The 71,284-nt window shown below is 51.4% G+C and overlaps 1 protein-coding gene across 1 annotated transcript; it reads right to left on the bottom strand.

The window, feature by feature from the left end:
- Nucleotides 1–24,583: 24,583 nt before the first annotated feature.
- Hs6st1 (heparan sulfate 6-O-sulfotransferase 1) lies at nt 24,584–70,376 on the bottom strand. The gene is made up of 2 exons (XM_020185135.2): nt 69,790–70,376; nt 24,584–27,518 (listed from the first exon to the last, which is right to left on the bottom strand). Exons 1-2 carry the CDS (start codon nt 70,314–70,316, stop codon nt 26,810–26,812), a joined length of 1,236 nt encoding a protein of 411 aa, XP_020040724.1. The 5' UTR covers nt 70,317–70,376; the 3' UTR covers nt 24,584–26,809.
- Between the last annotated feature and the right edge of the window lie 908 nt (nt 70,377–71,284).

Here is a 71,284-nt window from a genome sequence, read left to right as displayed (position 1 = left end):
TCTTTTCAGATATGTGGTTTGTAAATGTTTTCTCCTGTGCATTGCCCTTTCACTCTCAATAGTATCTTTTGAAGTGAGAATTCAATAATTTTGATGAAGTCAACCTTATTGTTTTCTTTTATTGCCCACACATTTTATCATATTTAAGACTCCCTTGCCAAATTCAAGGATATGTTTTCTTCTAGGAGTTTTACAGTTTTAGCTCTTATGCTTAGATATTTTATACATCTTGAGTTTTGTATACAGCATGAGGTAAGAATTCAATTTCATTCTTTTGTACCCATGTTTTGGAAAGACTAGTCCTTAACACCTTTGTTGAACATAACATGGTTTTATTTTTGAAGTTTCAGTTCTATTCCTCTGATTTCTATCCTTTTATAATTACCACACTTTTATTATTGCTATTGCTTTATAGGAAGTTTTGAAGTTGGGAGGCATGAGTCTTCTGGTTTGCAACATTGTTCTGGCTATTCCAGGTCCCCTGATATTCCATGTGAATTTGTTTTGGAAGTACTGGAGTTTGAACTCAGGGCCTCACGCTGGCTAGGCAGGTGCTCTATTACTTGAGCCACTTCCGCCAGTCCTTTTTTTGTGCTTTTTTTTTTTTTTTGAATAGTTCTCTGGAACTATTTGCCTGGGGTTGATTTTGAACTGCGATCCTCCTGATCTCTGCCTCCTGAGTAGCAAGGATTACAGGCGTGAGGCATGGCGCCCAGCTCTGTCTGTTGTTTTTGCACATGCTCTTTATTGAGTTGAGGAAATTCCCTCATATTCCTAGTTCAAAATTTTTTTTATCATAAAAACTGTTGGATGTTGTAAAAAATGCTTTTTATGTCTAGTAAGAGAGAGAATGATTGTTTTTTTTGCTTTCTTAATCCTATTGATGGGATGCATTACATCAATTGTTAGTTGGATGTTGAATCAACCTTGCATTTCTGTGATAAATTCCACCTGGATGTGGAGTACAGTTCTTCTTATGTGTTGTTGGGTTGATTTTGCTAGCATTTCATTGAGAATTTTCCCATCTATATGCATAAGAGATATTGGTCTATAGTTCTGTCCAATGATGGCTTTTAAATTTGGTCTCATACTGAATGGAAGTTAGAAGTAAATAATCCCCTTATAAATAATATAAAATACATTTTAATAAAACTTAGAGAAAAGATTGTTAATCAGCAAAGCAGGGGAAGAAAGTGATAAAATGATCAGATCACATATTATATTTGTCATGTAGAAAACCCAGTAAATACAGAAAGGTAAAAGTAAAAAATTCTAGCCAGGCACGGTGGTTCATGCCTGTCATGCCATGCCAGCTCTGTGGGAGATGGAGATCGGCAGGATCATGTTTCCAATGCCAGCCCGAGCAAAAAGTTGGTGAGACCCCATCTCAACAAATAAGCTGCGGGTGGTGGTTGTCACCTGTCATCTCAGCTATGTGGGAGGCATAGGTAGAAAGATCGAATCTGAGGCCGGCCAGGCAAAAAGTGAGACTCCATCTGAAAAATAACATAAAGCAGATAGGTCTGGAGGTGTGAGTTCAAGCCCAGCACGCGCGCGCACGCGCGCGCGCGCGCACACACTTCCACTACCAGAGACTGCTATCCACATTTTCATCCACGTATTTGCCCATGTTCACGTGCACACACGTATATCAAAAGTAGTGCCATGTTGCATGCGTTCTTCTAGAATACAGTTTACCTTTAGTGATTTTGTGCGTGAATGAACCTATCTGGATATCTGTCAGGATATTTTAAGATTCAGATGAAGGGAAATCTCCGACTGTCATACCTAATCAGAAAACATTCAGAGGCTTAACCGCCAGAAGCCAGATCTAGGATATTGTTCTGGATTTCCCGGGTGTTCGGCGATGTCACTAAGGTCCCACGTTCTTCCAGTCTGTCTGCTCTGGCATCCGTGGTATCAGCTGTTTACTAAGATGGCACTGGGTGATGCTTCCTGGCCCAGGGCTCTCCCAGCGTCCTCCATCACATGCCTTTGCCTGTGCCTCTCTCCTGCTGGGGCCCTGTGCTCGGCACTCATCTCCCTCCTCTCTCCCACTTCCCCCTTGGGTTGCTGAGGACGCCCTTCCTAAGCAAGAGTGCACGGGAGGTATTTTTCAGTCCTGACGCACCCAAAGATGATGATATTTGGCTGAAAGTGGAATTTGAGGCTGAGCATAATTTTCTTGCATTATTCTTGCACATTTTTTACTGGTTTCACTTTTTCATGTAATAAATACTGCATTGGGGGCCAATTTCTTAAAAAGACAGCTAAACCATTTCTTGAGGATCAATTCCTAAAATAGGGCAAAATATTTCACACATTTCTGCTGGGTGTGGGTGGTGCACACTGGTAATCCCAATACTGAGGGTGCTGAAGGAGGAGGATCATGAGTTCCAGGCCAGCCTGGGCTGCATGGTGAAACCCTGTCTCCAAACACCACCAACACCACCACCACACTCACTCACACTCACTCACACACACTCACACTCACTCACTCACACTCACTCACACTCACACTCACCCACACTCACACTCTCACACTCACTCACACTCACTCACACACACACACCACACACTCACTCACACTCACACACGTACACCCTTGTGCACACACTCTCTCTCACACACACACACTTTTAAGGTTGAAGAATCATACATATTGCAGAATGCCTCCCCAGACCAGCAGTGCATGAATGCCTAATTTTGTAATTTCATAAGCCCTGGATATCAGCATTTTTAAAAATGGTTTGCTAGCTGGGCACCGGTGGCTCACACCTGTAAGCCCAGCCCCTCAGGAGGCAGAGAACAGGAGGATCGTAGTTTGAATCCAGCCCAGGGAAATAGTTTATGAGACCCTATCTCAAAAATACACAACACAAAACAGGGCTGGTGGAGTGGCTAAAGTGATGAGTGCCTGCCTAGGAAGCCTGAGGCCCTGAGTTCAAACCCCAATACCACCAAAACAAGAAATTGTTTGCTGGTTTGCTGGGGAAAGTGATATTTTAGCTCTCTGCTGGCTGTGTGTGTGTGTGTGTGTGTGTGTGTGTGTACGAAGACTCTGGCCTCCTTCCACCTTCCTCAGTTAAACACTGAGATTGCTGCCTTTGGTGGCCAGAGTTGCTGGGCAGAGCTGTGCCAGCCTCATCCAGACCAACAAGCAGATGCCTCTGCTGCCTTTGCAGGGTTGTGGGCGGGGCACTGCAAGCATCCAGAGACAGCCTCTCCAGCTCTGTCCCCAGCCCCACATTGCTTCCTGCCCACCTCCTTTTGTGCATTTATAAATACCCACATGAATATGAGGATGAAACTCTACACGACTTAAAATGGAATTCGTGTCGAAATGTACCCTGTAGCTGGGCGTGGTGGCACACACCTGTTAGCCCAGTTACTAGGGAGGCATACATCAAAGGAATGCAGTCTGAAGCTGGACCTGGGCAAAGTCAAAACACCCTATCCAAAAACTAATCTAAAACAAGAAGGGCTGGGGGAGGGCTCAAGTGGGAGAGCACCTGCCTAGCAATCGTGAGTACTGAGTTCAAATCCCAGTACTGCCAAATATTAATTAATTAATTAACAAACCTCCACCCCCCTTGGCCGTGGGACCCTGGATAAGTCTTGGTAGCAGGCTACTGTAGAGAAGGCTGCTGTGAACACTGATATACAAGCCTGTGCACGGACGTATATTTTCATGTTTTTCTAGGGTGTATACTTAGGAATGGAAAATTGAGATTACATTTGTCAAGATAATGAACAAAATGTAGATGCATTGTTTGGGGGCACTTAAAGTGGAGTCAGGAGAACACTGGGTTTTTTGTTTTTGTTTTGAGATAGGATCTTACAATGTAGCCCAGGCTGGCCTTGAACTTGAGATCTTCCCGGGGAGGCCACTATTAATCAGACATGTGCACAGCTGAACCTTGGAACTGAGCTACAGAACCCGTGAAACTGAAGTTTTAGGCCCTGGGATTCCTCATGTCAGGTCTGGCCGCTCACCCTCTGCACCAAATAAAGAGATTGTTATGGTGAAGGGCAGAGACCCGCCTCGGGAAGAGGCAAGGTGAGCACTGCGGCCCGTTTTCAGGGACAGACATGAGCTGTGAGTTTAAACCAAGGAAGAACCGGGGCAGAGGTAGAGAGGTGGTCAAAGTGTGGTCTGATTGAGTGTTATCTCAGTTGTGGCTCATTAGGGTTCCAGAGAAGTTGTTTTCACTGTCATCACTTGAGGGGAGAAACCTGGCTCCCATGAGATGATTACTCCGGCTGCAGGGTGCAGCCTCATCATTACAGGCAATTGTCCTCATTTGGAGGGGTGGTCTGCCCTGCAAGTCTCTGCTGTTGCTTGTGGGAAGTTTCAGTCCCTTGTCATAAAGATGTTATCAGTTCTGTCTTTTCTGGAATCCAAGGTGATTGCAAAGTGTCTGTAAAGAGAGTGGCTTAGAGCAAAGACAGACACCAAATGGAGGCAGGGATGCCAAGCTTCTCTTGTTTTTAGTTAATTCATGTGCAAGTAACACGTCAGTGCTTTTCAGCAAAGGCAGTGCAATGTACATGGTACCCCCACCATGTCCCCTCCACCCCCCACCACCTCCCCTCTACCCCCACCACCTCCCTTCTACCCCACCACCTCCCCTCTACCCCACCACCTCCCTTCTACCCCCCCACCACCTCCCCTCTACCCCACCACCTCCCTTCTACCCCCCCCACCTCCCTTCTACCCCACCACCTCCCCTCTACCCCACCACCTGAGGACTGGGTCAAGCTGGACTTGGGACCCACTGCTCACCTCTGCTGAACTGTACAGTGGACTCCTTCCCACACACTACCCGGACCGAGACTGTGCCCAGTGCCAGCCTAACTCCTGCGGGCACAAGGCCAGCTCCTGACTGACAAGTGGCGTCATTTCCAACCTCCCCAGCAGCCCGCCGCTAGGAGCACAGCCATCATTCTGTAAAATCTTGGGGTCCCAGATTGCAACCCTAATTAGGCTCAAGTGAATGGACTTTTCTTTGTTCTAGACTAGGTTCATTTTATTCTCAGTCAATACATGTAAGGTGTATGTTTCTCTTTTTAAGAAACTGCCAAACTGGTTTCCAAAATAAATTTTTAAATTATTTTCTCATTTCCACCAGCAGGGTATGAAACTTCCAGTTTCTCTACATCTTTGCCAATACCTGGTACTGAGAGGGAGCAAATGCGTGGTGACCAGAGGCTGATGTAGTACAGCAGGATATCACGTGACTGCTCAAACAGCTGGGAGCAACATGGCCGACAGAGAAGATCACCACCTGTCCTCCGCGTTGTCACAATGGCATCTCTATACCGTTAGCCTCACAGAATGGCCTGCTTCCATCACGCACCTGATGAAACCACACATGGGAACACCCCACTCTTCCAAGAAAATCTCAACTCATTACTGGACTTCCCCACTGGCCCTTTTTGCATTGTGTGTGTGTGTGTGTGTGTGTGTGTGTGTGTGTGTGTGTGTGTGTGTGTGTGTGGTGTGCCGTACTGGGGTTTGAACTCAGGGCCTACATGCCCTTTTTTGTGATTTTTTAAAAAATTATTCATTTATTCACATGTGCATACATTGTTTGAGTCATTTCTCCCCCCCTGCCCTCCTCCCCCACCCTCTCCCCATCTCCCCCCTCCCCCACCCTCTCCCCACCTCCCCCCTCCTCCACCCTCTCCCCACCTCCCCCCTCACTTCCAGGCAGGACCTATTCTGCCCTTATCACTAATTTTGTTGAAGAAAAGACACAAGCCTAATAAGGAAGACAAAGCGTTTTTGCCCCTTGAGTTGAGGATAGCTATATAGAAATATTCCTAGCATTATGACCCATGTTGATTCATCTCTAACTGACCTTTACACTGGTTACTGATCCCCTTCTCATGATAACCTCTCTAGCTTTAAGGTTTCTGTATTAGTTCCTTTGGAGTGGAGACATCAAACGCTTTCAGTATTCCACTGTATTAGGTATACCAGAAATTTTTAAGCCATATGCTCAATGAAGGAAATTTTGGTTATTTTCAGCTTTTTAATATTATGAATAAAGTTGAATGAGCATTTGGGCACAGGTTACCATATGAACATAAGTACCCCTTTCTTTCTTCTTCTTCTTTTTTTTTTTTTTTTGGTGGGGTTTGAACTCAGGGCCTCACACTTGCTAAGCAGATATTCTTACCACTTGAACCACTTCACCAGCCCTGTTTTGTGTTGGGTATTTTCAAGATAGGGTCTCATGAACTATTTGCCCAGGCTGGCTTCAAACAGCAACCCTCCTGATCTCTGCCTCCCAAATAGCTAGGATTACAGGTGTGAACCACCAGCACACAGCAATTATGTTTAAGTTTATAGGAAACCATTGAACTATTTTCCAGACTGGCTGTGATATTTTTCATCCCTATCTAATCATAAAAGATAGGTCCTCCTCTTAATGGGACCAGAGTGAGGACCAAAGTCCCACCCATGGGCCCTTGAAGAAACTCAAGCCACAGCCGGGCGCACGCAGCAGTCTCACCTGGTCTTTACCCCATCGCCTGTGACCTTGACCATGGTTGCACGTCTGAGTCCCTGTCTGCACCCCCTGCAGGGAAACGCCTGCTGATGCATGGCTTGTCTGTGCATTTACACCTTGTTCCTCTTTTACTGGTGGGTCTTGAGAGTGACATGCATTCTACATCTAAGCCCTTGGAGGATCTGTAGCTTGTCTCCGCCTCTTACGTTTCTTCCCTGGGGTTCAGTGTGTTTGACTTTTCCTTATGCTTTTAGGGGTGTGTCTGAGAACTCTCACCTAGCCTTACATCCTAGAGATTTCTTCCTTCATTTTTTCTTAAAACCTATTTTTAACATCTATTTATCTATTTACTCATTTATTTTTGATGCTGGGGATTAAACAGAGGGCATCACACATGGAAAGCCTGCATGACCTCCACCCAGCACCCCCAAAACCCTTTATAACTTTCTATCATATCTAAATTCGTGATTCATTTCGAATTTTTTTTTGGTGGTACTGGGGATTTGAACTCAGGGCTTTGCACTTGCTAGGCAGGTGCTAGACCACTTGAGCCATGCTGTCAGCCCTTTTCTCTTTAGTTACTTTTTGGATAGGGTGTTGTTTTTATGCCCAGGTCGGCCTGGCCGTGGTCCTCTTCATGGTTCCTTTGGTAGCTGGGATAGCAGGCGCACACCACCACTTCCTCCCTTTATAAGATGATGGATTCTATTAATTGACTTTCAGATTTTGAACCAGCCTTCGTGTCCCTGGAATAAATACTGCTTGGTCATGGTTCTTACCTCTTTTTAAATATTGCAAAATTTGACTTTCTAACATTTTGTTAAGGATTTATTTTTATTTTGAGACATGGTCTCACTATACAGCCTGGGCTGGCCTTGAATTTGTGTACAGCCCTAGTTGGCCTCAAGTTTGTGATCATCCTGTGAGTGCTGAGACTATAGGCATGTACCATACCTACCTCTTAAATTTTGTTTATTTATTTTTTGGCAGTACTAGGGTTTGAACTCAGGGCCTTACGCTTGTGAGGCAAGCACTCTACCACTTGAGCCACTCCACCAGCCCTAATATTCCCCTTTTAATCCTTTTAGTGGCTGTAGAATCTGTACCACTAACCCCTCTTTCATTCCTGATATCAATAACTGTGGCTTTTCTCTTTTTCTCTTTGTCAGTTTTAGTCAAGACATATCAATTTTGTTGATCATTTCAAGAGTCAGCTTTCCATTTTATTGCTTTTTCTCTATTTTTTCCATTTTAAATTTCACTGGATTCTGTTTTATTTTCTTCTTGCTTTGAGTTTGTTTTGCTCTTCTTTTCTTAGTTGCTAGAAGTATGAGCTTAGCTTATTGATACAAAATCTTTCCTCCTTTCCAATTAAGCATTTGATGTTATGAAATTCCTTCTCTGCACTGCTTTAGGTTTAGCTCATCAACATGTCCTCTCCTCACAGCATGGCAGCTGGCTTCCCCCAAAATGGATGATGAGACGCACTGGGCAAGAGAACAGAGAAAGACTCAGGGAACGAGGATTGAAGCTGCTGTCTTTCTTGTGGGGTTGTGGTACTGAGGTTTGAACTCAGGGCCTCATACTTGCTAGGCAGTCTACCACTTGAGCCACTCTGCCAGCCCTTTTTTATGAAGAGGTTTTTTTGAGATAATGTCTCATGAACTATTTACCCTGGCTGGCTTTGAACCTTGATCCTCCTGATCTCTGCCTCCTGAGGCACCCGGCAGTAGCTGCAGTGTTTGTAGACTGATCTCTGATGTGACATCCCTTCCTCTTGCTATACTCTCTTTGACACAAGTGGGTCACCAAGTCTGCCCAACTCTCAGGCAGGGGATTTAAGTTCCACCCACTGAAGGCAGAAGCATGAAAGGATTTGTGGAACATCCTCTGTGACACCTTACTTACTAACTTGTTCTCCTAAGTTTTCTTCTAGAAGTTTTGCATTTGCAGCTCTTACACATAACATCTACATCCGTTTCAAGTTAATTTGTGTATTTGGTGTGAGATCAGGGTCTGTTTTTCATATATAGCTATTTCTTGAAAACATTATCCTTTCTCCATTGAATTGCTTTAGCACTTTTCTCGATATGTGTTTGTGTCCATCTCCACTCTTTATTTTATTCCTCCTATTTCTTTATCTATCTTTACATCCATATCACACTGTCTTGATTTCTGCAGTTTTATGACAAGTCTTGAGATCAGGCCATGATCGGAGCTCTTGTGGCAATTTTAGGTTCTTTGCATTTCCATAAAAAATTTAGAATAATTTTGTCAATTTGGGATTTTTGGTTAGAATTACATTAATCTGTTGATGAACTTAAGGAGACTTCACACCTTATGTTAAGTCTTCCAATACATGAACTCAGTTTCTCTCTCCATTTATTTAGATCTTCCTTTATTTATCTCAGTAAGGTTTTATAGTTTCAGTATTTTGTGATTTAGTGAGGACAGGAGATGAAGAGCCAGGCCAGAGAGGTAGCTTGCCTCCTGAAGATGGCGATCTGGGCTGTAAAGATTCTCTTCTCCCAATGTACCCCCACCCAGCACAATAATTAAAAAAAGATTCTCTTCTCTGGTCTAGCCAGGTGTGTTAGTCTGCTTTCTGTGACTATAACAAACATCTGAGATAATCAATTTATAATGAGAAAAGGTTTATTTGGCTCCAAGTTTTGAAGGCTCCAGTCCATGTTGCTTATGGGTCTGTGCTGAGGCCACACATCATGGCAGGTGCACATGGCAGAGTAAAACCCCTCACCTTGTGACCAGGGAGTGACAAAGAGGGGAAAAAGGAAGTGGCTGGGGCCCCGAGATCTTCTACAATGTCATGTCTCCAGTGATCTAAAGAACTCCCACTAGGCCCCACCTTCCTAAGGCCCTACCACCTCCCAGGAGTGCCGTCCTAGGAAGCAAGTCTTCACCATAAGGACCTTTGAGGAGTCATAAGATCCAAACTATAGGGGTGGGAGCTCTGCTCAGTAGTAGAGTTTACTGGGTACATGCAAGGCCCTGGGTTCCATCCCCAGCACTGAAAGGAGGAGGAGGAGGAAGAGGAGGAGGAGGAGGAGGAGAAATTGCACCAGCATGGCAACAGTTACTAGGAGATGCTAGATATGAAAAGAACGAATGAATGAACACATGACTGTATCTCATCTGTTTTTGATGATTCCTTTAGTTTGGGCTGAAAGAACAAGTCCTAGCCACAGATTGCAACTGCACCTCCAGGTGGGTTCCGAGACACCCACAGAGTGATTGCTTGGTAAGAGGGTTTTGGGGAGCCCTAGCTGCTGAGCTTGGGTGAGATCACAGTCTTTCCCTTGCCTGACCCCCCAGGTTTGAACTTCCCACGTGTGGGGTCTGGGAAGTCACCTTTCGAGGGCCCTAGCCTAGTTCCATATGGCAGCTCCATGTGTGCTGTATACACTGCATACAGGTGTGTTAATTCACTTAACCTTCATAATGCTCTGAAGTAAATACTATTTGCATCCTCATTTTCTTTTTTTTTGTTCTGGATATCAAACCCAGGGCTTTGTGCACTCTACCACTGAGCTATCTATACCCCCAGTCCAGTTAACCTCTTTTATTGGGGTGTATGGTGGTTTGAATTCAGGACCTCATACTTGCAAGGCAGGTGCTCTGTCATTTGAACCACTCTCCTTGTCCTTATTGCTTTAATTATTTTGCACATAGGGCCTCACATTTTGCCCACGGTCCTCCTGTTTACACTTCTGTGTAGTTGGGAGGACACCTCCATGCCTGGCTTATTGATGGGGTTGGGGTCTTGATAACTTTTTTATGCTTAGACTGACCTTGAAACACAATCCTTCTGACCTCTGCCTCCCAAATAGCTAGGATTGTGGGTGCGAGCACCACATCTGCCATATGTAGACATTTTATTTTGGGTGGGACCGGGGTTTCAATTCAGGGCTTCACACGTGTAAAGTGTGAGCTCTCCTTGAGCCACACCTCCAGTCCATTTTTGCTTCAGTTATTTTGCAGATGGGGTCTTGTGAACTCTTTGCCCTGGCTGGCCTCAAACCACCATCCTCCCAAGTAGCTAGGGTTATAGGTATGAGGCATCGGCACCCTGTGTCAATTTTTTTTAAATTTATTTTTTGGTTTATTTATTCATATATGCACACGTTGTTTGGGCCATTTCTTCCCCCTGCACCCCATCTCCTCCCTCTCTCCCCACCCCACTTCACTTCCAGGCAGAACCTGTTCTGCCCTCTTCTCCAATTTTGTTGAAGAGTAGACATAAGCAATAATAAGAAAGACATAGCATTTTTGCTAGTTGAGATAAGGACAGCTATACAGAGAGATTCCTAGCATTGCTTCCATGCACAAGTTTATTACAACCTGAACTGATTCATCTCTACCTGACCTCTTCACTATTTCCTGGTCATCTTCCCATATTGACCTCTGTCACTTTAAGGTTTCTGTATTAGTTCCTCTGCAGTGGGGACATCAAATACTTTCAAGTTTTGGGTTTCCTACCTTTCCCTATTCCTCCCATATGTGCTCTGTCCTTAGCGTGTAACCCAAGTCCAATAATATTACTGCATTTATTTTAGATCTAAAGTCCGCATATGAGGGAGAACATACAATTTTTGGCCTTCTGAGCCTGGCTAACTTTGCTTAAGATGATGTTCTCCAGTTCCATCCATTTACCTGCAAATGATAAGATTCCCTTCTTCTTCATGGCTGAGTAAAACTCCATTGTGTATAAATGCCACATTTTCTTGATCCATTCATCAGTAGTGGGACATCTTGGCTGTTTCCATAACCTGGCTATTGTGAATAGTGCCGCAATAAACATGTGTGTGCAGGTGCCTCTGGAGTAACCTGTGTCATAGTCTTTTGGGTATATCCCCAAGAGTGGTGTTGCTGGATCAAATGGTAGATCAATGGTTAGCTTTTTAAGTAGCCTCCAAATTTTTTTCCAGAGTGGTTGTACTAGTTTACATTCCCACCAGCAGTGTAAGAGGGTTCCTTTTTCCCCCGCATCCTCGCCAACACCTGTTGTTGGTGGTATTGCTAATGATGGCTATTCTAATAGGGGTGAGGTGGAATCTTAGTGTGGTTTTAATTTGCATTTCCTTTATTGCTAGAGATAGTGAGCATTTTTTCATGTGTTTTTTGGCCATTTGAATTTCTTCTTTTGAGAAAGTTCTGTTTAGTTCACTTGCCCATTTCTTTATTGGTTCATTAGTTTTGGGAGAATTTAGTTTTTTAAGTTCCCTATATATTCTGGTTATCAGTCCTTTGTCTGATGTGTAGCTGGCAAATATTTTCTCCCACTCTGTGGGTGTTCTCTTCAGTTTAGAGACCATTTCTTTTGTTGTGCAGAAGCTTTTTAGTTTTATGAAGTCCCATTTATCTATGCTATCTCTTAGTTGCTGTGCTCCTGGGGTTCCGTTGAGAAAGTTCTTACATATACCTATTAATTCTAGAGTATTTTCTACTCTTTCCTGTACCAACTTTAGAGTTTGTGGTCTGATATTAAGATCCTTGATCCATTTTGAGTTAATCTTGGTATAGGGTGATATACATGGATCTAGTTTCAGTTTTTTGCAGACTGCTAACCAGTTTTCCCAGCAGTTTTTGTTGAAGAGGCTGCTATTTCTCCATCGTATATTTTTAGCACCTTTGTCAAAGACAAGTTGGTTATACTTATGTGGCTTCATATCTGGGTCCTCTATTCTGTTCCACTGGTCTTCATGTCTGTTTTTGTGCCAGTACCATGCTGTTTTTATTGTTATTGCTTTGTAATATAGTTTGAAGTCAGGTATGGTGATACCTCCTGCATTGTTCTTTTGACTGAGTATTGCCTTGGCTATTCGTGGCCTCTTGTGTTTCCATATAAATTTAACGGTAGATTTTTCAATCTCTTTAATGAATGTCATTCCCACCAGCCCTTTTTATGTTAGGTATTTCAGGATAGGGTCTTGCAAACTATTTTCCTCTACTGGCTTTGAACCATGATCCTCCTATCCCTGCCTCCCAAGTAGCTAGGATTACAGGTGTGACCCACAGTGTCTGGCTGTTTGTTTTGTTGTTGATTGACATCTTCGTGTTGCTGTGATTTCCTTTGTGGCTAAGGGCGTCGAACATTTCTTCATGTATTATTAGCCACTTGTACTTCTTAGAATGCTAGTTAATTAATTTGTCCATTTATTAATTGGATTAATTTATTAATTGGATTAATTTATTAATTGGATTATTTGTTCTTTGGTTTTTTTTTTTTTTTTTTGGCTTTTTGTATTTCTGGATATTAATCCTTTGTGCAATGCTTAGTCTCAAGAACTATGTGCCTAGGGCTGGCTTTGAACTGTGATCCTCCTGATCCATGGCTGCCTCCTGAGTAGCTAGGATTACAGGCACCAGCCTAGCAAAAACTTTTTGATTTGATGGAATCCCACATGTCAAAGATTGCTCTGATTTCTTGGGCAACTGGAGTTTCTATTCAGAAAGTCATTGCCTATGCCTGTATGTTCCAGAGTTTTCCTGGCATAGTTTCTAAGAATGTTTTGCTCACATGCCCAAGCCAGGCCTACAGCAGTAATACTGAGTCTTCAGAGTATGGGGCAGGGAATCAGTGGGAGAGGAAGGGGGAAAGCAGAAGGTACTGGAGAGTGAAGAGGATGAAGCACACACACACAGACACCCACATAATGAAACTCACCAAATACTGTTTGAAAAGGCAGGTTTAAGGCAGTATAGTAGAGGGGTGAACTCCGAGTACACTGCACACGGAGAAATCCCCTTGTACAATTAATGTATGGTAATAAAAAAGAAGGGAAAGAGACACCTTCCCCCCTAAAAAGACCAATTTCTTTCCTTTCTGGCTGAGCCGCCTTTGTCCTTTGAAGAAAACTTCTCTACCCCAGCAGGGACCCTTGAAAGTTTTCCCTTACTTTTCTTCAGTGTACCTTCCGTATTGATGCTTGGAGATTCTTAGGCCTTTCAAGTGTCCCGTCCTCCCCCTGCCCCCCACCAGACTGGGCAAGCCGCCTTGGTCGTGCAGGTGACTTGAGGCCCAGGCGTCCCGGGTGACCGGGGGGCCGTGACCTCGGCGGGAGCTACAGGGAGCCCAGCCGGCAGCCGCCGCAGGTATCGCCCGCGGTCCCCTCCGCACCCCACAGCGGCTTCCCGCTGGGTCCCCTCGGACTCCTGCGTCTGTCCGTCTTTGCCACGGGCTCTGCCCTCAGTGCCTCGTGCAGATTCAAGACCCCCTCCCCGCACCCCTGCTCTCCCGGATCCCCTCGTCCCCGCTCTCCCGGGTCCCCGCGGTCCCCTCGGCCCCGCTCTCCCGGGCCCCGCTCTCCCGGGCCCCGCTCTCCCGGGCCCCGCTCTCCCGGGTCGGGGCCGCGGACGCTCGGCCTCTCGCGTGGACAGGCGGCGCCAGGGAAGCGAAGCCTCAGTCTCCGTGGAGAAGTAAGGCGTTTTCTCACCTTCTGTCTGCACAGCTCGTTCTTCTGAAGCCCTTTACAGCAGCTGTGGCCCCAGCCTGGTCCCAGGGTCTGTCCCCCCACGGTCCCCGCGGCCCCCCGTGGGTCCAGGATGGACCCACGACACAGGACACCCTGGCGTGAGTCCCTGCCCCCGTGCACCCTGCTAGGCCGACCCCACAGCCCGGCTCCAGGGCCCCTCTGCTCCACGCCCCGAGCCCACCCTTGCCTGATCCCGCGGGTCCGGGTGACATTGGCGGAGGGACAGTGGCAGGGACAGAAGCTGCGGAATGCGCGGGCGCCCAGACTTAGCGGAGTTCCGTGCGGAGGGGAACAGGGAGCCCTCTGCTGGCCTGGGAGGCGACTGCTGGCTCCGCACAGTGTCCACGCATGAGACCCCACAGCCCTGGGGACATGTCCCCTGTGCCTCTGCAGAGGTGGGGCACAGGGCCGCGTCCATCCCCTTGGGAGCCAAGGGCAAGTACTTAAGTAAATTTCCTGTGGCACCTTCTCAACACCCACCTAGGTATTAACAGCCACCTACTTGCTAAGTGGCTTGGACCCACTTACTTAATCTGCCAGGTGTTTCCTTTGTCCTTGGGGGCCCTGAAGTTTTCCCGAACCCCAGGGCTCCATGAACTGAGACAGCTGGGAAAGTCTGGTTAGAGAATTTTAAAATTAACATCTATCCTCAGAAGGTGGAGCACTCACGACCTGCTGTGTAGTTGCCTTGGCCTCTCTGTGGGCCAGATGGTAGCCTTGTGGCCTCTCTTTGACCACGTGACAGCCTCATGGCAAAGTCTGGGATGGTCGTCTCAGGTGAACCATCACAGCACTGAAGCAGCTGAAAATAGCAGTGACACAGGGGTGGCTGGGCTCCAGTGAGACATTTACAAACAGACTGGAGTCATGTTTGGCCCATGGGCTGCAGTTTGCAAGCACTGATGAGGCCCTTTGTGGGCTGGGGGTTTGGACTTGGGCATTTCCTCTGAGAAACCTGGAGAGTCACTGAAGAGTCTTAAGTAAGAAATAGCCTGGCATGGCTTAGCTGCTGAGTGCAGGACACAGAGGGGTCCAGAGGGAAACTGGAAGACCAGGGGGGAGGTTCTGGTCCTAGGGGACCAGAAGGGTGACAATGGGGTGACAGTTCTGAGTACTCAGCCCCTGAACACCTCCCTCCCTCCTTCCTTTTTTGATGGTACTGGGGATTGAACTCAGGGCCTCATGCTTGCTGTGCAGGCACTCTACCACTTGAGCCATTTTTATAAAAGTTATTTTTAAGATAGAGTCTCACTTTATGCTCTGACCAGGGCACAGATTCCTTGACAAGCTAGTATGACAGGTGTACACTACCACCCCCAGCCATTGGTTGAGATGGGGTCTCTAGAACTGTTTTCCAGGCAAATAGTTTCTTTCTTTGGGAAACTGGGAGCTTTGCTACAAAGTTAAAGTGCACTTTCATGTGGCCCAGAAATCCACTCTGCTGTTTACCCAAGAGGATTAAAATCATAGGTCCTAATGAGGAATTTAACAGCAACTTTATTCATAAATAGGTAAAAATTGGAAACATCCCAATGTACAACAACAGGATAGATAAACAAGTTATGGGGTGGGTACAGTGGTGCATACCTGTAATCCAGAGATGAAATCTGGATTTCAGAGGGAGCTTGGCTCGAGATGGTACAGGGGTGGCAAAACAAGCTTTTCTTAACTCCACCAGAGGAAATGTGGATGCCTGACATGGTTAAGAAGAACTCAACTTGAGCTGGGTATAGTCCATGCTTATAGTCCCAGCACTCAGGAAGCTAAGGCAGGAGGATCATGAGTTCTAGGCCAGGCTGAGTACATAGCAAGACCCTGATTTAAAACAAAACAAACTAACCAGGCACCAGTGGCTTGTGCCTGTAATCCTAGCTACTTGTGAGGCTGAGGTCAGGAGGATTGAGGTTTGAGGCCAGCCCAGGCACATAGTTCATGAGACCTTATCTCCAAAATAACCAGAACAAAATGGACTGAAAGTGTGGCTCAAGTGATAGAACATCTGCTTTGCAAGTGTGAAGCCCTGAGTTCAAACTCCAGTCCTGCCAAAGGAAAAAAAAAAAAGAGGAAAAAGAAAGAAAACCAAAACTCAGTTGTTTTGGGGGTGTAGCTCAGTGGTAAATCACCTAGAGAGACCCTAGGTTCCATACCTAGTGTGGGGGGGCGGTGAGTGAAAAAGAAAAAATAGTTCAGTCAGTAAAAATAAAATTCTTCTACACAGAGAACTTCAGCTTGGGGAACATGGAGTAGACATGTTGTGATGTCTTCATGTTAAATGAAACTAGAAACCCTGGACATGGTATGTGTTCTGAAAGGTAGAGAAAAGAACCCAGGTCAGCTAGGGACCTTGAGACCTGAGGAGGGGAGGAGGGAGAGTTCCTGGGTTTTCTTTTTGCTTCACCTGTCCCAGACTTGGAGTAGAGGCAGAGGCAACGCAGGGTTGCTGATTGGCACAGGTCCAAAAGCCCAGGAAAGCCTGCTGTCTTCACAGCAGCTCAGGCAGAGAACACTTGGGCAACACCCCCACCCCAGTACATTCTGCACTCCCCCCTCCCCTCAGCAGCAAAGGCCAGGTGGTGACTCTAGACTATCACAGGGCACCCAGCTCCCCTGCTGGGGTGGTGCTGGAGAAGACCACATAAGGGATGGGAACCTTTGTTCCCATTGGCCTGCTACAAGGGCCTTCCCAGGTTTCCAGAGAGGCCTCGTGGGGAACCTGGATTTCTACTTCCACCCAGAAGAAATGACCCCCCCCATTTCCCTGCTACAGCACTGTCAGTGAGACTTAGCTAACACAGAATGTTTAAGGCCCAAAGTCATGTAACAAAATGACCACTCCTTATGGAAGACCACCCTTTGTATCAAGAATCAGGAAGTTGAGTGCCTGTAATCCTAGCTACTTGAGAGGCAGAGATAGAGAGGATGGAGATTTGAGGCCAGCCCTGGAAGAAAGTTCTTGAGACCCCTCCAACACAAACAACCTCACTCAATAAAAATCTGGGTGGGGTAGTGCACACCTGTCATCCCAGCTATGTGAGAAGCTTAAATAGGAGGACCATGGTCCAGACCAGCCAAGGCATAAATGTGAGACCCCATTCAAAAACTAAATAAGGCAAAAAGGATGAGATGTGGCTCAAGTGCCAGACCACCTTTCTAGCGAGTGCAAGGCCCAAGGTTCAAATCCCAGTACCACCAAAAAACATACAAAAAACCCCAAAACCAAACCAACCAAACAAACAAAACCCAACCCCCCCCCCGCAAAACCAAAACAACAACAACAACAAAAACCAGGAATCTAAAGCAGAGTGAGTGAAAAATACAATTGGTAGATACCAACTCCAAGATGAGATGATGTTAGAATTACTTGACAATCATTTGGCAAAGATTTATAAAGCAGCCACAAAAAATATGCTTCAATGAATTATTGTAAGCATTCTTGAAACACGTAACATAGACCGGCTCGCAAATAAGTAGAAACTATAAAGAAGAGCCAAATGGCAATTCCAGAAGTGAAATGCACAGCTCAGTGGATGACTCCCAGCAGGACGGAGGGGAGGGAGGAAAGACTGAGTGGACTGGAAGACACAATAGAAGTTACTCACACTGAACAATGGAAAGAAAAAATCAGATTCAAAAACCAGCAGAGCCTTATGGAGCCGTAACAGGATCTTAGGTTAAATCCTCTGAGTCCTGGCAGGAGAGAAGAAAGAGGGTAGGGCTTAAACAACACTTGAAGAATTTTTTTGGAGGTACTGCAGTTTGAACACAGGGCCTCACATTTTGCTAAGCAGGCACTCTACACTTGAGCCACACTCCCAGCCCTTTTGTGCTTTGGTTATTTTTCCGGTAGGGTCTCAAGGTTTTACTTGGGCTGGCCTCAGACTGCAATCCTCCTACTTACTGCCTCCCACATAGCTGGGGGTCACAGGCACAAACCACCATATTCAGTGTATTGATTGGAATGGGGTCCTGCTGACTTTACCCCCTTGAACGCCCAATCTTTGCTTCTTGAGTAGTTGGCATTGTAGACATGAGTCACTGTGCCTGGTCACACATGCTTAATTATAGCTGAAAACTTCTCAAATCTGGCAACAGGCATAAATCTATATCTTCAGAAAGCTGAGTGAGTGCTCAACAAAATAAGATCCAAGTATTAAGTCATAATTAAACTTCTGAAAATAAAGACAAAAAAGTCTTAATAGTGGACAGAGGAAAAAAACCACATTGCCTCTAGAGGGAAAAATGCCAAATGACAGTCTATTCTCATCAGAGACCATGGAGGCCAGAAAGAAATGGCATGGAACAAGAAAAGAACTTCAATCCAGGATTCTATACCCAGCAAAAATGTCTTTCAGGGGTGAGCCAGGCATTCTTAGATGAAGGAAAACCAAGAGACGGTGTCACCACCACACTTACCCTCAACGAATGGCTCCAGGAAGGCCACTAAACAGAAAGAACAACAAATGAAGGAATTCTGGAATGTCAGGAAGAAAGAACATGGCAAGGAAAAATATAGGCAAATGCAACAGGCTTCCCTTCTGTCCTTGGGTTTTCTAAATTAGATCTGATACTTGGAGCAGAAATTACAACACTATTTGATGTGGCTCTAAGTGTCTATGGGAGAAATATTTATGAAGACAATTGTCTTCAATGGTGGGGGGAGACGTGGGAGGTAAGGTTTCCATACTCAAACTGGTAAAAATATGACACTAGTAGACTGCGATAAACTATATATATGATGTAATGCTGAGGAAACCAACCAAAAAAGCTATACATAGAGGTATACACACACACACACACACACACACACACACACACACACACACACACACACACACACACACACCACTACAGATACATAAAAATGGAATTCTCAAAGAAGGTTCAAGTAACCCATACCATGGCAAGAAAAAGAAACAGAAAATAAGGGACAAAATGAAATACAAAAATAAAATGGCAGACCTAAGTCATACTTAACATATCAATAATTACATTAAATGTAAATGGCATAAATACAGCAGTTAAAAGACTAAGATTGGCAGAGTATATTGAAACATATGCTCCAACTCCATGCTATCCAGAAAATTCACTTAAAATAGGAGTCTTGGTAGGTTAACAGTAGAAGAATGAAGAAAGCTGTATTATGCAAACATTAGTGAAAACACAGTAGGAGTGTTTTCACACATTGGAAGTTATACTCTAGACCAAAGACAATTCCAGGAACAGTGAGTAGCAATACATAATGTTAAAAGGGTCAAAACTCTCCCAGAATGCCCAGCAATCTTAAATGTGCATGTTTAAGGTAAGACAGATATGGAATACATGAAGTGAAACTGAGAAAAGAGAAATGGATGAACTCAAAAATGGAGAGAACAACCAGGCATAAATTGGCAAGAACATAGAAAAGTCAACAACAAATGTGCTTAGTTGGGATTTATAGAACATGCTACCCAACAGAGAGCACAGCTTTTTTTCAAGTGCTGGTGAACATTAACCAAGATTGACATCACTACTAAAAATGCTAAACTTATAATTTATTTAATTCAAATGAACTTCAACAAATTGAAAAGAACTGAAATCATACAGAGTGTGTTCTCTGACCACACCATGATGCAATAAAAGTAGAAATCAGTAACAGAAAGAAGGCGGGGCATGGCTCAAGTAGGGGCATAGCTCAAGTGGGGCATGGCTCAAGTAGGGGTATGGCTCAAGTAGGGGTATGGCTCAAGTGGCAGAGTGCCAGTAGCTTATGCTCATACCCAAAGAACCTAGAAACAGAAGTGTAGAATAAACTCAAGTTAGAGAAGGAAAGATGGGAAGATAAGAGCAGAAATCAACACTCTGTGCCCCTCAGTGTCCACGGGGTACTGTTTCAAGACCCCCATACCAAAGTCTTTAGTCAAATGGTGTTACATTTTCCTGTAATACTGTGATGTATTTTCTATGTAACAGTTGTTATGCTTTTTTTTTTCCTGGAGGCACTGGGATTTGAAGTCAGGACCTCACACTTGCTACGCAGGTGCTCTTACCACTTGAGCCACTCTGCCAGCTCTGTCATGCTGTATTGTTTAGGGAATAATGACACAACCAAAGTTCATGTTCAGTATATTTAATTTTTGTTTTGGATCAGAGGTTGGTTGAACCTTTGGATATGAATGCCATGGATACAGCGGTCCCTGACCATAAGTGACACAGGAAGCAGACAGGCATTCTGTGATTTTGCTGGCGTGGCACCGGGGAGCTTGGCAGGGCTCTCAGTTGAGGAGACAGCAGATGGCAGCAGATCTCAGAATGCACTCTCCTGAGATGGCTTCCTGTAATTCTGGGAACGTTCCAGGCCTTTAGCTCTTGAGAGATGGTCCTTGATGGGGACAGGAATAACAGACCCATGGCACCTCTGTTGCCCTGATAGAGGCTGTGCTCTTGGAGCCCCCTCACTTTGCTTTCAGACCCTACACCTGATACCCCATCAGTGATAGAGCCCCAAAGCCAAGTAACTTTGGCACAACAGTGACACTTAGAGGCTTTTGCGACCAGATAGTAGGAAGGCAGGGAGGCACAGGCCTCAAAGACAGCTGGATCAGGTCCCCACTCTCTAGGGAGTACCTTCACTCTCCTGCTGAATTTCCAAAAGCCAGGTCACATCATTCCAAGGGATGCTTGTGCACATCCTCAGAGCTTGTGACAGAGATGAAAGGGCTCTTTGTTTGCTGTAAGAAAATCCTGGGGCTTAATGTAGTGGTATGTGTCTGTAATCCCAGCACCTGGCAGGTGGAAGCAGGAAGATTTGAAATTCAAGGCCATCCTGGGCTACATAGTGAGACCCTGTCTCAAGACAAAAAAAAAAAAAAGACAAAAAAAAAGAAAAAGAGAAAAAAAAGAAAATCTTTGGGCAGAAATCTGATTGGTTCTGCCAGGGTCATGTGACCACCTCATAGCCAATCCTTGTGGTCTGCAGGCAGGTTCCTTTCTCCAAGGTGCCTGCAGACACACAGCGGGTCTGCCCACATGGAAATCCCCTCACCAAGGGAGCACTGTGGCATCTTGTCAGGGTGCTTGAGGACCCTCTCAGGAGGGCTCTGGAGCTGAGGAAGAATGGAAGTGTGGGGGAGGCTGGGCCCATTCTGGGCAATGACACTTGGTGTCATGGCTGTCCTGTGATCAATCCAGCAAAATGCTGTGAAACAAGTTGAAAACCCCAGCTTCAGCCTCCCCTGCCCTTATGGGCCATGGCCACAGAGGAGTCTACATCCAGCCTGGTCCTTTGTCCACATCTGGAGGTCTTGGGTCCAGCTGTGGTTGCCCACTGCCCTTCCTGTGTCAGGAGCTAGAAGCCTGTTTTAGCCTTACTTTCTGCATCTGCCTTTCAGGCCAGTTTCTTAAAATTATGACTTTGCTTTGAGGTACATAAAACTGTGCAGAAGAGTACAAAGAATAACATGTACTTTTATTACCTATTTATTATACTTACCTAGATTGTTTATATATTATGCTATAAAATATTTATATACAAATTTATAAATGTGCCTTCACCCATCACCTGGGAGTGACAGCTGTTGTTCTTTTATTCATCTGTCCTATTTTCTAATGAAAATCTATAAAATCTTACAACGTTGACTTTCACTTACTCCTTCAGCCTGATTCTCACCTGTTCTCATTCTGTGACTTTGGGAAAGTCAATGTCATGAATTTAGCATTTATCTTCCATTTTGCTTTTACTTTTCAGGATTTTGTGTGTCAAACAGGCAATTCATTCATATGTTCAAAATTCAAAAGTTACAGAAGGAAAACAAATCTCTTTTTGTACATTGCACTTTGCATTAGTGAGGCTGGGACAGCAGATGGGTGTCTCCAGGACTGGGGGGACGGATGGACGTGTTGTTACTTGCGCTGCTGTCCCTAGCTGGGTCAGCCTGATCTTTGGTGGCTGGGTCTTGTGGCCCATCACTGCTAGAATTAAGCTATCGTGATTTCATGTTTATTTCTCTCTCACAAATACATTCTGAAGGCAGGCAGTCCAAAGCTGTGGGTGCTTCTACAATCATTAGGGACCTTTCTTATCCTCAACACATGACTTCATTTCATGGTCCAACATGGCTGCCTGACTCTAGCCATCACTCAATCTAGCTGTTAGGTAGGAAGAAAAGAGGACCTGCTGCTTCTCTATCAGGATTGTTTCCGTAAGATGCAAGTGGCATTTCCCCTTGTTCTCTGTTGGTCAGAGATGTCGTGCAGCCATATCTCATTGTAGAGCTATGTGAAATACAGTCGTGATCCTGCCTGACTGTTCCCACGGATACACTGAGGTTCAACTACTAAGGAAGGGAGACCGACAGTCAAGGGACAAGCCGCAGGCTCTCTGGGATGCCAGTTTCATAACCTCTGAAGTGGAAAAATCCCTCCTGCTTGGAGGGCCAGCTGAAAGTGGGCAGACCTCCCTCCCTCCCCACGCAGCACTCAGGAAGCCGAGGTTTGGCTTGAGTGTGTTGGTTGTATGCAAGCTTTTGTTAGCAGAAGCTCAGTTCCTCTGGAGCCCTTCTTGCCCGGGGCCCAGGGCCCCTTCATGCTCTTCCTGTGCATGGCTCTGTGCCACCATGGCTACTCCCTGGAGAGGAGCCTGGCAGGGCACAGGGCCTCGGTGCTCTGCTCCTCAGGAACAGACTGCCTGGCGCTCCCTGGGCCACTCTGGCCTTGGGGCCTCTGGAGCAGGAGGCACCATCAGAACAAAGGAAGCAGTGGAGATGGAGCCAGAGCTGACTCCCTGGAGTCTGGGCCTCTGGGTCTTGAATGCCTGGCTTTTTGTTTGAGAAAGTGTTTTCCAAGCTCCTCAGACTGCCTCTCATAGAGCCAGGGAGGGGCCGCAGGACACACAGCATCACAGGAAGCCACCAGACGCTTGGGGTGGAGACTCTGGGTCTGTGCCAGGACTAGGATAGTGGGAAGGGGTGCTGAGCTGGCAGGAAGCCACAGGCAGTGAGGCTCATTTGATCCCAGGGAGTGTGGCAGGCAGGCCAGCGGTAGTGGGAGGGGCAGCCTGGGTGGCCGACAGGGAAGCTGTGCCGAGGTGAGCTGGGGGCCTAGCAGAGCATCAGAGGGACAAGCCTCCTCCCAAAGGCAGGGGCGGTCTCTGTGCTTCACCTGCCCCTGCAAAGAGCAGGTGAGGGCAGAGGCTGCCTCCTGGCCAAGGGATGGTGGCAGGGCCGGGGTGAGAACCTAGTCACTGCTGGGATGTGGGGAGTGTGCCCTGGTCCCATGCAACAGAGAGAGGGGGACACATAGGAGGCTGGGGAGAGGCCCCTAAGAGACCACAATTCAGGCATTGCAGCGTATGGGGAGGGACAAGCTAGGAAAGCCACTCATCACCCATCAGGGGAACCAGAGCTTGGATCTTTAAATCAGAATGAAGCGTGTTTAGGAAGAGTGGTTGGGGCCAGCTCCGCAGGCCAAGGCAGAGACCATCTGGCCTGGCAGGACAAGGACCAGGACTCCCTGTTGCCCCCAAACACAGAGCCAAGGCCCAGCAGCACCAGGCCTCAGGTCCAAGAGTCATCTTTAAGATACAGCTGGTTTACGTTACTCCAAAATACTAATGCTAAGAAAGGTGAGCGAGAACAAGGAAGGTGCGTGCTCTTTGTTAAAGGAGACAGGAGAGGCGCTGGAAGTGGTTCTGGGCTAACAAAAGTCCTCTGAGGGTATCCCTGGGACAATGGGACACTGTGGCTATGGGTCATGTTAAAACACTATCCATATTGCTTACCTGTGGGGGATGTGACAATGGGGTTGAAATCTGCAGCAGAATGTCATTCTTATGTGGAAGTACTTAGGTATCCAGATAGCCACAACCTGTTCTCAGATGCTTGAGGAAAAGCCAAGTGTGTGTGTGTGTGTGAGTGACATGGAAGAGGCAAGCACAGGATAAGAATGTGACAAAATATTCCTGCCAGGAAAATCTAGGCTAAGGGTTTGCTATGGTTTGGGGGTGGCTGGAGTAACCCCCACAGCTTCCTGTGTTGGGAGTTTAATGCCCACTATGAGATTCAGAGGATGTAACCTTAATCTGTGTCTGGGGTGGGGGTGGAGGGCTCTTTGGGAGGTGTCCTGCTGTCCTTGTGGTGCCCTTTGCCACAAGTAGGAAGGAAGAGCAAGGCCATCACCAGATGCAGCCCCTCTACTTTGGAATAAATAAAATAATAAACCTCCTCTCTTTATAACTCGTCCAGTCTGGAATTATGTTACTGGCAAAAGAAAAGGAACTAATACAGAGCTTATGGGTGTCTACGAACTATTCTTCTACCGTCTTTGTTGTTTGAAATCTTTCCAAATGAAAGTCGAGAGGAAAGCAGTCATTGCATTGTGACCCAAGGGCATCGACATTCCTGTTCATGACAGCCTTCCTTCCACCTGGTGTCATCTTTCCAGACTCTTAGTAAGTGATAAGCGAACTGTTGCTGTGAAGACAGGCTCACTGGGCTCCCTGCACTCGCAGACCACCGCCACAGCAGTGTCCGCGCCCCATCACCTGTGCCCGCCCTGGGCAAGCGGCCACCATGCCACCACAGACCACAGCACACAGTGTCCTGTTCAGAGTTTATTTCATCTGCTAACATTCATTCTTGACCTAGACAAAAACAATTAGATGGTTATGACTTGCTGTTCCATCATTTTTTGTATGAATAACCAAAAACTTTCCCAACACTTTTTTTTAATAAGAAGCTATAAATAAATAAAGCTTTAAATGCTCCTGGGTTCAAGTTAAACACTTCCAGTTCCCAAAAAGTTCACAGACTTGTTGCTCAGAGTTCGGCCATCCCTGCTTCCTTCTCCAGGAGGGGACGTCTGCAGGTCTGTAGGGTGCCAGGCAACCTAGTTGTTAGCTTGCTGTGTTTGCTTTTGTCCTCTCAGCACTGGGGAGGGCCCATGGGTGGGCAGGGTCCTCAGAGCTAGGAGGGCCACCCCATCCTGTGATGTCTGATGAGATGCTGAGGGCACAGGAAGCTTTGCCCCAAGGCAGGTGGCCTGAGTGGGAAGTGTTGGCTTGACAGCTGAGGAAGCGGGGGCACCATGGCTGACTCTGGCCTGAGGCGGGACCACTTTCCAAACCAGCAGAGACTGGGGGAGACCCATGCTTCCGCGTGAGTTGGGATGGCAGGGTGTAAGTTTAAACATTCTCCAATATGTACAAAACAGATCCTCTACTCTGGCCGTACACACAGAAAGCCCACGTGGAGCGACCATCTTGAGACTGGGTGCCCACTTCTGGACAGGAGGCTGTAGCAACCCACGTGATTTTTGTGAAAGACCCCAGGACTCCCCAGATCCACCCGCCCTCCTCCCAAGTGTGTGCTCACCCAAAACAAGAAGCATCACAGCAGATTCCCTCCACAGTGGCCTTGAATTCCCTTTAAAACAGCCACAGCACTAACTCACCTTGGTGCCTGCCTCCTCAGTGTGACCACTCACTACGGAGGTGGCCCTGGCTGGCTAGCTGGTGCCCACCTGGAGCCCAAGTCTCCTGACTGTGCGATCCTTATGCCAGGTAAGTGAAGATTAAGCCGCTTGCTCCAGGGCAACTACTCCTGAGCTTTTCCTGTGCTAGTGAGCCCCTTCACTCCATGAGGGGTCAGCTGGGCTGGCTGACTGGAAGCAGGGCAGGGAAGAGTCCCCACCTGTTCTCCTCCCTCCTCCTGCCCTAGCTCAGCCCAAAGTCTCTGGGCACATGGCCTCTGAAGAGCCACACCTGCTAATCAGGTGTGGGCTCACCTAGGCCTCCTGGACAGGGGCGTGGGGCAAATGCTTACAACGGATATGTGACATGGCTTCTGGTAGGGTCACTGGCCAGCTGGTGAAGCTGTTGGAAACAGCCTGGCCAGAGTTTCCCCAGGCTGGGTGGGAATGGGGTGGGGGTGTGTGTGGCATGGGACACAGAGCTGTTTCTTTCAGCCCCAGCTGAGAATCTGAAAGCTTCCAGAACCATCATGACCCAGGGCTATGGCTCACAGATAGCAGCTGTGGTCTGCATTCCAGCCCATGGAAGCCTGCTTGTACTGTCACATGTGGGGCTCTGAGAGCAGCATGAGCCCTTGAAGAAACATCCCAGTGACGGGGCTGGGGGCAGAGGATCAGAAAGAACAGGGCTAAAAGGAGTTCCTGGTACCCACTCCCCTACCTGTCTGAGCTTGGTCCACCTGGGTGGTCACCCTCAAAGGCCAGGCTGACCAGGCTTTGACCATGGGTCAGAGTGGGCCGCCTAGAGGCAGCCTCAGTGGGGTGGCCCCTGCACTTGCTGCAGGACGGTGTGGGGAGCTCTAGGCCTGAAGGTACCTCAGAAAGTTGCCTATGTTCAGAGGGGAGGAGGGCTCTCAGGCCCTGGGGCATCAGAAGTCACGGGGCCTCAGGTATGCTGCTTGGAGCTGGTTACTTGTCCCTAGTGGTCTGGGCAGAGGTGGCCAGAGTAGGGTGCGTGCATAGTTGGTGGGGCTCACTCGTGGTCTACCCAGCACATCCTCTCCACAGTGTCTTTTTTTTTCCAAACCTGCAGCTGTTGGGAGTGGCACGGGGCCAGGAGAGCAGAGATGTTCCCCGTCCCAAAGACCCAACCATACCTGAGGCATCCTTCCAGCAGCTTCCCTCTGACCTACCGAGCTGCCCTTACCCGGGGGAAACAGCAGGCCCACTCCGCTTTCCCCGGGGTGCCTTCTGATGAGTGGCTGGGGGTGTCCCCTTAGTTTTGGGTAGGCCCTACTTGCCATCGGCTGGTGCCAGTTTCTCCCCCGGCCCTGCGACCTCCCCCGCCGCCCGCCACTACCACTTCTCGATGATGTGGCTCATGTAGTCCTCGGTGGGCACGCGGCCCGGCTCCTCCGCGTCCTCCCCCGGCAGCGCCTCCTTGGCGCGGTGCAGCAGGCGCTCCTCGCGGCTCCGCAGCCGCTGCTCTCTGCGCTCCAGCTGCCGCTTGTACTGGTAGCGCTGCTGGAAGAGGTCCTTGGCGTAGTCGTAGAGCTGCATGTCCAGGTCGTTGAGCTCCTCGATGCGGTGGATGGTGTCCTCGTCCACCTCCACGCCCCCCGCCCGCGTGCTGTTGTACTGCATGAAGGGCCGGATGAACTTGAGGTTGAACGTCCGCTCGAACAGGTACTGCGTCTTGCGCTGGAACTCGGTGAGGCCGAAGAAGGCCATACCGCGCAGGTTCTTCTTGGCGCTCTCCAGCAGCAGCTGCGCCCGCTTGCCCTCGGGGATGAAGGACAGGTTGTAGCAGCCCACCAGGCTGAGGTCGGCCAGCATGCGCACCTGGCGGTTGTTGGCCAGGTTGTAGGGGCAGTCCATGAACTCCTGCAGCGTGCAGCCCGACCAGTCCGTGCCCTCGTAGCAGGGCGGCAGCTCCTCGGGCGTGGGTGTGCGCCCGTCGCACATGTGCAGCGACGTCTTCCACGTGGCTCCACGCTGCACGTGCCGCCACTCGCTCAGGTAGCGGGACACAGGGTCCCGCAGCAGGGTGATGTAGTAGAACTTCCTGCAATGAGACCCAGAGAGAAGGTAAGCCCAGACCGTGGTGTGGGCTTCCTTCACCCATGCTGACTGCCGAACTAAGCTCTCAGAATGCCCAGTTCTGAGTCGAAAGTCTCGGGGTCTAACATGTGAGAAAACGTGTCAAGGACACACAGCTTCCAAGGGTGACCACCAAAGGTGCCCTACACTGGCTCCCCAGGCTGCCTGCTCCTCAGGAAGGACAACCTGGCTGCCCTGCTGGGAGAGCCAGGCTGCCAAACTCTGCACACCCAGGGTGGTCCCAGAGCCACAGGTTCAGGGACCAACAGTTTTCAAAAGCTGCTTAGAGTGCAGGCTGGCTCACAGGCTGGAGGAGGGGCACCAGCAGACCATCCTGTCCACATCACAGAAAAGCCCTAACTTAGGATTTATAGTGTGGCCCAGGATACCAGTGCCCAGTAGTGTAGGAAGAAGGGCCCTGGGGAGGCTTCATTCTCTTCTCCCCCACCCCTGCCTGGGGGTGTTGGGAACCACAGAAATGTGGGTGAAATGTGGAGGGTGGCTGCCAGATAAGTCTGTGACAGGAATGGTGTTGTGTGGGGTCAGCTGGGTGGGGTCTGCAGACCTAACCTTGGAGTGACCCATGACAGGGAGAACCAGGGCCTGGGGCACCATCCTGGGACACAGAATGCCAGAGTGGGTCCCTCCCACCCCAAGACTCCTCAGACAGCAATATAAAAGTGCACCCAGTCATCCCCTCCTCACTAAGGCCCCAAGAGCACCCAGGTCCTCTGCCCCTCACACTGCCCTAGGGGAACTCTGGGGATACAGTGCTTTACAGGGCCCCAGTGGCAGCTGCCTGGCAAGGGTGAAGGTGGAAGGGCACGACTGCCAAGCCACCCAGCCTGTGGGGACACAGAAAGCCCAGGGGCTGGCGGATGCCTCCAGGGGATCTCAAGGCCAGTCCTACTATGCGCAGGGATTGCCAAGGAAGAAACAGAGCACCGCTCATTCCCTTCACCCCTGGAGTCCCTGTGGACTGGCAGATCCAGGCCCTGACCTCAAGGGGCTCCCAGCAAACAGTGGGGAGAGAGTACGGGGTAGGGGTACCCAGAGGTGCCTGAGGCATGAGTAAGTAGGGGACATCTACTCTCTGGGGGTCAGGTAGTGGTTGCAGCCCTCAAGGGCTGGAAGTGGACAAGGACTATGTAGCTTGTGGCTAGGACCCACACACCTTCCTGGTATGGTCCATGTGGCCTCAACTGCTGGAAGCCTTCTGGGGACCTGTGTCAGGTGTCCACCAGGCCCAAGCAGGTGACGGCTCTGGGGATCAGGCCATGGCTAGCCTTGACGGACAGAGCTGCTTTCCTCTTGGATGGGCTATGGACAAAACCAGCAGGCCCCAGATTCCTTGACCCCAAGGCACATCTGGCCTTGTGTATCCCACACCCACTGCCTACTCAGTTCTGCTCATCTGTGCTGAAGGCACCAAAACCCAGAAGAGCAGGCCGTCTTGGTCCTGATGCCTGGTCTACCATAGCAGGGGCTTATAGCCACAGACCTGATAGCACATGAATAAAGACCAGGGAGCAAGAGACCCTAAACAGGCAGCTGCCCAAGAGCCTATAACCAAAGCTGGGACAGTACCTGCTCTGATCCTGGCATCCAGAGACTAGAGGGCATGACTTTCCTTCTGAGAAGAACCCATTCCCAGTTGCACCCAGTCTGGCCACTGTGGATCTCAGCACCAAGCCCGAGGAGCTGCCTGGAGGTCACAGAGCCACATGCACCAAGGAACCATCCAGAAGGTCAGCAGCTGCAGCTGAGGGCAGACTGAGGGTGGATCTTGGAGTCCTGAGGGAATGTCCTATGCCTACCCCAGGAGGGTGCTTGGAAGGGGTTCCTGACAGGCTTCACACTAACCCCACATTCAGGTGGTTCTCCTGACTGCCCCTGAGGGCAAGGGCCTGGCATCAGCCATGTGCCATGGTCACAGACCTCCCTTCCACAGCTCTTTCTCCTTGCATGTGGTCTTTGCCAAGGTGAGCCTGCTCTCCAGTGGGCTTCACAGCCCCTGTTGTAGAGGAGATACCAGTGTGCATCTGCTCCCCGTCAGGTCACAAACTGGCCTGGTCCTTTCCCACCTCTCCAGTGTCATTACCACCTAACAGGTGGCAACACATGGGGTTAACCCCTCAGGGGACCTGTGTGTGCCATGCACCAAGGGGAATGACCTTGGTCAGATCCTCTCCCCCTTCCAGTTGTTTATACCTTTCCCCCAGCACATACTGACACAGCCAGACGGGGAGGGGAACAAGGCCTCAGCCCCTCCATCCATCTGCAGGGGTTGGTAAAACCCTGATGCAGCTGAAGTGGTGGGGAGAATTGGGCAGCCAGTGACAGGGGCGGGTGCTTGTCAGGGTACAGAGCCCTTGGAAAGACTTTCTTCACACTCAAGCCATGAATTTGGAAAACGTCTAAGTTTGGGAATGCTCTGTTTGTCATGCTGTCCCTCTGGCCTGGGTCTCTGCCCCAGAGCACTGACGCCTGGAGTGCCCACAGACCAGGGAGCTTTCTGCCTGTCACTCTTCAGCAAGATCAAGGTCTGTCTCTATAGGTTCTCCAAGGGCCACCCAACCAGGCTTCTGGAAAGAGGGAAGAGGAAACACAATTAGACTGGGCACATAACACAATTAGTGTAGATGGAAATGGCTCACTAAGTGCCCAGGGGAGATTCAGCTGTGCCTCTCGCTGAGTCCGTTAGAAGTAGAGGGGCAGTGGCTCCAGGAAAAAAAGGTGCATGGGCAGATTATCTGACACAATGGAGCACGTGTGTGTGTAGGTGGGGGGGGTGGCGGGCAGAGGGGAGAATGGTAGGTATGTGGTAGACTTTAGAATGAGTTGGAAAACAGCAGAAAACGAGCAGGGTGTGGTGGCTCATGCTTGTAATCCTAGTGGAGATTGGGTGGATCATGGTTCAAGGCCAGCTGAGGCAAAAAGCCAGATCCCATCTCAACCAAAAAAAAGCTAGGCAGGGTGGTGTACACCTGTTGCCCCAACTACACAGGAAGTGTAAATAGGAGAGTTGTAGTCCAGGCTGGCCTGGGCATAAAAGCAATATTATATATGAAAAATAACTACAGCAGAAGGGGCCAGCAGTAGAGCACTTAGCTAGCAAATGCAAGGCCTTGAGTTCAAGCCTCAGTACCCCTCCATGCCCTGCCCCACAAAAAAAAAAAAAAGAAAATGAAGCAAGCAAAAAGATAAGGCAATGACTAGCTCCAAGAAAAACAAAATTTACTAGCCTCAGGAGTAAACAGTGGTTCTGAGATAATAAACACTTGGGCTTTAACTGTACGTGGGGGTGGGTGGGGTAAAGAGAAGGATATATGGGCGTATAAGAACGCTTAATCTTCATCTACCAAAACAGGAAACGACAGATAATACTCAGATCAATAAAGAGCACTGCAAGTTATCCTAAAGTGTGCAGGGAAGCACCTGGAGAATATGGAGAAGCGCTGCAGACTGTCACTTGGTGAGGCTGGAAAGGAGATGCAGGTCCTACTCTGCTATGTTCCATCATAAACCCACTGCGTCGTTTGTCTCTAGGTAGTGTGTACGTTAATTAGAGAAAAACTGAAAAAACTTAACAAGGAGGAAACTGGCCAAAGCAGCATGTGGAATGATACCTGCTGTGTTAGTCACTGAGGCAACAGCACGTTAAGCTGTCCTGTGACACCACTGGAGCAGTAAAAGGCAAAGCCTGCACAGCAGGCACGGGCCTAGAGACAGGGCAAAGCTGACTCCTCATAACTGCTACGGGCTGTGACCGGGGACAGTTACGGTGTCTTCACTAGAAAGCTGAAGAGGCACACACCACATGGCAAGGCAATTCTCTCCTATGCAAGTGTCCCAGAGACATCTTGTCATGTGCACCAGGTGTGCATGAGACCATCCCTAGCATCATCTCCAGTCACCGCCATGTCCTTCACACAGCACACACACATCAACAGTGGCGTGTGCTCTTGCTGCAGTCCTACTCAGCAGTGAAAATGCATAAGCTAGCTACCTACAATGGCACAGATAAAGTGGATGAGTAACGTGTTCCAGGGAAAAAGAAAATCAGAAAGACTTTAAGAACTTTATCAAGTTCTCAAAAATAAAGCCAGGAGCCGTGGATACATGCCTATGAACTCTGCACTCAGGAGACTGAGGCAGGAGAACTGTGAGTTTGAGTCCATCCTGGGCCACACAGTGAGACTCTGTCTCAAAAAACAAACAAAAAAGTTCTAAAATATAAAACTCAAGAAAACTCCATTTAGTGATAACACAGTTGAAGTTATAAAAATACTGCGGTGACACATGAAAATTCAAGTCAGAGGCTAGTGCTGGTGTCCTGGAGGGGGAGGGTGGAAGGCACAGAGTGCTTGTAATGGCCCTGTAATCCTGACTGCGTCTGTATGCGGTACAGGTGCTCATTGCTATGGTTTATTTCTTATGGACATCATGCAGATTCTTTGTATATTGCAAACACTTTGTGATAAAGAAAACTGTTTATATTCAGGAAGGAACACAGAAAAAAGACCCTGTAGGGCAGCTCAAGAGCCTCTGCCACTTTACAGGAGAGCTATGGCTCCTGTGGCCTGCAGTGCCCTCTGCCTCTGGTGTCCAGCCACCTTCAGGTGTCTTCATCTCCCTTCCCCTCCCCTGTGCCAATGCTGCTGCAGGGAGCAGGGAGCAGTTCCCTGGAAGGGAGGGCCCCCTTGTGGTTTCAATGAAGGGGGTAGGACCTTTTGAGGATGGTGAAGGTGGCCAGTTTCCAGGTCAGCCATGGTCACATGCAGTTTGTTCACTATCTGTGCATTGGGATGCAAATGGAGCAGCTCTGCCCCCAGGGGCTTGCCTGGAAAATTATGCTCTCAGGGCAGCAGACTGTTGGCACCTTCTGTAAGCACCCCTGGCACGCTGACCTCTAGGGCACGATGGCCTGGGCCTGGGCCCAGGGCCTACAGCAATCAGCTGAGTGGGGCACACACTGGTCACCTGAGGGTGACAGGGAGGCCCTGCTTATGCCTCTGGCTGCTCACAACCACCCCCCCACCAGCCAGTGCCTGGGATGGCTCACTGCTGGCACTGGATGTGACGTGGGGCCCTCCCTGTGGCAGCACCTCTGCAACTGTGGGCATTTGTCAGTGTGGCCACTATATGTCATCCTCAGGCCTGTGTCTGGACAGTGTCGTCCTGATAATCCTGGAGTGGCCCACACTGCCCAGTGCTGGGGGCGGGGTGATGAGGACAGATTGCGGAGAGCGCTCCCATTTCCATCCCCGCCCTCCCACCAGGCTGGGCAGGGGCCACTGGAGAGCATGTTCAGTGCCATGTCAGTCAGAGGGGTGTAAAAGTTGGGTCAGAAAGCAGAGGGCCTGTGTGGGCAGCCCTGGAAAGGCCAGGAGAATCAGGAAGGGAGGCCACTATGCTTTCATGATTGTACTTCCCACCCATGAATTCACCCTGTTGGACTGACTGCTGGCCAATGGGTTCTGGGGTGGAAGGACATGGGGTGAGGTGGTGGCCCTGTCTTGGTGCGTGGGCCTGTGAGAAAAAAGGCCCATGAATGGCCCACATGAATGGACCTGAAGTGGCAGCACTGGACTTGAAGTGGCAATGCCCTGCCCTCCATGAAGGCAGCCAGGCACTACCTGGGGGCAGGTGTTTCCTGTTCCACAGAAGGGTTTCCCAGAAGTGGGGCAGAACAGGTGACAGCCCTGGTGGGAGGGGTCAGTCCCTTGGCCAGAGGCAGGGAGGCTTCTCAAAGGACAATGGACACAAGGCCATAACTTCAGAAGAGGGCATTGCTGAGGCTAGAGGCTCAGGCGAGGCCAGACTTTCCATTTCATAGAAAAACAAGCTCAGATGAGTAATGACCCAGATGCAAAATTCAGATGGACGTCAAAGTAAAGCTCAAGACCTCAAAGAACTTCTGCCCTGTGAACTAATAATTCTAGTCTGCAGGCTGCAGCCTCTCCTGGCAGACCATGGGATTTATCGCCTGGAGTGCACACTGGCATTTAATTATGGCCGGCTTAATGCTTTCTATGACTGTTAGCATGTTTTGACATTTTTGTGGGCACTGGTTTGGTGGGTCCCACAAACATGTAAGATCCTGAAGGGCAAGGAAGGCATTTTCTTCTGGAGTCTGTTAAATGAAAAGCACAGAAGGCCTTGTTTTGGACTGGGCTCCTGCTGTGGGCCCAGCCGACCAGGCTAAAAAATCGTAAAAGTCGCCAAACTCAATCTAAGTTGTTATGTGACAATCAGATGAGGGACTGGAACAAATTTCTCCAACAGGACAGTTATAGTGGGCACGATAAAAAAAAAAGAAAAAAGTTCCCTCTACCTTAATCCTTACACAAAAGTAACCTAAGTTAACCAGTTGTCTTGTTCCATATCCCCTGTCCTGGGCTTACAAGAAAAGCAACTGAAATGAAGGGTCTGCTTTTGGGGGCTTCTGTGTCTACTTTCATTAGCTCTTCCCTGTCCCCCATATTAACCTCTGCTCGGATCACTGGAATACTTCTAACTTTATGGAATGAAGCACTGCCTCATTACAGATCCCAAAGTGAGGAACAGGGAGTGTGGGAAAAATCAAGGTGAAGGGGATGAGCTCTGACCTCCTTCCAGGAAGGAGGGCAGGGCAGCTGGAGGCCAGAGGCTGTGCTCAGTCCTCTCACAGGCTGGGATATGGGCCTTGGACCTTTGACTCTGTCTTCTGGAGTCAGCATAGGGCCATCAGAACCCTAGATCTGATCTCAATCAGGTGGACTTGCACCACTTACACTGTAAATGACTGGGAAGCTCAGAAGTCCCTCGTGGTCAGAGCGGGGTCCCTCTGCTGATAACCAGGGATAAGAATCCCAGGCTGTCAGAAATTTAATTAAGGACTAGATGTGGATGGAAGGGAGGAGACACAATAGCTTAGGGCCAAACCAACAAAAGACTTTTCACAACTCTGAATTTAGTACAGGAAAGAGCAGGGAATGCTTTGGAAGCAATAGGTATAGGCAAGGACTTCGTCAATAGAAATCCAGCAGCCCAGCAACTAAGAGAAAGGATGGACAAATGGGACTTCATAAAACTAAAAAGCTTCTGCACAACAAAAGAAATGGTCTCTAAAGTGAAGAGACCACCCACAGAGTGGGAGAAAATATTTGCCAGCTTACACATCAGAAAAAGGACTGATAACCAGAATATATAGGGAACTCAAAAAACTAAATTTTCCCAAAACTAATGAACCAATAAAGAAATGGGGAAGTGAACTAAACAGAACTTTCTCAAACGAAGAAATTCAAATGGCCAAAAAACACATGAAAAAATGTTCACCATCTCTAGCAATAAAGGAAATGCAAATCAAAACCACACTAAGATTCCACCTCACCCATTAGAGTAGCCATCATCAAAAACACCACCACTGACAGGTGTTGGCAAGGATGTAGGGAAAATTGAATCCTCGTACACTGGTGGTGGGAATGCAAGCAAGTACAACCACTCTGGAAAACAATATGGAGGCTCCTTAAAAACTAAACATAGACCTGCCATATGATCCAGCAATACTAGTCACAATAGCCAGCACTAGTCACAATAGCCAAGTTATGAAAACAACCAAGATGCCCCACTACTGACAAATGGATTAAGAAAACGTGGTATTTATACACAACGGAATTTTACTCAGCCATGAAGAATGGATGGAACTGGAGAACATCATCTTGAGTGAGGTTACAGGCTCAGAAGACCAAAAGTCGTATATATGTTCTCCCTCATTTGCGGACATTAGATCTAGGAAAAATACAGCAATGTGGTTGAACTTGGGTCACACGCTAAGGGGAGAGCACATATGGGAGTAAAGGGGATAGGTAGGAAACTCAGAACTTGAAAGTGTTTGATGTCCCCACTGCAGAGGAGCTAATACAGTAACGTTAAAATGACAGAGGTCAATATGAGAAGGTGACAGGGAAGTAGTGAAGAGGTCAGGTAAAGATGAATCAATTCGAGTTGTAATACGCTTGTGCATGGAGGCAATGCTAGGAATCTCTCTGCATAGCTATCCTTGTCTCAACTAGCAAAAACGCTATGCCTTCCTTATTATTACTTATGTCTTCTCTTCAACAAAATTGGAGAAAAGGCCACAACAGGTTCTGCCTGGAAGCGAGGGGGGTGGGGGAGAGAGGAAGGAGAGTGCGGGGACAGGGGGTAGAAATAGCCCAAACAATGTATGCACATATGAATAAATGAATAAGGAAAAAAAAAGACTTCTTCATATTCCTGAATTTATGTTGAAACCTTGACTTAAATCTGTGCACCTGGACCACCAGGTGCCACCATGCCTCATTTACATATAAACATCTGGACTATTCCAGAAACAAGTGCTCCTTATGGACTGTGCTCCTTGCCCTGATTAGCATAGTCCCGCCCCCCCCAGCCAACTATAGACAATTTATACCTTTCTTTCCTGAATTTTCATAAATACTCCTTGCTCTTAGGTTAGGCAGACACATTTCCCACTGCTATCTATCCAGCCTGGTTGTTGGCAGAGGCTGAAGCCTGTCTAGGACATGTCCTTTCCTGGCTGGCACCTGTAACAGCTCAATAAAGGCTTTACTTTAGCAACCTTAAGATTTCTGGGTCTCAAAGAGTTTTAGCTTAACACTGGCCAGTGCTGGGGGCAGCACTGGCACTGCCCCTCCTGTGCCTGAGAAAACAGGTAGATGACAGTATCTACCTGTTCCAGACTCTCCCTTCTGGAAGGCCAGGGCTCCAACTGGAGAAAGGACTTGAAAACTGGCTCAGGAGGCTGAGGGGGGCTGGAGCCCAGGAGTTCTAGGCCAGCCTGGGCAACATGGTGAAGCCCTGTCTGTAAATAAATAAATAAAAACAAAACTCCAAACTGGCTCAGGAACATGGGAGGTTGAGCTGGGGACAGATGCAGGGCGCTGCGGCTTGGTGAGGAGCCTGTGATAGTTTATCTCCAGGAAGGTGTCTGCCCTGATGTAGTCTATATTCAGGGAGACATGGAACCCTGGAAGAAGCAACCAAACAACCCACAACAGAAAGGTCCACGCCTACCTGAGCAGCAACAGCTGCAGTGATCACAGTTCTATAAAAATTGTACATGTGCAGAAAAAGCACGTCCCAGGTAAGGAATGGCTGTCTCAGGACAGTGAGATGAGGGGTCCCCATCCTCACAATGGCTACAAAAATTTTCACACAGAAAAGTTGAAAGTTCAGTGAAAACCCTTTAGTCCAAATGAGCAATCTTAACATTTTCTTAATATTTCTGTATTGTTTGCAATTATGCATCGTAGGTTACACATTCCTAATCTGAAAATCTGAAATCCACAATGCTGCAAAGTCTGAAACTCTCTGGGCACTAACATACCACAGTGGAAAGTTCCAACCTGACTTTATATGACGGCTCACAGTCAAAACTTAGGCTCACCAAGAATACTGCATGAAATGACACTGGTGTAGATGAAACACAAATGAATTTGTTTACCCTTCATCCTCCTCCCCACAGTTTCTCATTATGCATATGCAAATATTCTAAAGTCTGAAACCCAACACTTCTGGTCCCAAGCAGTTTGGATAAGGGATCCTCAACCTGCATATAAATCACCGAAACAGCATTATGACTGCAAAATATCCCTGTTGCCTGGGGTGAAGATTGGGGTGCAAAATGGCCAGCTGGCTCTGCAGGTTTGAGAAAATGCAGCGTCTCACCAGGCAACCCCCAGCTCCTCCCCTCTAGGCTGTGTGCTACTCCCTGGGACCAGCCAGGGTGGGTTCATGAACAGGGTGTAACACACAATTCCTAAACTCACACTCTGGAACAAAAAGAGACTTCTACCAGTGCCAGTGGAGTTTTGGCCTGCTGGTTGTGAGTGAGGCTGTGATTATCTGCCTCTCACTTTCAGTAAGTGGCTGTATGACTCCCGACACAGGAACTAGAAGAAAGCTTGTGCCCAGCTCCCAAGAAGAATCCTTGGTGCTAGCTTCAATGCAGGGACAAGAATGTGCCGTGTGTGTGTGTGTGTGTGTGTGTGTGTGTGTGTGTGTGTGTGTGTGTGTGTGCATGTGCGCAAGAATGTGCCGTGTGTGTGTGTGTGTGTGTGTGTGTGTGCGTGCATGTGCGCACGCACTCTCCAGAGGACCAACTTAGCAGGGACCTGCAGAAGCCCCCCAAGTCCCCTTCCACCCCAACTGTCACACACGTCTCCCAGGGCTCTTCTTGAGGACAAAGTCTACACAATTAAGGTAGGATCCAGATGCCTCATTTTGGGATGATTTTTATTTAGTTAAGTTTTTTGAGACAAGGTCTTGCTATGTAGACCAGGCTGGGCTGGAGCTCACCATCTTCCTGTCTCAGTCTCCTGCATGTTAGGATTACAAGTGTACACCACCACACCTGGCCCAGATAAATGTTTTTTTTTTTTTAAACCACACTCCAAGGGGTATCAGAAGTTCAGAGGGCTGAGGTGGGGCCACCTGAGGAATGCTTGGGTAGTTGGAGCACCCAACCATGGTGCCCTTCTTCCCTAGGCCTGTTCTGACCACTGCCCACCCTAGGCTCATGGGGCATCTCAGAGCAGGGCAGCAGTTCTGTTTAGGGTCCTCATCACAGGAAGGAAATGACAACATTTTGGAGGCTGCTGAAGCTGGGAAGACCATGGCACAAAGTGCCTTGCCTCAGCCTTTGTCTGCACTGCCTGCTGCCAGCCCAGAAGGGTCAGCTACTTCACATACCACAATGGCCCATGCCCCGGCAGCACAAACAGCCGGCTCCCCCTAGTTCCTTAGAAAAATGGAAGTCTGACTTTGGATCCAAGTACCATGGTAGGTGGCCACCATTTGGGGCTGGCTGCTTTCTCCTTCCTGTAACAGGAAGGGGCCTATGGGCGAAGCTCCAGAGGTTTCAAGGCTGTGTCACCTCCTCTCCAGAAGGACAGTGAGAGGGTAAGAGGTCAAGCTGGAAATGACCACTCCTAAGAGGACCAAGAGCCACCTGCTGGCGTGTGAGCAAACAGGGTCCCCAGAGCTCTGGCTGGGTGCCTGCTGCCCCTCTCAATGCCCGACAGTAGGACACCCAGACCACTGAGTCTGAGCTGCCACGGGCAGACTTGGGGGCCTTCTCCAAAGCAGCATAGGAAATGCTGGCCTAAGGACGCCCCATAGGCTAACATCCGAACGGGTTATTTGTATTGCTTCCAAAAATACCTAGGTCCAGGGACAGGCCTCATGACATCAGGGGGCAGGTGCTATGTGGGTACAGAAGTGGGCAGATTCTCCCATGGGTTTCCTGGGAAGCTGTCCCTCCTGCTGCTTCTCCCAGGGCCCCTTTTGCTTCATGATGCCTAGGGCAGGCAGTGCCTGCAGCTGAGAGAGTCCTTAGAGGAACACCAGAAAGGAAGCCCCTGGGGCTGGACATGTGAGGGCAGCTGATGCTGCCAGCTGGAGAGATAGGAAGCTGACCCCAGAGAGGTGAGTGACTGGCCCAAAGTCACCTGGCCCCTGGTGTCTGCAGGAAGGAGGTGGCATGGCCAGGGCGCACCTCTCCAGTAGGGGGCATGGCTGGCACACAGGAGGCCCCAGTGTGGGGGAAGGCCACTTGGACTCACAACTCCCTGCCCCACCCACCTCTAGCAAAGTGGAGAGAACTTCTTTGGCTCACTAGGTCAGCTGAGTTCCTACAGATGGGGTGGGGGAGGAAGTCTAAGAGGTGAGTCCCAGCCAGGTGTGGCTGTGTGACTAAGTGTGGCCATTAGGATGTATCTTAGAGATAACTTCTTTGTCCTAGTTTCTTCCTGCTGGCTGGAATTCAGATGTGACCGAGTGCCAGTTATCATCTTGGACTGTGAAGCAGAAACCCTTGGTAGAAGCAAGAGGAAGAGCCTGGGTTTCTGGTGTTTCTGTGGTACAGCTGCATATGCTGAGCTCCCTTCCAAGGGTAGAGAGGTGATCTGCCACGCTGTGTTTGTCTCTGAACCTAATCTTCTACTCAGAGAAATGCACTAAGGACCTAGCAGGTGAGAGTGCGTACCTCTAGTGGGCAGGACCACAGGGCCTGGGGTACCAGCTTTCAGTCACAACCACATTAGTTTATCTACTGACCACAGCAGTGTACTTGGTGAGAACTGCTGAGCCACCACCCATGGCTGGTCCAGCAGGCTCATTCGACAGCCCCTGTACAACCAGGTAAATGAGTCCCAGTGTGGGCTGGACACCCTGCTGACTGCTGGCCAAACCATAGCCAGAGCTGGCAGTGCTTTTAACTCAACTCTGAGCACACCTCATAGGTCACTTCCTCCAAAGCTCAGTGAGAAGGGAGAGTGAGTCTGAAGAGAAAACATGTACCCAGACCCTCAGGAGAGACATCACCACAGGGCTGATAGCTGCAAACAGAAACCTAGACTGTCAGGTGCTATAAGGACAGAGCCCACGCCCTGGACTTTGGCCTGCTATGGCAGTAACTCACTGTGGGATGCTGGGCGGGTGCCCTCTGGTCTCCTGGACAGATTCTCCTCTGGTCCTACACAGTCCTATGCAAGGCCAACAACTGTACCTGCCAGGGGTGGGGGTGGGGCATATGGCTGAAGAGAGAGATGACATGACAGATCTCTTCAGTGTGTTCTAACAGTACTCTTGCCACCCTGCTGGGAAGCCAGACAGGCCCGGAAGGAGGGTGTGTGTGGGGAAGGGCTGACCCTCTCTGGGCATGTGGGCCCCTGCAGAGGCAGATGCAGTAGGCGGGGCTGCCACAGGCTCTCCACATTCCAGAGCAGAAGTCTGAGCTCAGGTGCACGCACTGCCCAATGAGCTACACTGGCCTCTGAGCACCTGGGTCCCACTGCCACCCTGGGTCCATGGCCTCTAATACTCAAGGAACTAGAAGGCTCGAGGGAGGGACTTACTGAGTCTACCCTTTCTGTGGGGGTGGTCTGTGTTTTGGGTGTGTAGTACTAGGGTTTCAACTCAGGCCTCACATTTGCTAGGCAAGTGCTCTATGGCTTGAGCCACACCCCAGTCCTTTTTGCCTTTGTTATTTTTCCAATAGGGTTTTCTGTTTGTGCCCTGGTTGGCCTGAACTGTGATCCTATTTGTGTTTCCTGTGTAGCTGGGATGACAGGTGTGAGCCACCTCACACAGCTTCTGGTCTATTTTGACTCATCCAGGTAGCCATTTAAAGCCAGAGCTCCTGGCTCCAGGCCCATAACTTTGTGATCTTGGGCAGCCCATCCCTGGGCCCACTTTTCTGCAGGTGAAATGGGTTCAGGGTCCTCCAGCTTCCCCTTGCAGTGATGGGGTGAGGGGAAGGTGACCGTTCTCAGGGGTGCCAGGGTGAGGCACCAGAATCTGCTCACAGCATGGGACATTGCAGGCCTCTGCCACTGTGTCCAGCAGCTTGGCCTAGGCAGAAGAGGCCCTAAAGGACCTCCAACCCTGGTGCTCAGCAGTACTCATGCTTTCATGCCCCTTGGGTGGTTTCTGCCTCTAGGCCAAGGCCCTGGAGGTCCAGGAGTTCCTGCTGTCCACACCATGTGGTGGTCTACCATACACGGAGCAGCCAAGAAGGCCTCCAGGAGGTGGCCCCTGGGCCAGGTCACTAGGGTGAGGTGGTGGCCTTCAGCAGTGATGCTCATACCTGGAACTGTGAGTGAGCCAGAAGTGGTGGGCCTTGGGTTTGGAAGCTGCCTGAAGCCATGCAGCCCCTTGCTGCCCCTGTGCACAGGCAACCAGGTAGTCATACCTGTGTGAAGTGTGCAGTGCTTGCAGCAGGGGTGACTCTGCTTCCTCCTGTTGAGGCCTGCGAATTCCAGTGACTCCCTTAGTTCAGGAGCAACCTCCACCCCGCAGAAGCACCACCTCACCACCAGTACAGGTGGTGGTTACAAGGCGACCACCTCTGGGGACTATGGGAGACCTGGATATGAAGATGGCAGGCTGGGGAGGCTCTCCCACCTGGTGAAGGACATACTTGGAGCAAGCTGAGACCCAGCCCAGTCCCTATCAGCCAGGCTCTAGCTGTCTTCCTCCTTGCCCAGTTAGGAGCCTTCCTGCCAGAAGGTAGTTCCCTGGTCAGGACCCTGGTCTCAGGCTCCACAGCCAAGCTGCAGCTGGGTGCCCAGAGAGAGAGGGCAGGGACTCATGGCTTAGGCATCTTTGTGTGACCCTCCCTTGGCTGCTGTGCTCAGTGCCTCTGCTAGGGACACCTTACCTGTCTCTCTCCCTACCTTCCTTCGCTTCCCCCCATCTGTTGCTTTATGTTCCGAGCCACACTTGGTCCCAGGTCTCTGCTATTTGTCCTGCACATACCAGAGGCATGTGTCCAGCCTGTGCTTGGATATGCCAGAGCCTACTACCCTGAGGAGGTACAGTCCTATCTCCCTTAATAGCTGAGTTGGTTGAGCTCTGAGAGGCTGTGACTATTCCAAGGACACAGCCAGAATGTGAATGAGACATGGCTGGAGCACCTCAGCAAGTGGTCCTTTGGTCTCAGCCAAATTTAAACATAGCCCTTCTGGTGTTCAGTGCTTTGGCAAATGGCTCCTTCCTCCCTACTGGCTTCCCAGGTTTCTGCCTGGGCCTCGTAAGAACACCCTGCCTTAGCAGACCTGCCTTTGGTCTCCAGGAAGCACAAGCATACCGAGAACATGCATTGATTGAACACTCACTGTGTGTTCCAGTTCATTTATCCCCCCAGCCTTAGAACCCAGGGTCCCCAAGGACCCAGGTTTAGGGAGGCGGAGGATATGGATTTGAACTCAGATTCTGCTGTCTTCAAACATGGATGTGAGATGGCAGGCACCACATGGCTTTGATGGAGCACAAGGGTGGTTGGTGCCAAAGGGGCCATGTGACCCAACTGTACAGGCCAGATGGCAGAGGCCACGGACCAATGCTGTCGGCTCATTGACTTCCCTCTGAGAGTCTGTTCCTGCCTTTGACGTCAGTATGCCATTCCTCACTATGCCCTCATGAGATCTTTCTGGGACTCTTGACAGACTCTGGGGTGAAGTTGGTATTTCCTGGGGCGAGGACGATGTGTCATCAAGCCCCCTGGGCTCTGGCCTTTCTCTCTACAGCTACCTGGTCAGGACTGTTCAGTGGAGGCCTACCCCTGTTTTCTCCCTTGCTTGGGGAGACCAAGGCAGCCTGAGGAACCCTCTCCTGACACCTACCCTCTGGCTAGGTCCTTAGATCCCACAGGGGCCCAACAAGTCTGGGCTGGTGCAGACCAGAGGGTGTGTGGGTTGGTGTCCCCTTGCACCAGCACCTCTACATTGAGTTCTCCCAAGGTCTTGTCTTAACCTGGAAACACTGCCCAAGCTGCTCACCTGGCCCCTGGGTGGTATGGTTTGGCCCCAGCACACAGTACACTACACCCCTGGAGCTGGTATGTGTCTTTCTGCCTTACTACAGAGGTCATACCCTGGCTGTTGGAAGGCACTGTCAGAACGAAAGGATGTGCAGGCAAAGCCCCTGGGGAGAGTGCACAGCCTCAGTGCTGGCGCAGGAGAGCAGGAGGTGAGGTGCTAGTGGGCTCTGGGGAGTCAGTCAGGAGCCTCTTCTGTATCACTCCTGCCTCTACCTCCCCCTAAGCCAGGCTAAATCCTGCCCTGAGGTCCACACATTGTCCTCCTGCCCATGGTGGCTGCCCCTGTTGCCAACCGCTGCCTGGTGATGGCTCAGGCAAGTGCCCCCCAGGGTGCCTGGGCCTTTCTTCACTGTGTGTGTGGGAGGGTGTTTAGGGGGCTGCTGGGAGCCTCTGCCCCCACTCTACCCTCCTGTGCCAGCACTGAGAAAGTTCACGCTCCCTAAACAGCTTGGGCCTGGTGGCAAGGGTGAGTATGAAGATATACCTGAAACAGCAGAGGTCCCAGCATCAGGCTGGCGGACAGGAAGGACCTTGCTTTGCCAGCTGTCTCTGCGTGGCCTGGGGCCAGTCACCCAGCACTCTGAGTCCTACTGACTGTCTCCATTAAACAGGCTGAGAGAAAACACCCACAAGGATTTGGTGGAGCACAGTATGCTGAAGACCACTGTAGTCTACAGGGATCCCGAAGTGAGGACCACATTCCTTCCAAGAAGAGGCCAGGAGCCCCGGGGAAGGACAGGTCACCTCACTTGAGCCTCAGGGTGTCCCTGTCTCCTCAGGGGTGCTGAACCCTTTCTTTCTTCATAGGAGGATTTATTGAGTGCCTGGTGTGTGCATGACAGGGATATATCTTGGGCTGGGAGTGTGGCAACTACATACCCAGATAAGCAAGTGGCACGGAGGAGTGGGGGGAAATCAGGGGCCTCACTGGGTTCCTGCTCAGGCCGGGTCTCTGAGGACGAGACCAGACCTGGGACCTGACAATGCCCTGGCAAAGGCTAGGGTATGGAGCGCCAAGAAGAGAAGGAGGTGTAACCAAGGGGAAGGAGGTGCCCCGAGCTCATGGCAGGTCACTCAAGTGCATGGTCAGCGTGAGGAGGAAATGAGTTCCTGGTTTCAAGGACAGGACATTGTTAGTAAGCGGTGGGAAAAATGAAATTCCCTGTTTTTGTTTAAAAATACTACATTGTTAAAAAAAAAAAAGTGAGAAGGCAAAGTCTTATTCAGTTTAGGTGTAGAAAACACAATAGTGCTCCCCTCTGCAGCTTCAGCAGGCGGTGAGTTGCACCACACAGGGAGAAACTGAGGCACCATGGTGGCAGCATGAGGGTCCCCAGGCAGGAAGTCTCTCTGAATGTACCCTAGGAGCCTGAAGCCCCTCCTCTCCTTGGGTGCTAGGGAGCAAGTGACCAGGGATAGTGGCCCCACACCTGGGGAAAGCCCAGAGCTACCTTCCCAAAGCCCCCCAGAGACCCTTGGGGGCAGATGACTGCCCATCAGGTTCACCTGCACCATGGAGTGCTGTGTAGGCCATGCCTGCCACACTACTACACCAGCCCAACTCAGGGCTGTGGCGCCCTCTTGACCCCCTCTTGTGTGCTGGTCACTCTCTAATACTGACCAGAAGTGGCCCCCTGTGAGGCGCACACCCTTATGAAGGCACCGGTGAGGCCCCACCCCTGATACACTTCCCAGTTGTCTTCAGGGACAGCTGCCCTACCACGCACGCTGACAGAGACTCACAGCCAGCCTCCTATGGGGTATGTGGAGGATGGGCTAGGGGCTGCTCCACCTGGCAGGTGTCAGGTATGGCTGGCTGTGGCTTCTGGAGGCTCTGGGAGCTGCTCAGGGAAGGTAGTGGCAGGAGGAGGTACTAACAACACCTTCCCAGTGATGTCAGCCTTGGGATGCTCTCCACCAGCCATCTTCAGGAAGGAAGGGTGGCTTTCTGGGAACTTGCCTGCTGTCCCCCAAACCAGCATGGCCACAGGACTCTTTATTAGGGATGTAACTAGGGCTGCTCACATGCTAGGCAAAGGTGCTACCTCTTGAGGCATACCCCAGCCCTTTTGTTTTATTAATAGGTCTTGTTAATTTTGCCATGGCTGGCTTCAAACCAGCAATCCTCCTGCCTCGGTCTCCATGTAGCTGGGCTTATAAGCATGTGCCACCATGCCTGGCCTACGGGACTCTCTTGACTGGACATGAGATACAGGGCTCTGCCTCAAAGCCTTCTACAAGCAGGAAGGAGGGAGGGCCACCTCTGTCCTCTGCTCTCCCAACTTTCCCTAGCTCCTGCTTGTGGTTCCCAGGCAGCATTCCAGCGAGTGCCCAGATGAGGAGGTAAACCCAGCCACAGGGCTATAATTCATTCATATTTCACCTGCCTGGTCCTTTCTGACTTCTGCTGTCCAGCAGACAAGAGGTCACTTTTGCTTGAATACACACACTCACACATCGGGGTAAGGGAAGGTGACAGAGCCCTGCTCTGGTCCTGAGTCCAGCGGCCAGGCGTCAGAGTCACGTGTTTGCTGAAATGGCCGGAGTGAGGCTTACCTGCAGAGCTTGGGTCTCCTACGGTCCAGGCCAAGAGCCCAGGGATCACTCTTTCTGCCTCTTGGCTTCAGTGGAGGCCAGTGCCCAGGACTGAGACGGTGGTTCCTCACGTCCCACAGCCTGCGCCTGCACACCCCTACCACAGCTGCCAGGCCAAGGCACGAGGGACAAGTTGGCTATGATCCCTGCTGTGGCGTGTAGTACATGTGCCCAGCTGGGCTGAGGCACTCCCCATGGCCAGTCTCCACCTGCTCCTGCTGCCTGCCACGGACCTACATGCGAGGGGTCAGGGGCACTGTGCCTGGCAACCGTGAGGCACAGGCCTTCTGGACCTCAACAACAACGCGGGAGCACAACGAGCAAAGGCGCCACACCGAAGTTCCTGGATATGACTGAAAGCCAACTCTGGAAAGCACACAGCCAGGCACAGGGGCAAGTGGAGCAGAATGCCAATACATGCCGGGTGCCAAGAGGCCTTCTCCATGGCCTGGTGCCTGGGCAAATTCTCCTTTAGGTCTCACTGTACTTTTCCAACTTTATATAACCAACCAACTAACCAACCAACCAAAAAGGCATGTAATCTAATTTGATTTTTGTGAGGGAGGTATGAGTCAGGGAGGCTGGCCAGGAATGGAACTCCCTAGCTGCCTCTTGGGATGTGTCTAAAGCCACAAGGCCACTGGTTATCTGCCTGGGCATCAGGAGAGCCAGAAGTGATCTGAAGACCACAGGTGGTGTCCTGGGACCCCACAGCTGGGGAGCTGGCTTCATGCCCCACTCAATCCTCTCTCCCACTCCCATTCTTTCCCATGTGGCCCCATGCACGTCCACCCACCACAAAAGCACAGAAGGCCAGGGAGATGGCTAAGAATGCTCTGGGGAATTATTTCTCTCCAGAGAGAAGTGCAGAGCTTAAACAGCATGCTCCAGAAAGAAGCATGCCTAAATGAACAGCAACATCCTACTCTTTACTGTCCTGTGGCCCTGCTGACCTGGCTTTGCTCACAGGGAGGGTAACCACCTTCAACTGATGTACTGGTAGAACTGTCACCTGCAGTGTCCCGTGGCCTTGGGGATGGGGGAGTACTGATCTTTCTAGAGTCAGGAACCCTCTTCCACCTGACCTGGCCACTTCAAACTCCCCAATCAAGTGTGTCTGTGGCTGGTGCCTCCAAAAAGGGCAGGGCCTGTCAGGCATTTGCTGACTCTATTTCCAATCCTGGACTGGTCAGCACTCTCAGACCCCCATCTTTGGATGGGCAAACAGAGGCTCAGCAGATCCTGCTGCAGCCCATCTCCCAGAGGTGTCTGACTTCACAGATCACACAACACCTGGTGTGTGTCTGCCACAGACGGCCCCACAGGCTACCCACAGGAATCAGGTGTGCCAGAGACAGCTCCAGGACACAGGTTTCCCACTTGCTAAGGGCTCTGCCACTGAGCAGCTATGTAGCCACAACAGGTCACCCAGGAACATCACTGGCATTTGTTTCTTCCTTGGACAATGTGGACATTATGCCTCCTGAGGTCCACAGTATAGCGCCTGGCATGAAGTGACCCAGCCATGCTCAGCCCAGTACAGCCTGCCCAGCATAGAAGGATGAAGGGAGGGGAACAAGCTGAAACAGACTTACCTGCTCTCAGGTAGGTGGGAAGGAGGCACCAGGAGAAATGCAAGAGACAGAAAGGGAAAGAAGCCATCAGTCAAGTAATTTGTATAAAGTATCCAAATATAAAAATTACAAATAGCCCTATAACTTTAAAAAAAAATCAGAGTTAAGAATCTTCCTACAAGTGCTGGGCAGAGTGGTGCACAACTGTAATTCCAGTACTCAAGAGTCAGAGGCAGGAGGAGGAGGGCCAGCTGGGCTACATAGTGAGATCCTCTCTCAAAAACCAAACCAAACCAAACCAAACCACAACCAACCAACCAACCAAAAACCAACCAAACAAAACCCAAAACTTCCTGTAAGTTCTGAGGAGCACCTGCAGCTTACCTGCTAATGTTTCTGCTAAAAGCAAGCACACGCATCCATAACCATATAAATATTTAATTTATAGGTCCAGAGGTCCACATAGCAAGCAAGCAAGTTCTCACCCACATGAGCACAACAACCAGAAAATGTTAACAGTCAGTGAATCTAGGTGAAAGATGAAAAGTCTCACTTTACCTATTTCAACTACTTCATAGGTTTGACATTTCTCAAAATAAAAAAAGTGTGGAGGAAAATCCCTACAAAGAAAATGCCAAACTATTTCTACCAAAGCCATAAAAGAAGATTAACCAATTTTATGTGCCTTCTTCTAGACAACAGTACAGCAGTGAACGTGCTCCAACCTGTTTCTCAGACAAGCAAAGAAGAGGAGAGGAAGATTCAGTCCATTTCACTCACAATGCAGAGGTCAAACATCTCAAACAAAACTCCTATCAAATCGGCCACATTAAAGACATTACACTATGACCAGGTCGGGTCATCCCAGGTATGCAAGGGATGGTTAAATGAGGAAATGTACATGTGACTCCTCATGCCAGTGGGTTACAGATCTCAACAGAGGTACAAGACGCATTTGCTAGCACTGCATACCCAGGGAAAGCACGAACAGAAGGCCTCCATGTGACAGAATACCCCCCAAGCCCAGAGCAAGCAGGTCCTCGTGAGTAAGCGTTAGCTCCATTTCCTCCAAGGTCAGCAACAGGACAAAGATAACCACTCTCCTGCAGTGACACTGTGCCCATCAGCGGACAGTGTGAAATGACCTGAAGGATCCAGGGGCACAACTATTCCCAGGACCCCTTCTGTGTGCAGGCATTGCTAGGGCTTTGCACAGACTCTTGGTGGACCAGAGCCCCCAGCATGAGGACAATTTCTCATGCATGTGGACCTTGCTCTGGTCCTGGCAGTTGAAGACGTGGTTTGCCCTGAGAGGCTGCAGGTACAGGAGCTGCGAGTGGCGGGAGAAAGCAGCAGCCTCCTCAGCATCTCCTCCTGGTGTGGGCCTCCTGGGTGCCAGGCGAGCTCTGCAGTGCGTCAGCCAAGGCCCTCAGTGACCTGAGGGAGCCCTTGGCTGTGTGACCTGGGGACCCTGGGGACTGATGCCCTGCCTGACGGAGTGTGGACTGTGACGTGTGCCCTGACTGACATGGCAACGTGTTTAAAGGGCACACACTGGGCCGCATTGGGGTAGGGGTTCTTTAAGCTTTGAGAGCCTGTTTCATACCCAGTCCTGCAGCCTCCCTTCACCTGGCCTCTTTCCTTCCATGGGTGGCAGGCCCTGCAGCTTGGCTACATACTTTTCCCCTAAGCAGTTCTCAGGCCTTCCTCTGTCTGACCCCTCACTACCTAGGACCACAGGGACCTCCAAACAACACCCCTCTGGGCTGTCCAGATAACCCCTCCACAACCTCCTCAGGCCTACGGTGGTTGTGGGGAGAGGATATGGCCCAGGAGAAGGTCCCTGGGAGAGCAGCCCACTTGGGACGCTGAGCAGGGAGTGGGGAGAAGAACCAGGACATTGAGCAGGGCCAAGCAAGAAGGCTAGGGACTCAGCCCTGACCTGCCCCAGGCTCTCTGCCCCAGAGACCTGTGGTAAGGGCAAGGAGGGGACCCAACTGGGACATCCAGGCTTCCTGCCTGATGGCTGCATGATTCCCTTCTGTAGGACCCATCTGGTAGGTACCAGCTTGGGCAGGCTCTGGGCCCTGTGGCCTTGACCTGCTCTGACTGAGAACAGGTAGACCCAAAGCTTCTGGTAGGGCCACCTACACCACCCTGGACACAGACTACCTGGGGCTTGAGCCTGGTACATGAAAAGAACATGTGTTCTCCACAGGAACTGTGGGATCTGGCTTTCCAGAAGAGGCAGGCAGAGAACACGCCGGCCAGGCTTTCTGGGTAGGATCCTGGGGCTCCAGCACCGGGCCTGGGAGAGGGCTGACAGTCTCTCTGGGAGACCATGTCACAGGGTGTGGGAATGGGCAGTACCAGCACAGGAGAGGGGACAGTGGTGTCCTGAAGCAGAGGTAGCCACATCCGAGGCAGGGAGCCAAGACACATGGCTGGGGAGGAAGTGACTCATGAGGGCAGGAGGAAGGGCAGGTGGAGTAGGTCAGCTGACAGGCTCCCACTGAAAAAGAAGGCTTGACTCACATGGGAGGACACTGGAGACACGAGGCTAAGAGGGAGGTCAGGTAGGGCAGCCTCTGGATGGGGGCTGAGGCCCGGCCTTCACCTGTCCATATCCATGGCCTTGGTTACCACTGTTCCTCTCACATGCCCACCAGCACCAACAGGATGCCTGCCCTGCCTTCCTGTTGGGGAAGACAGCAGATATAAGCTTAGAGACACCAGTTTGTGGGACTTGTATCCCTGAAGCACAAGGCCTAGAGGAGAAGGAACCCTGTCAGGGAATGGAGTAAGGTACTATGGAGTCAGACTGTAGACTGGGAAACACTCAGGTGTCCACCTCAGGCAGCAAGACTAGGGAGATAAAGCCTGAGGACCCCACAGCCTGCCCTGGCAATATGCTGCCCCAGTGGTCACCACTGTGCACACCTGTCTCTTTATGCTTTAGGTCGGGAGCCTGCTGGTGGGGTTCCGGGAGGACCTGGTCCACTGAGCAAGCAGGGTGGGTTCATGGTGACCCATCCCTTCTGTACTCTGCCCAGTGCAGCTGCATCGAGGACCACCTGTCCCCTTGCAGAAGGGCCACCCCAGCCCCGGCACATCCTCTGAGGAGCTTTGGTGGGGGGACAAGGGTTATCTGAAGGTGCTTCCCCTTCCAGGACCTAGGTTCCAGATTTGCTACAGAAGCCATATTGAACTCTGTATCTTCTGAGGGGCCACATCACCACCTCAGGGGTCAAGTCCATGCACCTGCTGTTGTTAGGCATAGCCGATGGCTTCCCCTGTATGTCAGGCCCCAGGGTGGGGCTCCTTGGGACCACTTGCCACCTGTCTGGTCCTCACCAACTCTGCTCCTACTTCTGCTGCAAAAGGGCCCCAGAGACCACTCAGTCACCTGAGTGGGGTCCCTGGTGTGTCTACAGCCCCTCACCTACCTGTACATAGCCTTGATGGTATCACTCCTTGGCTCAGCTCCCCTCCCCAAGGTCTCACACAGCATCAATGTCTGGCACCCCAGTGCACCACTCCACACCCTGTTCCCAGGCATGGCCTCCCAAGGGCCATGGTCATGCCAGGCAGTATGGTGCTGCCTTCTGCTCCTGGTCCATTTCCCCACAGGGCCTGGGCAGAGCAAGGCCTTAAAATGGCTAAGGCTTTGATGCTTGGAATGAAGTTAACCAACCAATGATCACAAAGCCATTCCATAAAACAGAGCAAAATCATTGGCGGTGACTATGCCTATTCCCACTTCATGGGCACTTTCCTGGAACAAACACTGGGGTGGATCCCTGCAAGGCTAAAACAGCAGAGGGAAGACCATGGCTCCTCCCACCCTCCACAGGAAGGGCCCCTCATGGTGGAAGGAAGAGCCAGAGTACGAGTAGGGGACGTACTGTCCCAAGGGAAGGTCCTCTTCGCCTTGGGAGACCACGGCTTCAGCGTGTGTGCAGCTGGGCACTGTGAGGCAGAGTGGGCCTAGGTGCAAATGGAATTTGCGATCAGAGGAGGACCCAGAATAAGAAGGCTCTGCAGGATGAGGCATGAGACATGCATCCTGAGGGCAGCATGGAGGCCCCTGGACATTCCCTCTCAGATGCACCTTCTCTGCACCCCATGACCATCCCTGGCCTGGGTACCCACAAAGAGGGAAGAAAACACACACACACACATACACTCTCTCCAAAGTTTCTCACAAAGGAACAAAAAATGTAGTCCAAACGGTATACTGAGCTTTACCTAGCTAAAGGATTATGGCCACCATCCCTCCATGAGTCACGGGACCCCTCCTGCTAGCAGAGGCTCTCCCCAACAAAGCCCGAGCCTCAAGATGCTGGAAATACTGGCTGGTGAGTGCACAAAGGCCCCTGCACTGACTCGTGGCCTCAGAATCAGGGAGGTCCTGGACCTGGAGCCTGCAGGCCTATGAGCAATGCCATCAGCAGAAGCACAGAGACTCTGCGTGGCGTTCAGGACGGGAGCACTAGGTCTATTGCAGCCTGGGACCCAGGAGCCTCCAGAGCCCTCAACCACTTTGCAGAGATCCCTGATAAAATCAGGGTGTCCAGAGCTAAGAGCAGGGTCTGTCTCCTCACAGGCATTCCTAGTCTCTGCCCAGCCCATAGGGATAGATGAGCAAAGAGCAGACAGTCAGGGAGTACTCAGGCCACTGGCAAGGGAAGTAGAGTTGAATGTGCACCTGGGCCCCTGCTTCTGGGTTGCCTGTAGGGCTGAAAATGTGCACAGCAAGCCTTAGAGGCAGGAAGCTATGGGGAAGGGGGTCCTCAATAACTAAACAAAGATACCTAAGCTTGTCACTTCTATTTAATGTAGTACTGGAAGTCATAGCTAGAGCAATTAGGTAAAAAAGAAATAAAGGGCATTCAAACTAGAAAAGAAAAAGCAAAGTCATCTTTATTTGCAAGTGACATAAACTTGTATTTACAAAACCCTACAGAATTCACAAGAAGTTCTGTTAGAGCTAATAAACTAATTCACCAATGTTGTAGGACACAAATCAAAACAAAACAAAACAAAAAGTCTTACTTCTATACACCAGCAATGAACAATTTAAAAAGGAAATTAACAGCCAGGTGCTGGTAGCTCACCCCTATAATCCTAGCTACTCAGGAGGCAGAGATCAGAAGAATTGTGGTTTGAAGCCAGCCTGGGAAAATAGTTTGCGAGACCCTAACTCAAAAATATCCAACACACACAACACAAGAGCTGGAGGAGTGGCTCAAGTGATAGAGCACTTGTCTAGCAAGCATGTGGCCCTGAGTTCAAACCTCAGTACTGCCAAAAAAAGAAAAAGGAATTAACAAAAACAATTCCATTTACAATAGCATCAAAAAATTTAAAATACTCAAAAGTAGACTTAACCAAAAAGTTGAAAGATCTGTATACTGAAGACTGTAATAAATGGATAAAAAAATTAAAGACGATACTAATGAATGCAAAGACACCCCATGTTTATGCACTAGAAGGCCTAATACAGTGTTAAGATGTCACTACTCCCTAACTACATCTATAGATACAACACAATAGCATTTTTTATGTACCTAGAACAAACTCATCCTAAAACTCATATGGAATGTGTTCAAGGGACTTTAAACAAAGCTACAGGAATCAAAACAGGGTGGTACTGGCTTCAACACACACACAAAATTTAACCGAACAGAGTGGGAGCCCAAAAATAAACACTCACATTTATGCTCCAGTGATTTTTGACAAGGGTCCTGAGATCATTTGACAGGGAAAGGACAGTGGGTGTAGACTGGGAGAACATGCAAAAGAATGAAGGTGGACCTGACTATTTTTCTGTTTGTTTTGTGGTGCTGTGGACATAACCCAGGGCTTGGAACATGCTAGGCAAGTGCTCTACCGCTGAGCTGTGTCTTCAGGCCTTGGATCCTTCTATCACTTATAAAAATAAATGCAAAACTGAATAATAAGCTAAATGTTAAGCACTAAAAATGTAAAACTCTTCAAACGGTGGAGAAAAGCTTTGTGACACTGGATTTGGCAATGATTTCTTGTATGATAGCAAAACAGTCAACAAAACAAAATGTAGCTAACCTGGGCTTTTGTGTATCACAGGGCATCATCATCAACAGAGTGAAAAGACAACCCACAGAGGGAGGAAATATTTGCAAATCATGTATCTGATGAGACCGATCTTCAAAAAACATAAGGAACTCTTATGACTTAATCACAAAACACTAAACAACCCACTGAAAACTAGGTAAATGGCTAGGGGTGTAGCTCAAGTGGTGGAGTATATGCCTCTGGGTTCAATTCCCAGTACCTCGTACTCCCACACCCAAAAAAAGATATTGAGCTTAGACAGACATTTCTCCAAAGATATACAAACGGCTAACAAGCACATGAAGAGACTGCTCAACAGCACAGGCACCAGGGGAAATGCAAATCAAACCCATAGTGAGGCGTCACTTCACATTCACTAGCACGGCTATTACAGAAATGGACAGACCAGATGTGGTGGCACACAGCCAGAGTCCCAGCTCTTTTGGAGGCTGAGGCAGGAGAGTCCCTGGAGTCTAGAAGTCTGGAATTGTAGTGTGCTGTGCTGGATGGCTGTCCACACAAAGTACCAAGGAGTGGGACTGCATCTGTGAATAGCCAGTGTACTCTTGCCTGGGCAAGAGTGAGATCCCATCTCCTAAAAAATAGAAATGCTGGCAAGGATGTGAAGAAATTACCACCCTTATACATTCCTTCTGGGAATTCCTGGTGTAGCCACTGTGGATAAACACTATGGTAGTGTCTGAAAAAATGAGATACAGAACTCCCAAAGATCCAGCTATTCCCCTTTTAGATATATGCCCCAAAGGATTGAAAGTGGGAACTCAAATAGCTATCTGTACACACATATGCAGCACCACTGCAATAACAAGAAGTGAAAGCAACCCAAGTGACCACTGATGGATGGATAAATATGTAAGACGCAGTGGATACACACAATGGAAGGAAATTTTGACACAGGCTGCAACACGGATAAACCTTGAAGACCTTATGCTTAGTCAGTCACACACACACACACACACACACACACACACACACACACACACACACACACACACACACACACACACACACACACAAATATCCGTGAGGTTCCACTTATATGAGGTACCCAGAGTAGGCAAATTCCTAGAGACAGAGAATCAAAGGGCTTGCCAGGAACTGGGAGGAGGGGACGGAGCTATGGTTTGAAGAATACAGTCACAGCTTGAGAAAACACAGCAGCCCTGGAGAGGGACAGTGCCGAGGGGTACACACCAAGGTGAGAGCTACTGTGCCCCAAACGATTAACATGGTAAGTTTTATGCTGTGACTTTACGACAACTAAAAACAAGTCTCTTTCACGATGGAATCTGCAGCCAGTCCTGGGCAGGGCGAGTCCTCAAGAGCACAGCCTGCCAACTGGTCAGGAAGGAAAGGCACCTCTCCTCTGGGTCCTGCCACTTTAGGAAACCTCAGTGTCTGAGGGATGCGTGGGGTCCACTTGTTTATACCTACCCTTCCTCGCTCTCCCAACATGAGTGGGCAGGACTCTCCTGGGCTCTCTTGGAACGAGAGGACCAAGACTAAGGGCATTAGATTCAGCCTCGCACAGGGCAGAAGTGCATCACTTGGCCCAGGACCCAGGGTGCAGTGCTGAGAACCCGCTTTCTATGCCGTGGTTGGACAGAATAAGCAAGTGCCAGCCTCCTGCTGAGGGACAAAGAACACAGCCTCTCCTCACCCCCCAGACACGGCCACCAAACCCACTCAGACCAGGACAAACTTTCATTGAGGAGGCCCCCTCCCTGCCACACCCCGCACTATCATCAGGAGGTGTGACTTCCGTGGACAGCCTGGAACCTCTGGCCGGGCACCTCTGGCTTACACAGAGGTCCTGTATGTGTTGGGGTGCCTATTGGGACACAAGGATATCTCTGGGGCTTTTGGCTTAGCTGAGGGGCTCCTGTGAGCCTCTATAGCCCCCCCTAAACCCCATGAAAAAGGGAGAGGCCACTGTTCACCTGGCTCCCATTACAATTAATCTCTGCAGCCAGGGCTAAAAACAACTGCGGGAGAAGGGGCAGGCTGACACAGGCACAGGGCAGGGGATACCCCACAATGGGGCTGGCATCCTGCCAACACTGTCACCTATGCCCGCAGCCCTTATTTGCAGACTAGGCTTCTGTGGTTCAAGTTGCTACTCCCACAGCCCCACAGTCACCTCATAAGGCCACCGCAGGCCTGTCCTCCCAGCCACTAGGACAGAGGCTCAGGGCCTGCTGCACCCTTACAAGTACCCAGTCCCTCCCCTGCCCTGTCTTGGTCCTTGTCTTTCCCAAGAGAGAGGCACCACTGCCTGCTGGCTGGGGGGCGGGCAGACACGACAGCACAGCCCACCCATCACGTAAGAGTGTAGCTGTCAGAATCCCAGCCCACACCCCTTTCCCTGGGAGCACAGGAAAAAAGAAATGCACACCCAAGGCCTCACTGCCTGGAGTCTGGGCTTTCAGGTGCCTGGATGCCCCTGGCAATGACCTTCTGAACAGCTACCCTGTGTGGGTGGGAAGGGGTTGGAGCTGTGAGGCTCCAGGACACTTCCCTGTATGCAGTGACAGATCACCCATGAAAAACATTTCCTCCACAACTTGGCCGCATTCTGAAGGCTCAGGATGCAGGAGTGGCCCAGCCACCGAGTGGAAAATTGCTCAGCATTTAGTGGGCAATAGAGGGAAGGAATTTCAAACGGGAGGAAATGTCTCAAAGTGCCAACCACTTGTAAGGAAAAAGGGATTCTTGTTCCAGAATGTTTGAGTCACCGCTGGCTCCAAAGCACGAGTTGCTGCTGAAAGCGTGCAAGAGCAAATATGCACATGGGTGTGTGGGTGAACGTGTGTGCGAGTGGGTACTTCAGGAGTCCTCCCACCCTGGCCAATTCTGCCTGCCAGAGCCCTGGCCAGTAGGATCCCAGGTAGAAGCCACAGCTATGTGGGTCCTTAGGGCTGTTCCCCCACCTCCACCAGCCCACAGGAGCAGCAAGGCTGATGTAGTTGGCAGCACTAGCCTGGCCAGTACTGCCAAGGTCTGAAAAGCAAACTGAGGCTAGCATAGTCTGAAGGCAGAGGGTTGAGCCTCTAGATGAAGGCAAGCCCCAATCAGAAGACATTTCTGCCTGAACCACGAAGTAAGTTCTGTCCCTAGTTACGTCCACAGGCACTTGCAAACAGAAGCTGGTGTTGCTGTGCATAGTGGGGCTACAGCGATGTGAACACTGGTGCTCCAGCCAGGCCCGCCCTCCAAGCTGGAGTTGCTGCTTCAGAGGCCGAGCAAGGGAAGATGCCTGGCCCTAGGCCCCCCACTCACTGCCCAGCTGCTAAGCTGTGGGACCCTGAGTTTAGGGATGCTGACCTGGAAGCCAAGGCTGCTGCAGGGTCAGTGCAGCCAAAGTGAGGTAGGTAGGGTGTGTGTGTGTGTGTGTGTGTGTGTGGTAGGTAGGGTGTGTGTGTGTGTGTGTGTGTGTGTGTGTGGTAGGTAGGGGGTGTGTGTGTGTGTGTGTGTGTGTGTACACACATACATTCACGTCTGTAGGGCTATCTCTCGCTGGGCCTGCATCCCTGTGCTCCTCCAGGTATGGGTGGCAGTTTCCCTGGGGCAGGCCCACGTTCCTCTCTCTGGGCCCAGGAAAAATTCTGCATAGAGGCTTCCTGGTGACTGGGCAGGAACTCCCTGTATCTGTGCTCGCACTGCAGCTCCCTCACCCCACCCTGTTGATCCCGTGCTCATGGCCACTCTTTGGCACCTCCTGGAGCATCACCTCACATGCCCCCTCCTGCTGTTTGGTCCTAAGGTGTTTCCCAAACCAGGCCCTGCCTCAGTGGTTCAGGAACCAAAGGGTGGGCAGTCAGGCTGTGCAGGGCTCCCATGGGCCACCTCATGGGGATTACAAAGAACAGGGCCAGCCTCCCTGTCTTCTAGAGCAGACAAGACTGCATGCCTATCAATGCTCGACAGCACCTACTCACTCCACAAAGAGCAGGGGAGCTGCTGGGCAGCCCACCATGAAGGTCTGGGACACACCTGAGGGTGTCCCGCCCTGCGTCTTCTTGACCTGGCCTCATTTTACTCTCACTGCTCCTCGGTGGAGGAGACCAGAGGAGCACAGAGGAGGCAGTGGCAGCACCCATGGCAGCAGTACTAAACACCTGTGGATGTAGCCTGGACAGAGGCACAAGGGAAGAGCACCCAGGCGGAAGAGGCTTCCAGCCCTGTTGCCAGAATTCCTGTCTAACATGCAGTCCCAGGTGGGGCAGGCTCTGCTGGGCCTGGCCCTCTGAGCCACTCTGCCTCCTCTGGCCACCTCAGCATCCATAGCAAGCAAGAAGAAACCCTGAAGGTGACTCACACCAGCACCATTGGCCACCGATCTCCCCTGCGGGGATGCCCCTGCACACACAGCTGGCACCCCTCAGCCAGCCCTGTGGGCAGACATTTGCCAACCTGCTGACCGACCCCTCCTTGCGAACATGCTATTGCTTTGTGATGCCCAGCTTGCTTAAAAATGAAGGACCTATATCCTCAACAGCATGGTGATGGGTAACTGTAGGTGGCGCCCTGACTGCAGTAAGGATGCCCAGATGGCTGGAAAAGCAAGATGTCGGGGTGTGTCTGTAAGGGGTTTGGGGAAGAGACTGGCATCCTAAATCAGTGGACTGAGTAAGGAAGATCTGCTCTCCCAGTGTGGGTGAGCACCACGTCAACAGCCCAGGGCCTGCATAGAACAAAAAGGCAGAGCCTATCCACCCTTCTCCTTCTGCCCCAGGACTTCAGAGCTCCAGGCTGTCAGAGCCTCAGACGGGGCATCACAGCCTGGTTTGGAGGCCCTCAGTCTTAGAGAGTCTTTACCAGCTGTCCTTTGTCTCCTGCTTGCAGGTGGTTTATTGTGATACTGCAGTCGCCTTAGTCATGTGAGCCAACTCCCACAAGTCCGCCTACATAACCGTACAGGTTCTGTTTCTCTCCATTGACACTGGACTCAACTCAGGGCTCTGTGCTTGCTAGGCAGACACACTCTCACCACTTGAGCCATGCCCAGTCCTTTTGTTTTTATTTTATTTTCAAATAGAGTCTCTTGCTTTTGCCTGGGCCAGCCTGAGGCCACAATTCTCCTACCTTAGCTGGGATTACACACACACACCACCACCCCTGGCTACCAGATTCTGTTTCTCTAGAGAACTAATACAGTCACCTTCCCAAAGCACAGCTGGTCCTTTAGGACCATGGTCTCACCCTGGGCCAGGAGCTCCCCTGGGAGAGGAATGGTGTGTGGGCTGGGCCTGAAGAGAAGAGGGCTATGAGCTCAGTTCTTTCTCAGGCCATCTCTGGCCTGGCAAGCAAAAGACATGCAAGGGAACAACAGTAACCCGGGTGGCAAGGCCCAGGCTAGGGGAGGATGCAGACAATGAGGATGGAGGACAGGGACTGGAGAAGTCTGCTTGGCCAGCTAGTTTAGTGCCTAACTCCCCCACCACTCACTCAGATGTGGTCTGGCAAAAAGTTCGGGGTCCCCAGAGTAGTGCTGCAGTGTGAGGGAGCCCATAGCACTGGTTGCATGGCCCCTGCTTGCTGAGTCTTCTAAACATCTGACAGACAAGGCAAGGGATCTATAAGGCAAGAAGGGGCCCTGTGCTGCAGACTAAGCTAGAAGAAAGACATCTCAGGCTGCTGGGGCCCCCAAGCTGTCCTGTGATTCTTGGTCCTCAGCTGCTCTGACGCACATTCTGCACCCGACCAAGCCCAGTCTGACTCCCAACCCAGAACGGCCCCCACTGGTCCTACTCCTGCCTTCTATGCACGTGCTCGAAACCTGACCGTCCCTTATGAAAACGACATTTTTCCACTGGGCATACTGCCACCACAGCTTCCAGGAAAGCAAAGGAACAAATCTCTCCTTGCAGAACTCAGCTTCCTGACGGCCCCACAAGATGGTTTAAGCATGGCTGGGTGGCCCCGGGTTCAGAAGGTGGGCCAACAGGCAGTCTTCTGTCTGGACTTGTGTGAGCAGAAGGAGTGCCTGGACCTGCCTGCTGGCCACAGGGCACAGAGGTGGGAACAGAGGCGGGAGAGGAAGTGGCGAGAAGCCAAGCCCAGTCCTAGGGCTGCAGCAGGCTGGGAGGGGGCCATGGCAGGGGGCTGGAGCATGGCTGGCTGTGGCCTTTGTTCACCAGGCAGGGCCTTTCCTTCCAGGTGACACCAGAAACCTCCAGACTCTCCTGGGAGACTGTCGGCTCTGTCTTCGATCCTCTCTGGGGAGCTGCCATGTCAGACCTAAGGATCTGGCTATTTCTGGCCAGGTGGCCATTTACTCAGCGGGACTCTGAGGAGAGGGACTGGTGGTCACTCAGGGACCTCTTCCCAGGACCCCCATCTCCTCCCAGCCCATGGCAAGCCTGCCTAGGGAGTAGCCACATTACCTCCATGACAGGCAGGCAGCATGGTAGGCATGAACCCTAGGGGACTCCTGTAACCACTGGTGGTGGAACCTGCCTGGCTCCCTGTCACTGGGGAGGAGCTAAGGAGGACACACAGGCCTGTGTGTGACCTTAGGTGACAAGTTAATAGTCTGCAAAATGGGGCACCTGATAATGAGGACTGAATGAGGAAGGCCTGGCATTGAGCGAGAGAGTAGTTATGTTTTAGTTATGCCCACCTGCCTCAGTTTCCCTGCAGTTCTATTCTCTGGCAGCTTCACCCCATATGACTGCACTTTCCCCAAGTCCTCCCTCTACGAGCTGTTGTTTGGCTGGAGGACTTGGTCACACTGTGGCAAAGCTTTCCCTAGAAGAGTGAGGACCAGGATTTCAGAATTCCATACCACACACCGGAGTCTTCCTGCTGGAAAGGACGCCTCATCCTGCCTCTCGCCATGGTGACGCAAACACAAAACCTCAGTGCTGACAGGTCCCTATTTCCCAAGGTCCCCAAAGTTCCCGAGAGGTAAATATTTAGTTTTAGTGCTAGTGCTCACACCTCGGAGTCAGGATGCCCCACTCTGTGTTCATGGGCCGTAAGTGGATGCCCACGTTTATTCCTGGGCCTATAAGCCCTGCAGCAGCAGCGGCCACTCTGTCAGACTCTCATTCCAAGACAGCAGGGTGGCACAGCAGGGGCTGGGGGGACATTCCAAGGCTGGCATGGTAACAGGTCCCTCTCCTGGGAAGTGCTGGGAACTACATCCACATGGTGGAACCATGCAGGGCCAGTCCTGGGTGTGGCTGCAGCAGATGGCCCTGAGGTGGACAGGGAGGAGGGAGAGGGCTGGGTACCAGTTTGGAGACACAGACATGCAGCACTGTGGCAGACTGAGGCACAGGGCGGGTACATCCAGCATCTTGGCTGGGTTGGCCAGCCACATCTCTGGCAGGAGAGGAAGAAGATCCTGTGACTTCAGGGCTCTGGGCCCAGGCTCTGGTTTTAGCTGTCAGATCCCTTCTTCCAACTCAATCACCCAGGGACCCCAATAAATGGGGCCAGTGGCAGAAGACCCCACAGGCCTGTCTGGTTTTCAGGGCTCAGCTTGTGTAGTCATTGCCCTTGGCACTGCTGAGCACCTTCAAGGCAGGCCCTGGGGTGTCCATGCTGCAGGGAGGAGAGCGGTCAGTGCCCATCTGTCTGCTCCCTCAGCCTTCTAGGCCTCTGGCTGAGGTTCCAGAAGGGTTCAGAGGTCAGCAAGCACACCCATTCCCTGAATATGAACATAGTGCTGGACAGAGATCAGGCAGTGCCTGGGCCTGACGCAGGCATGTAAGCTACAGGCTCAGAGCCACACTCAGAGTGGAAGGACTTTCAAGAGGTGACAGCTTTTAGGCAGATTACCTATGGAACCTGGCATGAGGATGCACAAAGAATTGAGGACGACAAACAATCCCGTAGGGGAAAACCCAGGGCAAAGGCACAGACAGGTAAGTGGAGGAGGCAGATACCTCAGTGGCCAATCAACAGAGAGGCTCTCACCAGGCACCAGGCCAATGTGCACTACGACAGCAGGGGACCCATTTCATAGCCACTATACTGAAAATGCCCAAGTATGCTGGGGGCATGGCTCAAGTAGCAGAGCAAAAAGCCCTGAGTTCAAACCCCAGTATTGATAAGAAAAAAAAGAAAAGCAAAAAGCAAAGTAAAACAAAACAAGTCTGCCAGACCAAACCCATGGCATGGGCTGGGGACGGAGGGACCTCTCTGGGCTTAGGTCAGACCACCCACTGCTAGGGACACACAGGACATGCACAGGCGTAGACACCATCACCTGGACTATGACAGCTCTAGTGCAGCCTCCTCCCAGATGCTCTCAGAACAAAGCAGAGGGAAAGGAGCTGTGTCTAGACAGCTGCAATGTTGAATCCGGCAGCGGATGGATTAAATATGCATGTCATGGACCGGCACGGATACATCTCAGAAACAGGCTGAGAGAAGACAGCAGGTTGCAGAAGGTTAAGTACAGTATGATACAGGTTCTGGAAAGTTTGCAACATCAAAACAGCCCTGTGCTGTTTAAGGGAGCCACACCTCTGCAGCGAAGGTGTAAAAGTTAGTAAGCCTTTTAAGGCGTGGGAAGCACATGTACAGCCGGGCACTGGAATGGGGTGGGGTGTGTGGAGGCTCCACGCTGCGCTCAAAGCAAGGACAGAAGTGGGTGCAACCCAAAGCTCCCCACAAGAGACCTGTGGGGGTGAGGGAGCCTGGGGCAGGGACCAGGGAGGGGCAGGGAAGGGATAGCATCTCTATCCCTTCTTCTAGGGATGGACATGCACTGTCCCCACATCTGAGCTGCTGGCCAGGGAGGGCAGGGGCTTTCCAGAAATCCAGAAATTCAGCAAAACCCTTTGGTTAAGTGGACATGGACACTGACTGCCACAGCCCAGGGTGAGGAGGAGGACCCCCATAGCCACAGCATGGCATATCCCAGGCTGTCACCTCAGAAGACCAGTGCTGATACTTGGAGGATGTCCCAGACAACAGAACCCCAGCTGCCTAGGTTGGTCCGTGCTGGCCCTTGAGCCCAATTCATGGAGCAAGAACAAGAGCCACCCTCCTGGCTGGCTGTGGAGACCCCCTTTCTGCCCCTGGAGAAGACTCATGGCAGCCTCCCCAAGAATAGCACCACAGTGGTGTTGCAAACAACTGGTGCCTGCCTCAGGGGCTGGTACCATCACTTAGCCCCTCTGTCGATAAGCTGCAGGACTTGTGAGAGGCAAAAAGCTGGGGATCCACCCAACTGGTCCAGATCCAAGTACCCAACACTTTGTTCTGCTGCCACCCCAGCATGGTCCCGGGGATCCCACCACTCTACTAGGCAAGAAAAGGAGGCTCCATGCGTTTCTGGGGTTGGGGAGGAATAGGCCGAGGGAGGACCAGACTCCAGAGCCAGACGCTGCAACACCCACCTGCCACACTGGCCAGCACAGCTTCTGAGGAGTGGCCTAGGTGACTAGTGGAGGGCCCCACCCAGGGACAGCCTGGTGTGGAGATGATAAGGACTGGGCTCTGCCAAGGGGAGATAACAAGGGGCCAGCTTCTGCCCCTGACAGCAGAGTGGGAGACCCTGGCCACTAACCTCTGTGGCTTTGCAGCTGTGTAAACGGTTAACTTCTGTGCTTTAACCCCTGCAGTTACAATTGTGCCAGACAATTACCAACATGTTCTGATGTCCCCCACTGGACCTTTTAATGTTCTTTATGCGTGGGCCTCAAAGACGGGCCAGATGCACTGCTGTGGGCGTTGCTGTTCCCAAAGCATCAGCCAGGGCCCTGCACCACCACCACGGACAGCCGCCAACAGCCTGCTCTCCACACAAGGAACCAGCCTGCAACCAGACCGTGGGATCCAAGGGGTTACAAGTGGTCAGGGCTCCTGTAAGACATTTACACAACCTGGGGCTGGTGGTACCACATGGTCACAGGAAGTCACAGGTAATCAATTACTGCTGTACAGTCAAATGGCAAACAGATAATCTCATTTTGGAGATGGGGAAACTGAGGCTGACATGTTTACTTGAATCCCTGAGTCACACTGGCTCTAGCCATGAGAAGCTGGCACAGGGGATTCCTCTATCCTGCCTGGATGGGCTTTCCAGAAGAACTCCATCTTAACACATCTACCATGGGCCTGAGCAGGCAGGTGGGTCCCTGTGTGTCCCCTCCTGCCCGCATGGAGAGGACATGAGAGCCCCTAAGGTGGCCTGGTGGACCCAGGGTGTATCATTCTCCATAGGCAACCTGCCCAGGCTAAGGCACTTGACTCAGTGAGTAAATGAAGGAATAGACCAACAACCAGGAGTGTGGGAACCAGGAGCGGGTGTGCTTCAATGTGGCCCGGCTGCCCTGGAGGGAGCCCAGGCCAGGGGTGAGTGGAAGAGTCCTCTAAGGTACAGGCAGTGGCAGTGGGGAGAAAGCCTACCCAGGCTGGGTTCTGCCAGGCTCTGGGCTGGGGCAGGATGTGTGCCATGCAGTCTCTAGTGGTTGAATAGTCTCTACCCTGGAGGGAGGCCAGGGATCAATGTTAACTCTTAACTCTCTCCTGTGTGTGGGTAGTGTATGCTGTGTTTTTCCAAATGATGACCCTGTGCACTTGGGACTTGGGGCAATGCCACACCAGGAAGGGGCATTTTATGTAGGGATGAACAAGGTCAGAAGTCATAAAGCCAGAAAGTGACAGGCCTGCCTTCAAGAGCAGGTGGGACCCCAACATCTAGGCCTCTATCTGCCCCTTTCCTCTCTTGCTGACCCCCTCCACTCCTGGTTCTTGCTCCCATTCATCCCTGCAGCTGACTGCCGCAGGTCTTGGGTGATGCAGGTGGTTCCACAGGCCTGCTTCTTGTCTATACTCATCATCCTGCAAAATCCCGTGTGTGGGGGAGGCTGGCCCACCCCTTCAGATGCTGCAGGCCACCCCTCCCCCAGACATCACACACATCTGCCTCTCACTGTGGCTCCGGAGGCACTTGCCTCTCTTCACTGGGGATGAAAGAGCCAACTAAGGTCCAAAAAGGCAGAAACACGTCCTTTCCTTTTTGGGCAGCACTGGGGCTTGAACTCAAGGCCTTCAGCTTGCATTCTACCACTTCAGCCACACCCCAGCCCTTTTTTGCTTTATTTTTCAGGTAGGTTCTCATGTTTTTGCCTGAGACTGGTCGTAGAGTGCAATCCTCCTACCTATGACCACAGGTGTGCATCACCATGCCTGGTTTATTGACTGAGATGGGGTCTCATTAACTTTCTACCAGGTTGGCCTCTACCCTTGACCCTCCCATCTCTGCCTCAAGTAGTTGGGATCACAGGTGTGAGCCACCACACCCTACTAGAGTAATAGTCTTAAGACTGTAAGCTCACATCATTTGCTGATGGGTGCGAGAGCAGAAGTGTCTGCCCCAGTGTGTAGCAGTGGTGGGGAAGAAGCTCAGACTGTACTGCACAACTGTCCAGCCTGGGCCCGCTGTGACTCCCTCTCCCCCAGGCAGTAACTGCTCTCCAAGGCATGGCTTCTTGTGCTTTTCCCTCTTCTCAGGTGAGGAAGGAACCCAGGCCCAGGGCCCTCCACCTACCTCTGTGCTACTCAAGGTCAGTCCTGGAAACTCCACTGCTGTCCTTCACAAGGGACTCAGTCCCAAGTCAAGTCAAGTCAAGCCAAGCGGGATTCGAGGGCAAAGAAAGAGGGAGTTACCTCTGAGGATGCCGGGGAAGCCCAGAAGGGGCAGGGAGATGCCGGTTTCCACCCTGGAAACCCACTGGGCAAAGCACGGATACAGGAACAGGGCAGAGGCTGGTCCACACCCACCTTGGCCACACTTGCAACACTGACTTCGGCAGGCCCTCCTGCCTGGGCCAGGTGGTGGAGTTGGCAGCTCTGGGTCTGAGGGGGGAGGAGGCTGGCAGCTGCTGGTCACACTGGGCTCTCTGCTGACTGTCAGCAGACCTCAGAGAACATGGCCTGACTGCTGTCCCACAGTCACCTGTTTTCCAGGAAGCCAACCATGCAGGTTTTGTGTGAAATTGTGTGCCTGTTCAGGCCTGCTAGGCTGCACAATGAATCCTGCAGCTGCCATTCTCACCTAGGGACGGTTCTCTCCACTAGGGGGTGGGTAGGGGCACAGCAGAAGGCTGGGAAGACATAAAGCTTCAGGATGGATAGCTGTCCAAATGCTTCCTCCAGGCTATTTACTCCTTTGTCAAATTCTACAACTTCTCTCTGGGCCTTGACTTCCTTTCATGGAAAAATGGGCCGATCTTCACACACCTGCCATATAGGTGTGTTGAGGGGGTGTCTTAGCTTGTTTTCCAATGCTATAATAAAATAACCAAGGCCAGGTACTGTCTAAAGAAAAAGAGGTTTATTTAGTTTGGAGCTCTGGGAGGTTCGAGGGCACAGTGCCAGCAGTGGCTCAGACCTGATGACGGCCTTGTGAGGCATGGCGTCAGGGTGGAAGCTTGTGCAAGAGAAAGATCACGTGGCAGGATGGGAAGCCAGAGAGCAACTGGGGAGAGGGCAGGTTTACTTTTCTACAAGCCTCTCTCAAGAACCGACTGGAGTCCTCCAGGAGTGACGTCAGTCCCTTCTGGGGGATTAGCCTTCCACAGCCTAATTGCTTCCCCCTGGGTTCCACCTCTGAAAGGTTTTCCACCTCAGTACCACCACACTGGGGACAAAGTTCCCAGCACACAAACCCAATCCATAGCAAGGGTCAAGTGAGATAGTCCATGCTAACACCCACTGAGGGCTCAGGGACAAGCCCCAGCCTCCCTGTGTGCCCCTGGGGGCTGCACTCTTCTCTGAATAGGGGTGAGACAGCGACATCCATGAGGAGGTAACTGGGGTGACAAGTCACCCGAATGGCATGAGTTTGGCAGGGCTTTGTGATTAAAAACCACAAGATAGGCCCTTTTTTCTGATTTAAAGAAAACCAACAATACAAACACCAGTAAGGTGCTGCTGAGAAGGGCTGGGGACACAGTGTGGACCTTCCAGAGTAAGTTAACGCCAAGGAGCAGATGTTTAAAACACTCGGCTCCATGCAGACATTCCACAACTCGGAATTTCCAATGGAAATCAGAGCCATGCAAAACACTCAAAATGATGTCCACGCAGCATTCCTTATGGAAGCCAAACTGGAAAACCCACACGTTCAACAACAGCCAGCCAACTACAGGGCACCCAAGGGGCACAAAGTAGCCCCTATGAAGTGTCTTTAATGACATGGGGCAGTGCTCATGGTGTAGTTCACTCCAGGGTTGCAATCAGAAGAAACACGAGCATGGGGAACAGGGTGTTTTCTCTTTCTTCTTCACCCTTTCCTCCCCACAGCCACAGAGGCCCATCATTACAATGAAGGAGGAGTGCAAGAGAGAAGACTTTGCTGTGCTATCCCCTCCTTGTCCTCCCCTCTGGACCCTGGAGGACTGCAGACCCAAAAGACTGGACTGCTGGGCACGCCCCCAGAAATGGCAACCAACCTCCTGCTGAGGAAGCTACCAGATTGAGGCCACAGTGACCAATGACAGTGGGCTTCCCTCGCTCCTGGGGCCCAGGGTGAGTACTATGTTCATTAGGAAAGGGCTCTGTGACCCAGAGACTAGAGCTGGCCCAGGTGGCACATGGGCAGTGCCTGGGAGGGTGGGAAGCCCTGGCCCACTAACCCTGTAGGGTATAAAGATACAGAATGTGAGATGCTGACAGCCACTACTCCAAGTGGCTCTGCTAACAGCTGTTCCCCTGGCTGCTACCTGCAGGCAGCCACATCTGTCTGAGGCTGCCCAGCAACCTACTCTTCCAGGCTGGTTCTAGCACCTCAGCTAATGCCCCCCCACCCCCTAAGCCCCTCCTGCAGATACAGGACCACAGAGGGACCTGCCAAGGTGTTGCTCACACCTGCACTTTTACTAGGGCAGGAAGCTCTAACAGCTGCTGAGAACTCAAAATCATTCCAGGGAGGTGGCAAAAACCCATCCATCTCTACTTGTCACCTGAATGTGTGCCTAGCTCAGGCGTGTCACACCACGAAGAGGGTGGGAGCTGGGTAAAGCCCATGCCTCTGCACCCAAGGCTCACCTCTTCTGAGTCCCCAAATACATTAGTGCCAGAGGTGTGTGTGTGTGTGTGGGGGGGGTGACACAGTGGAAAGGCTCCAGAAGTATGCCTCAGGGCAGGGAGGTATTTGTTTGAACAGCAACAGACCCTAGGGATGCAGACAGGAGGGAGAGAGCACCTGTCAGATCTGACAGGCCCATCTCCTCCTGGTTCACCAGCCAGAGAGTCACTCCACACACAGGGTCTGGGAGGATAGGACAGCAGGGTGACATCTGTGCCACCCTGCCAGTGTAGGCAAATGAGAGCAGATCACCCTGACATCCATAGCACCGAGGTCCAGTCCTAGCCTGGAGGAGCCCTGAGCAGGTGGACCCGGGCACAGTGGAGTCACAAATGCACAAGGCCGAGATTCCCTTGGCCTCCTAAGTTAGCTCTGGAGGGCAATCTACCTAGTGTTTGCAACAGAGCAAGGGGGATGAGAGAGAAAGAGTGATGTGAAGGTAACCAGTGTCACTTGCTAGATGCCACAGCAGAGGGCCTCTTGAGGGCTCCGGAAGCCCTCTGGCCACCTGGCCTGCTGCTGCTGAGCCAGCAACTTCCAGGCTGAGGGGCTGGCAGTCCATGCAGCACAACGCATCCGGCTGACCACACAAGCACAGTGCATTTCCCACTCCTGCCCCACACACGAGCCCAGGCGAGGAGTGCTGGGGCCTCATGCAGCACCTGGGGTCCATCTGCCTCTTTGCTCCTCCCACTCCTGGCTGAGGGTACCTGGGCTTCTGTTCTGGGGGACAAACTCTGGAGAAGGGGGCAGGAGGCCTTTCACCCTGGGGACCCAAAGGGCTGCAGGAAGAGCACCCTGGTTGCAATCTGTGGCCAAGGTTGCCCCTTCTGGGTAGGCTCACTTTGAAGGCCTTGACTCCTTTGCCACCCCAAGAGCATACTCTTCCTTCATGGAATCCCACAGACAGGATGCACTTCCCTACTGCTGGGAGGGTCTGTCAGTACTCAGCACTTACAGCTCTGGTGGGTGGAAGGGTGGATGGCTGCTGTGGTCAGGCCTAGCTCCATCTAGCATCGCCAGGCTGGACCATGGGGATGGGTCCCACACCAAGAATGTGCATGTGCGTAGAGTAGACCTCAGCAGGGCAGGAAGTAATGTTTCAAGGGCCTGGGCAGGCAGCTCTGTATCCATCAAATTAATTTCCCAGAACACTCCTTCTTAGGCTGAGAGATGCAGGGATGGGGCTTGGGGCATGGCACAGCTAAAGGGAAGTGGATATAAACCCCCACTCCAGACTCTAGGACCCCAATTTTCTGGCAGTCAAAGAAAAACCTCGGGTAAAGACGGACTGGAGGCTGTGCAGGGAAACAGAGGCATGGGTCACAAACAGCTCCAGGCTGGCTGGGTCCTGGAGGACCTGGATCCACCTGAGAACTCGCACCTTCCTGAAGATACCTATGGCACAGATTTGCCCACACCCATCCTTCCCCCCAGCCTGCCTGCAAATTCAGTCCTAAGGTAAATATGAGACAGACAAGAGCTCACTCCTGACCCTTCCCAGCCCAGACATTCTGGGAGAAGACCCCTTTGGGCATTCCTGAAGAAGGAGGGGGCACCAATAAGACAGCAGGAAAACAATCCCAACTTTAAATGCAGGAACCCCAGGCAGGCACAGGGCTCTGTTACAAAGTATTTCCGGGGAGGGGGACTGTCCTAGCACCCCTACCCACGTACAGGTCATCCCTGTCCTCCCCAACCCCTCAGATATGCGGGCCACGGGGGAGGCTGGTGGTCTAGCTACATAGGTACTCCTTACCACCTCTGCCACCCCCAACCTGGCAGGTGGGTTTCCAGGGAAGGTAGCCCGCAGCCAGAGGCTTTTGTTCCTTTTTCAAAACTGGGGAGGACAGGTAGTACAGCCTTCTCCCCGCCCCCAGCCCCGGGTCACACAGGGCCTTTGTTCTACCTGCACACACCGGCAGGCAGAGCCCACCCCTTCCCTGATAGCTCCTCCCCATCCCCTGAAGGCAGGTTGGTAGGCATCACACGGCTGGGGACACCAAAGGCGCAGTGGAAGAGGAACCTCACTTCTCTCGCTCCACTCTTAATACTAGACACAGAAATCCAACACTCCGGCTGGGCTACACTTCCCCACCCAGAAACCTGCTGCCCCGCCCAAAGACCCACGGGGCTGTGTAGGGTCAGACTGGACTTAGCCCCAGAGGATTAGGTCTCACGCAGGCTGGTTCGACAAGAGGGCAGCAGGCGGTGACCCAGAAGGAAGTCCGGGCACTGCGCAGCCAAGCCGGTCACCGGTGGGGAAAGTGAGGCACAAAAGAGAGGGTAAAAGGGAGGTTAGAAGGCAGGGGTGGCAGCTGCAGGAGCAGACAAGCGGGGGTCCTTGGGTAGCTCAGGTCGGAAGGGGCCGCAGCGAGTGAGGGCCCCAGGAAAGCAGGGTGAGCAGAGATGGCCAAGTACTGGCCGGTGGGGCCACAGGCCGGGCTCGGGGACACAGTCTTGCGCTGGGACCCCACCACCCGGCTCCGCGATCGCACTCTCCCTCCTCCCCTCCGCAGCGGGCGCTCACCTGGGCGTGCGCAGCGCGGCGGGATCACGGCGGTCCAGCACGCCGGGCACACAGTTGGTGAGTTCGGTCCAGTCGGCGTGCAGCCCGCAGCTCCAGCCAGTGGAGAAGCGGGAGAAGAGCCAGGTCTCGCGGCGGTTGGGCCGGTAGCAGGTGCACTTCTTTTGGCCCGGCCGACAGTCGCAGGGCACCTCCAGGCGCACATTCTGCACGAGGTGGCGACCAAAGGTGGTGCCACCGGTCTTTTGGATGTGCAGGAAGACGATCACGTCGTCGCCCTTCATGTCGAAGCGCAGCGAACGCTCCAGCTCGCGCACGGGGAAGTAGTACTTCTTCTCGTAGTGCGGGTCCGGCGTCGGGAAGAGGTCCAGGTCGTCGGGCGGCGCGCGGCCGCCGGGCGCGCCCAGGCTTAGCCCCGGGCCCGCGTACTGGTACAGGATAAGCATGAAGCACGCCGAGCCCGCCACCACCAGCACGAACTTGCTGGCGCGCTCAACCATGGTCCTGCCGCCGGCGCGCCGCCGCCGCATGTGTCACCATCGCCGGCGGCCCGGGCGCGGGGCGAGGGGCCTGGGAGGGCGGGGGGCGCGGGCGCAGCTGCCTCCGCCGCCGCCGCCCGCGCTCCGGCCCGGCCCGGCTACTCGGCGCCCAGGCTGCCCGCAGCGGCGCGGGCCCTGGCCCTCCGCGGCGCCATGTCTGCTCCCTGCCTGGCCCAGACTCCCCGCCTGACCCCCGGCTTGGTTCCCTCCACCCGGCCGCAGCCCACAGCCCGCGCCCCCCGCACCAGCCCGCTGTGCTCCGCGCCGAGAACGCTCTGCGCCGCCCAGCGCGCCGCCGCGTCTCCGCAGTCCGTCGCCGCCCCGCCCCGGCCCGCCCCCGGCCCGCCCCCGCGGCGTCTCTTGCTGTCGCCGCCCGCTCGGATCTTCGGCTCCGCCTCTGGAGCTGGGGGTTGTGGCAGGCGGGTGTTGGGCGCCGGGTCGTGTGTCTTCGGCGGTAGCGACGCCGCTCGAAGGCCGGCAGCTGTGGACAGGAAACTGATCCCAGCTGGCAGACGCTTGCGGGGAGCCTGGACACAGTAGAGCCTAGACAGGGACGGCTCTCCAGGGCCTGGAGCGCAGCAGCGGACACCTCTGAGTCCTGGGTCCCCCTCCTTCTCAGGTCCGGGCAGCGGGCGGTCTCCTCCTCTGCTCCCAAGGGAAAAGAGGCCTTGACCTTGCACGCTGAGCTCTCTGAAGTTCCAGATTTGAGAGCGCGGAACTGTAGTGCGAGCCCCCGGGGGTCGGGAGCATCTGACTTTTGGGGCTACCCGGCGAGGCTGGGAAGGAAAGGGAGGGTTGAGGGCGTGGGCCCGGGATCTGGCTGGACCCCTCCCCGTTCCCTGTGACTTTGGGACAATGACCCTGAGCCTCTCAGCGTGAAGATGTTGAAATGTCTGCAGAGGTCCGTGGAGCAGTTTTATGCAGCCCCTTCTTTGAAAGTAATTTCAGCCAATGTGCAT

The sequence above is a fragment of the Castor canadensis genome, chromosome 4, assembly GCF_047511655.1.
Source record: "Castor canadensis chromosome 4, mCasCan1.hap1v2, whole genome shotgun sequence".
Classification (NCBI taxonomy): Eukaryota; Metazoa; Chordata; class Mammalia; order Rodentia; family Castoridae; genus Castor; species Castor canadensis.
Note: the sequence above shows the minus strand (reverse complement) of the source record. Positions and strands in the feature narration are given on the sequence as shown.

Coding starts and splice junctions, on each gene's coding strand:
- Hs6st1 (XM_020185135.2), bottom strand. CDS start 70,316: ATGCGGCGGCGGCGCGCCGGCGGCAGGACCATGGTTGAGCGCGCCAGC. Junction 27,519..69,789: donor GCCGCGCTGCGCACGCCCAG/GTGAGCGCCCGC, acceptor GTCTCATTGCAG/GAAGTTCTACTACATCACCC.